General features: G+C 48.3%; 3 protein-coding genes across 3 annotated transcripts in view; all 3 read left to right on the plus strand.

Annotated features, from left to right (window-relative positions):
* Positions 1–1,043, plus strand: part of LOC129331026 (omwaprin-b-like) — a 3,798-nt gene extending 2,755 nt beyond the window's left edge. Inside the window, exon 3 of the mRNA XM_054981348.1 lies at positions 884–1,043. Coding sequence (XP_054837323.1) covers positions 884–894 — 11 coding nt within the window. The 3' untranslated portion in view covers positions 895–1,043. The remainder of the gene's footprint in view (positions 1–883) is intronic.
* A 15,346-nt stretch (positions 1,044–16,389) lies between these two features.
* LOC129330453 (omwaprin-b-like) lies at positions 16,390–20,370 on the plus strand. Its single transcript, XM_054980487.1, has 3 exons — positions 16,390–16,561; positions 18,593–18,766; positions 20,197–20,370. The coding sequence occupies exons 1-3, from the start codon at positions 16,390–16,392 to the stop codon at positions 20,199–20,201; spliced, it is 351 nt and encodes a 116-aa protein (XP_054836462.1). The 3' UTR covers positions 20,202–20,370.
* Positions 20,371–36,945: 16,575 nt separating this feature from the next.
* LOC129331028 (porwaprin-a-like) lies at positions 36,946–39,648 on the plus strand. Its single transcript, XM_054981350.1, has 3 exons — positions 36,946–37,061; positions 38,535–38,675; positions 39,459–39,648. Exons 1-3 carry the CDS (start codon positions 36,980–36,982, stop codon positions 39,461–39,463), a joined length of 228 nt encoding a protein of 75 aa, XP_054837325.1. The 5' UTR covers positions 36,946–36,979; the 3' UTR covers positions 39,464–39,648.
* The last annotated feature ends 31,404 nt before the right edge of the window (positions 39,649–71,052 follow it).

The following is a 71,052-nucleotide window of genomic DNA, read 5'->3' on the forward strand; positions in this document are numbered from 1 at the left end:
AGGAAAGATGTCAGCGGTTGCAATGGTGCCCATGTGCATCATGTTGGGGATCTGTGCAGTAGGTATCCTGGGGACATTTGAAGGCATTGATGGGGTAGGAACAGTGGGTGCAGGACACAGAGGGGAAAGAAGGAGCGATAAGAGCTTCCACCTCCCCGCTACACACCTCCCAGATGGTCTCCTCTCCCACGCCAGAGATCTCCCACGTTTCAGCCACCTGCCTGCTGCAGTTCCCCCACCCCCATGTTTCCACACGACATCACCCTCTGTTTGTACACAGACAATTGACATCCCGTTCTTGCCACACAAAAATCTGCTGCATTTTAAGCCTGTAACAAATTGTGTTCCCTGGGCAGGGTGCTCTTGGCCCCCGCAGTTTCTTCTCTCTGAAGGGAAAACAGCACACTTGCAGGGGGTTGATCAAGCACATGTCAATTCTCTTTTCATTTGTTGATGCCCCCAAGGAGGGACGGTCCCTCACTACAATTTGCATAGCAGAATAGAAACTTTTAGATTCTCTCTGCCTTTTGGATAGAGGGCGGGGGATCTTCCAAAGCTCTGCAAATACCAGGATTTTTGTAAAGGTTGTTAAATGTTTTGTGATATTCCTGTGCAGTGTTGCTTATGCTTGTTTTTATTTAAATTACAATAGAAACACACCATTAGTTTACTAACTTCTGTTGATGTGGCCCAAAATTGCGTTTGCTTTTTTAGATGCTGCATCACATTGCCGGCTCATGTTCAGTGTATTGTCTACTAAGACCCCTTTTAAGAAGGGGCTAGGGGATCATCAAAGGTGCCTGCAAACACAGGGAGATTTTTAAGAAGTTTTTTTTTAAAGCTACAGCAGGATTTCTATTCAAATTCTCCTTTCTTTGCACAGGAAAACCATGAGAGGGAGGCGGAGTCTGATCCGGCCACAGCCTGTCTGGACTGAATTCCTATGGTTTGGACTCAGTGATGACTCCGGGTCCAGGTCCTTCCCAACCCGCTGTTCTAGATCTGCATTCCCACCCCCCCCACCTCTGCAATAAAGTTAGCTACTCACCTGTACGTATCGACTGCTTGAGCCTCATTTCCCTCCATCTTTCTGTAATGCTGTTGGGACGAGGGCAGAAAATTTTGCTTCTCATTGAAGAGCGGGGAAACTCTGCAGACCATCACGGGCAAAGAGCAGGGGCTGTGCCCGGCCAGTAGCCGCTGGAAGGGAGATGCATTGGAAATGTCACTGCAGAGGTAGGAAACTGTGCAGGTGTTGGAGGCGGAGACCAAGAGGGAGCAGGTAAAAAGCAAAGCGGAAGTCTTCTCGAGTCCCACAGAGGCAGAGTCCCTACTTGCTGTCCATGTCGAGTCTTTTCGGGACAGGAACTTTTCCTGGGCTCTCTGATAGGTGGAATGGAGGACGCGTGTGTTTCCTGTCAACTCCCGGGCCCCAATTCCTTTTGTTTTGGTACAGTGTTGTGTTAAGTCAAAAATGCGGGTGCTCAAGAAGCCTCGGGAGCCCTGGTCTCTGTCCTAAGCCAGGGACAATCAGGCCATAGGCCAGGAGAGGCAGTGAGACCTTCTTCTGGTTAGTAAAAGAAGAAGAGATTTATTGTGCTAAAAGACAGAGACAAGGTCAACGCCTGACTTTTACTCTCACACATACACACAAGAACAGAAGGAAACATTCCTTGGGCAAGCCCTGTTGCCATGACGTAGAACAACAGCAACAATAATAATAACATTCAGTTTATATACCACCCTTCAAGACAACTTAACACCCACTCAGAGAGGTTGACAAAGTATGCTATTATTATCCCCACAACAACAATCCCCCTGTGAGGCGGGCAGGGCTCCTAGAAGCTGTGACTATCCCAAGGTCACACCCAGCTGGCTTCAAGCGGAGGAGTGGGGAATCAAGCCCGGCTCTCCAGATGAGAGACCCGTGCTCTTAACCACTACACCAAACCAGCACAAACTGGTCCCTCAAAAGAAGAGGCAGGACAAAGAGGGGCACTTCCTCTCAGACCCCTTTTCCCGCTCTTCTTGCCCTTCTTCCCTCAGATTGTCCGGCATTCCTTGGGGGCCCGGTTTGCCTCTCTCTTCGGAGAGGATTCGCACTCCGGAGAGTGCGTGGTGTCACTTCTGTCACGTATTGATATGGAAATCATGACTCCCTTCTTCCTCCGTTTATATCTGGGTTTCTTCCGGACTAGTGGGTCTGGGAGCTGTAATCTACGCTAAGGTTCCTGGGCCTCACAGGCAGCTGTGACCTCCGGCTGTTGATAAAGACCAGGGGCAGGCTCGCATTCCAGTCTTTTTCTGTTCAGCGGCACGGAGGGCCATCTCAACTCCCCTCTGTCTGGAGATCAGGGGGCGGGGCCACCAGCCATGTGACCATTTTCCCCGAGGGCAACCCACTGAAGAGCCAAGCTACAAGTGACGCCTTACACAGGTTGGACCCTTGTCAGCTTCCCTCAAGTTTTGATGGGAAATGTAGGCGTCCTGGTTTTACAGCTTGGCTCTCCATTACAGCTGCAAGACCAGGACGCCTACATTTCCCATCAAAACTTGAGGGAAGCTGCCAAGTGTCCAACCTGTGTCAGGCGTCACTTGTAGCTTGGCTCTGAGTTCTACCACCTCTTTTCCCAGAAAAAAAGCCCTGCTTTTAACAACTAATGCAACTGTTTTTTCTTTAACTAACTCACAAGTGCAACCATATAGAAACTTTAAACCAACAATGTCTTTGAAAAGGTAAACAATTCAACTTAGTGGGATCAGATAAGCGACAGAGTCCTTTTTCACTAACCTTCCGATTCGAAGGAACCGTCGCCCAGTTTTCTGTCTTCTTCTTGGGGAATTATAGCCCTGCAAGAACAATCCAATCCCAGTAATAACACCATCCAAACACAATGCACAAACACCACTTTAAGTCATATTGTTCACATATGTAAATTTGTAATTCATATGTAAATTTGACTCAGTCAAGCTGGGATTGAATAGAGACTATGAATGGTTATCTCATTGTCCGAAGTAACTGACTTCCTTAACAGAAGCAAACTGATCTCTACTCCTGCAGCGGCCCGATTCAGCACCAACAGGCCAGAACGGGCTGCTGTCGGGCACAGCAGCCCATCAGGGCACCTTTTGCCTCCCGCACCGGAGGTAGTTCCTGCCTGCAGCACCCTGATCCAGTGCCAATGGGGTTGGAACAGGCTGCTTCCAATCACAGGTGCCCACCATGGTGCCTGCCTGCCATGGTGCCCCATGGTGCCCCAGCCTGCCGCGGTGCTGGGGAGGGGGCAATGCCAGGCCTGGCCACCTTGCCCTCCCCCCCAACCAAATTGGAGTGCAGCAGAGGAGGCAATGCCTGGACGGCCTGCCCTGCCCTTTCTAGAGCTCACTGTATTCCCCCCCCCCCACAATGGGCTTTGTTACTAGGGCTACAAAAAGATGTGTCAGTCTTAAAGGTGCTACTGGACTCTTTACTATTTTACTTTACAAGGTTTGTTCTGGGGGAAGGGGGAAACGAGAAGAGGAGAATGATGTAAACCCCTTTGGGTCAAAATATTTAATAAAATTCCAAGAATTGAAACGATGATTAAAACAACATTACTGTGGTTCCATATATATAAGCACCTTCCCTTACCAAATTTGTGCACTTCCAGGGGTTGTGGACCGATCACTTCCCTTCCTTTGGTGCCCTTTAGTAAAGTGTTTGAGTGGGGTTTAGTTTGGTTACAGAGAACAAACTTCCAGCACTCAAAATAACAAGAAATTTATTAAACAGAAAATGTCCACACACCCATCCTCTGCACAGCAAGAGATGGAGCAGGGTTACCAAGCAAAGGTGCATAAACACCACGGCTGAACATATTCTCACCGCTGTTATTCTAGGGTAAGCTCTTTCATCTTAAAGATCCGGTCTATCCAGATGGAAAAGATAGAATAAAAATCTTTAAATAGAAGTGAAAAATTAAGAACACATATAAGCAATTTCTATATAGATATAGGATTTTCTTGATGACTATATGATTTAAGTGACAGCAGTTCATCTTTTATGTTTTCTTTATATGATTTAGGTGACTGTGTTTATGTCATATGTATGACTTAAATTATTGTAGACAGTGGCAGTAATGGAAGAATGTAGATGTATAATTTAGATGATTGAATGATTGCAGATCTTATTTTATGTTTTGAGAGTTTATTAACTGAAATGAACATTGATATGACAAAAAAGATCCAGTATATGTCACCCATTACTACCAGCCTTTGTCTGGGCTACCTGACCTTTGGTGGCTCCGAGTGGCAAAGGTGACTATCGAGCTCCCCTTCACTGGCAGTTTTCAAGAAGAGGCTGGATGAATGGTTGTTGTGGGTTTTCCGGGCTGTATTGCCGTGGTCTTGGCATTGTAGTTCCTGATGTTTCGCCAGCAGCTGTGGCTGGCATCTTCAGAGGTGTAGTACCAAAAGACAGAGATCTCTCAGTGTCACACATCAGGAACTACAATGCCAAGACCACGGCAATACAGCCCGGAAAACCCACAACAACCATCGTTCTCCGGCCGTGAAAGCCTTCGACAATACATCAGGCTGGATGAATATTTGTCAGGGATTCTTTAGGCTGATCCTGCACTGGGCAGGGGGTTGGTCTGCATGGCCCCTTCCAACTCTATGAGTCTATGATTCTATGATAAGGAGATCAGCCGTGAGAGAGTGCCTTCCTCCAAGTTGTCCCGAGAGGAATTACCCCCAACTGGATCTCATTTCACTTCTGCCCAAGGAACTTCACTCCTCGATTTGCCCAACCCTTTGTGAGTCAGTGCTTCCCTTTCTGTCCTGCCCAGGGAGAGATGCAATCTAGCATTTGGCATCCTAGGTGTCACTTTCTTGGCAGGGAGTGAGACGGCCTTTTGAGTGTTCTCTGCTAACTAGAAATATTTGCATAATGAACTTAACTACTGGGTGCTTAGGAGAGCTGCCAATGGCACGGGGAAGTGCTTGAGAACAATTAACTGCTTTTTGTTTCCTATATTTTACTGACCAAAAGAATGTGTGGTTTTTACTCTCTAGTATGATGTCGTCCAAAGAAGCATGCATTACTTCACATTTCCCCTTTCCTAGATTCCAGTAGAAATGCACCCTTAACAAAAGCTTGCATGGAAGTGAATAAAATAAAAATAGTCAATAAGAACATTACACAACCTGCATAATGTCAGGATCTGTCATGCTAAGAGAACTGAACCTAAGTCACACCATGTTAATTTGGGTAGTTGTGTAGTCTTTCTCTCCCTCCAGGTCCAGCTAAGCCGTGACCGCACTTTCCATGGGAGAGGATGCTGCATCTTATCTGTTTTTCTTCAGAGCCGACCTTGACAGACCAGCTTTCCCACAGAAGAGCGCCCAGCAATGTGAACTATGGGGGGAGGCTGGGAACGGAGGGTTTGATCTGTAACAACTTTCATTTTGTAACTCATTCCTAACAAAGCTTGTGCTCAGCCAGGATCTCCCTGGTCCTGGAATGTGGACATCGGGGCCTGTGTGCTGTCTTTCAAATAAACCTTTTGAAATCAAGAGACCTTGGCTCCTTGCAGAAGGGAGGAAGACAGACTCTGGCTAACTGGGATGCCATAGTCTGACACATACTACACAATAGAGATTCCACCAACACGCACATTTCCCTGGTGATCTCCTGACCAGGATGGTTCCCTTCAAGTGTCTGTGTCCCTCCTGCAACCACAATTGTTGTACCCTGCAACATCTTTAATTTTCATGCTGAACTCATGGATTTTCCATGGTCACCTCTGAATGTTGGTGTTTTGAGTTTTTCAAAGTCTGCAGCCATTGCAAAGAAGAATGATCTGTCATGAGAGAGAACTTCTGTCGCCACAGATAAGGTTAGAGTTTGCCCAGGGCGCTTCACGATTGCCAAACACTGTACAGAAGGCAAGTTTCTGTCCTGAAGAATGAGTGTCTTGCTCAGATACGCTATGGAGTTCTTGTTCCCTCTAAATTCTTGCATGAGAACTGCCCCCTACCCTTTGTGCCAATAAAGAAATACTTTCCAGAGTCAGAAGCTTTAGGAACGGGCAAGGAAGTTAAGCACTCTTTTTAACTGATAAAAGGGGGCTTGGCATTCAGGGACCCAAGCTCCGTTGTCTGGCAGAGAGTTCTTGATCAGTGACGAAAGCGAATCAGCTATAGTTCCAGACACTGGAACAACAGCAGTACCCAGCCAATCCCAGAAAAGCTGTGACGTGTCTCTTGACCTTAGGGGTTCCCAATTCTATATTCACTGTGTCCCACATAGCTGTGATGTTCCCACAACCCATTCTCCATCATAGAATCATAGAATCATAGAGTTGTAAGGGGCCATACAGACCATCTAATCCAACCCCCCTGCCCAGTGCAGGATCAGCCTAAAGCATCTCTGACAAATATTAATCCAGCCTCTTCTTGAAAACTGTCAGTGAGGGGGAATTCTATTCTTTGGCTTTTTGTCGCTGCTGCAATTGGCCAAGCAGTGGTGGCCTGGCCAGGTATGAGAGCCACCTTTGGCAGGAGCGTATTATTAATTTAATTTTAATTTTTAATTTAATTTATTATATTTATATTCCGCCCTCCCTGCTTTTGCAGGCTCAGGGCGGATAACAAATACAAACATGTTTAAAAACATTTAAAAACATTAAATATAACAATTCATGCTGCCCAGTGGTTCATACATGCCTCTGTGTTTGCATAGGGGTGATGGTTTAACCCCCCCTTCACGGGGGGGGGGGCGGGCACTGCCCGGCGTTAGCCATATGCCTGGCGGAATAGCTCTGTCTTACAGGCCCGGCGAAATGCAAGCAAATCTTGCCGGGCCCTTGTCTCGCAAGACAGAGCATTCCATCAGGTCGGGGCCAGGACTGAAAAGGCCCTGGCCCTGGTCGACGCCAGGCGGGCCTCCCTAGGGCCAGGGACACTTAAAAGATGTTTTCCGCCAGAGCGGAGAGTCCTCCGGGGCTCATATGGTGAGAGACGGTCCCTCAGATACGTCGGTCCCAGTCCGCGTAGGGCTTTGTAGGTTAACACCAAAACCTTGAACCTGATTCGGTACTCCACTGGCAGCCAATGCAGCTGGCGTAGCACCGGTGTAATATGCTCCCACACCGGTGCTCCAGCAATGACCCGCGCTGCTGCATTCTGTACCAGCTGTAACCGCCGGATCAGGCCCATGGGAAGCCCAGCGTAGAGCGCGTTACAGTAATCCAACCTAGAGGTGACCATTGCTTGGACCACTGTAGTCATGTCATGGGGAGACAAATAAGGGGCAAGCTGCCTGGCCTGCCGAAGATAATAAAAGGAAGACCTGGCAACTGCAGTGATCTGGTCCTCCATCTTCAAGGAGGAATCCAGAATCACCCCCAGGCTCCTAACCTATTCATAAAGCTGACTAGGCCGAAGCCTAGGGGTCCCGCAGGGACAAGGGGCCTGTCAATTTTTTTTTGCTGAGGCACCCCCCACATAAATTATAATTAATTGATTCTCTTGTATGACCTCTATTAATAAGAGAATTAACTGCTTCTTTATTGAAGTGAAACAAATAGTCTATATTAAAACAATTAACCGTAAATTATATATTTTTAATAAATAATAAACGTTTTATTCACTTAAAAATATTACAGTATTGAACAATTATACCCCCAAAACGTGCTTTCCTGAGGAATTCTACTTGAACAATAAAAATGTTTTTTAAATTGTGAATAGAATTCTTCCGGAGACTCTCAAAATGGAAACAGGGCAATGTACTGCCGTCTAGTTGGGGAAGGCAATGGCAAACCAGCCCAGAAAAATCTGCCAAGAAAATGTCATGATGCGACACCCTACTAATGACTCAGCGCTTTCCCTTTACTAGTGCGGTCTAGTACCTGCCGTACCAGAGTCAGGCTGTCAGCTGTACTGGGGTGAAACAATAGTGCAACTCTTTCAGGAACAAGAATAAATACATCATACAAGAAGTGCATTCATGAATATTGCAACATGTCCGGGTGTAATAAATAGTGGAATAGACCGGGTGGAATAGACGGCTGCCCAATCCGGTTGATGTAATGTGAGAATCTCCAAGCATATGGAACCAGAGGCAGTGCTCCAGTAGAAGAGGACACGAAATCTGTGGTTTCTAAGCCCGCCCCAGATCGGGCCTGAGGAGGATTTCTACATCTATCCCACCTCTGTGTTTGCTCTGTGCATGGAAAGGTCACCAGAAAGAAGGAAAGAGACTAATGCAAGGATTTAAATTTATACAAACTTTATTACACCCGGACATGTTGTAATATTCTTGAACGCACTTTTTGTATGATGTATTTATTCTTGTTCCTGAAAGAGTTGCACAAATATGTATGAATGTATGAATTATATAGCACTGGCGCTTTAAAAATTTAACACTTTGTGAAGCATTGTTTCATTGTATTCCCCGTGGGCTTGTCCTTCCTAGCACACTAGGTTATAACGGGGTTTGCCACCCCTCCCTTTTTCAGTACTGGGGTGAAAGGCTGAAGTGCCAGAGGGGGCCCGAAATACCTGAACGTCTAGGGGCTGCCCATGCATTGATATGGCCCTGATCTTGGGGCAGTAACCGTTGCTGACTGATCATGGAAAGTGGGGCCATATCTAGGGTTGCTGGCGCCCGGGGCAACCCTAGTGCGACCCTTTGTGCACGTGCACCACATGCTCACGCGCTCCCGGTGCTGCGTGATGATGTCATTTCGATGACCTCATCACACAGGGCGGAGAGACAGCACGCGGGTCTGGGAAGCCGCCCGCGCCATTTGCCTCCCCGCAGGTGAATGGCGTGGGCGGCCTCGCAGCCCCCAGCGCTACCTTTCGCCTGCTCCGCAGGACAAGGGGTGGCCGGCTTGCCGCGCACCCCCTGTCCTGCAGGACAGGCAAAAGGCAGTGCAGGGGGCTGCGAGGCCGCCCGTGCCATTCACCTGACTTGCAGGACAGGGGGCAGGTGGCAAGCTGGCCGCCCCCTGTCCTGCGGGGCGGGCCCCTGTCCTGCGGGGCGGGCGAAAGGCAGGGCAGAAAGTGCAGTGAAGCGGTTGCGGGAGAGAGAGGCCACATGTGAAGTTGGGGTAACCAAAAGTTTGGGGTACCAAAATTAGAATCTAAGGGATGAATATTTGTACCAATTTGCTGAATATGAGGAGGGGAAGGGGCATTGGCACCTGGATGGGAGATTGATAAAAATCCTGTCTTCCTGATTATGGGCTGAGATGGACAAAAGACTCTAGAATAATGATAAAAAAATTGTTTTTGAGATGGTGACTTGTCCAAACACTCCCTTCTTTTAAAAATGGGGCAGGGGGGGGATTAAAAAATAACTCATAGCGAGTGAAAAAACCAAAACAAACCATAGTGGAAATTATTCAATACAGGGGGAAGAAAAAAGCCACTTCAGAAGGGAGTGGTTGTCCTCTTGGGGGCAGCCTTAAGGGCCTTTACTATACAACATAAAACAAAGACACAAAAACACACAAATGGAAGTGTGCAGTGAAAAAATGTCCATTTCAGTTTCGGAGTTAGGGGTTCCAAAAGAACTACGTACCATTATTGAGTTTTTCAGGCGGTTTGGATTTAATCTGTTCGGTTTTCCCCCATTATCACGACTTTCAGCCCCACTCTCTGCAATGAGGGCTTCCAGGCTCTTTGAGGCAGCTGTTCTTACAGTTTAACATTGCTACACAAACACCCAACAACGGACCTCCAAGCAAGGCCCGTGTCAGTGACTGGGTGCACACTATGGCAGGAGACTGGCCAGCAGTGGCAAAGTGATGATGGGTTTGTGATGCTAGTCCACCCAGTGCAGCAGACCAGCAGCATTAATCCAGCTTTCTGTTCCCTTTTCCCCTATCCCAAGCGATGATAATGCCTGCCAATAAATTATTCTAACCATTGGGTGGTGGTGTGTTGCTTGCTGCCACGTTTTCTTGTGCTTCTTTGCAATTTTGTCCTTGTCCCACGATGAGGGGTGGCTAGTGGTGAATCCATCCTTTTCAATGTTCTGCTAGATAATGGGGTGCCTCGCCTTAATCACCACCAATCTCCAGGTGCAGACAGGCAGGTGGCATCCACCTCCACCCACCCACCCACCCCCAGCCCTGCCCCAGCAAAACTCTTTTTCCCACTCTGCTGTGTGGGCAAGCAGGAACAAGTAGGCCGCTGGTTTGCAGCCACAGGCTATGAAGAATTGGGAGTTTTTAAAGTCGTGTTTTAGTGTTTGGATGCCAGACGGGGAGGGGTGTTACCGAATCCTGAAGAAAAAACTACATTGCATAGGTGAGAACTCATTGAGGCATACCTTAGCCCAGGGCTTTTTTTCTGGGAAAAGAGGTGGTGGCACTCCGTGGGTTGCCCTCGGAGAAAATGGGCACATGGCCGGTGGCCCCGCCCCCTGATCTCCAGACAGAGGGGAGTGGAGATCGCCCTCCGCACGGTGCAGAGGGTGATCTAAACTCCCCTCTGTCTGAAGATCAGGGGGCGGGGCCACCGGTCATGTGCCCATTTTCAAGAGGTGCTGGAACTCCATTCCACCACGTTCCAGCTGATTAAAAAGCCCTGCCTTAGCCATTTACACAGAAAGAGACAGCATTAAGCCTGGAAAGACAATTTCATTTATTTATCTATTTCTTTGGCTTCTATCCCACCTTCCCACAAGCAGGCTCAGGGCAGGTTACAGCAGTAAAACGTATAATTTACATTAAAATTCACAATAAAAAACAGAATTTCCATAAGACACCACCCCCAGACAGCGACCTTACAACCCACCCCTGCCAGTAACACATGGAGGGGTGGGAGAAGGAGGGGAACAGGCCATTCAGTTTAAGTTGTAACTCATATGGGGGGGGGCAGATGGTCTAATCTCCCCCCCCCAGCAAGATGCCAGCTGGAAGGCTCTCTGGACGACTGCTGGACCGGCCTCAACCATATGCCTGATTTCACAATGAGTGAAGTCTTCCAGAGCTTTGATGAAGTTTGATTGGTCAACAGACCACTTCTTCCCGCCCTCCCAGAGGCACTTTTGCCACAGTGAGTGACTGTCCATTGTGCCTTGAAGGGGAGGTGGGAGACATGTCTGACTGGAGGGAGGTGTCCCGTGGAGTGCCACAGGGCTCAGTTCAGGGCACAGTGTTTTTCAATGTTTTTATAAATGATCTTGATGAGGGTGTGAAAGGATTACTCATCAAATTTGCAGATGAAACCAAACTGGGAGGAATAGCAAACACTCTTGAAGACAGAGATAGAATTCAACAAGATCTGAACACACCAGAAATGTGGACAGATTTGAATAAGACATGATAAGACATGAATAAGTACCAGGTTCTCCAACTGAATAAAAATGCAAAGCATGTGTACTGGATGACAAATACACTCTGAGTAGCTGGGTAGTGTGAACAAGATCTTGGGAGACAGGTAGATGGGAAGCTAAATATATGCACTCAATGTGATGCGTCAGCAAAAAAGACAAATGTAATCTTGGAGTGTATCAATCAGTGCTTATTATGGTCATTGAGCAGCATAACTTAGAATTAAACAATTCAGTTACCTTCAGTTGTTAAAAACAACCACCAACAGGTTGGACTAGAGAACATGCATTATGTATGAATGAATTAAAACACATAGGCATATCAACATATTCAGTAAAAAATTTAAAATTGTGCCCAGTAATTAGTATCTCCCTTCAACGGTGGCTCGAAGTAAGTTGGCCACGAGTCCTTTTTGTGTCTCAGGTGTTGCAAATGGCTGCACAAAATTTTGCAGCGGCTGTTGTGAGTTGTTCTTTCTCACCCATAAGCAACATTTCCTCCTGAGCTTTGCTTGAGCGTCCTGGCCAGCTTTCGAGCTAAGGGGGCTAGATACTTTAGATGGACTTTTTGGTGGAGAGGGCAGTGGAATAAAATGTGCTCTGTTGTTTCCAACGCTCCTCTTCCACAAAGGCATCGTCCCTCTTCCCACATAATCTTCTTGTAACACCCCTCTACTTCCGCTGAGGGAAGAGCTTGCCATCTGACAAGAGCCAAAGCTCTCCACTGTTCGGGGATCTCCAGTTGCGATAGATATTCAGCTGGGACAACAGCATATTTTGTTCGTATTGGAGCCAGAAAAGTTGCTGAACACCCTACATCTCCCTGTCGCTCAGTGTCGAATATCCTTTGTTTCACCTGCATCGTTGCTTGGTCACTCCCCACGTTCATAATCATTTGTGGAGACAGGCCCGGGATGGTCTTCCTAGCAAGAGTTCTGAGAAAGACATCTTTCCCCTTGGAAGGCCACGAGGCAGGAAAAGAACTCTTCCAAAGGAAACAGAGTGAGGAGGCGTCAGGACTCGGTGTTCCCACCTTAAACAAAGAGAAGACGCTTACTAGCAAGAGATGCATCTGACGAAGAGACCTGTGGTTCTCGAAAGCTTATGCTACAATAAAGTTGGTTAGTCTTAAAGGTGCTGCTGGACGCTTTTTGATTTTACTATTAAGAGAGTTGCACATGCACACACAGAGAGACATGCATGGAGGGTGGCTCCCCAGTGTGCAAGGTATGTTGAATCTCCTATTCCATCACCAACAAGAGAAGCCGATTCGTTGGCCTCGAGCGTCTCTCTCTTTCCAGCTTTCTTCAGTCAATTTCCCCAGGAGTGTCCTGCCTGACATTTGAGGGAGGGGGGGGATTCGTTTCTTTCAAAGCATGCCTGCTGCTGTGGAAAACAAGGGGATGGGGCGGGGCGGGGGCGAATCAGTGAAAGAAAGAACATATGCATGGAGGGTGGCCACAATGGTTGCAGGCTTACTATATTAAAAAATAATGGCCACAGAAGTTACTAATTGTCTCCTTTTTAATATTCTTCTTCTTATGTTCCTTTTGCATGATTGGATGAATTCTTTATATATATAACAGGTCAATCTATTAAATTTAGAATGTACAATTAATATTACAATAGACTAACAGCTAAGCTAAATTAATATACCAAATATTGTGAGGTTGAATATAATGTTGAATATAAAATTTTTAAAAGTTCCACCTTGTACAGAATTCCCCCCCCCAAAAAAACCCCTAAAATATGCTACTAGATACTCCATCTAGAAGTTCTACAGCCCATTCTTCCTTTCCTTTTTTAAAAATAACAGATTAATTGAAGGAGAGGTGTAAAAGTATTATATTCTGTTTTGTTATATACTGAGCTTACATTTCCTATGCACCTCAAATCTATATGCTCTATATATTCTTTCCATTGTAGCTTAATGTATTTCGTATAAAGTTCTACACACTTTCTATTGTTATTGCTACTTCTATTTTTCTTTCTCAAATATAAATTTAACCCCCCTCCCCAAATACTGGACATTTACTGATCTTGTCTTTTCTCAGTTTTTTTACTGGATAGAAAGAGAAAATTCTGTTCTGTCCAGTTTGAAAGTGGACCCGGCAACCCTCTTTGTGCTTAACTCCACCTCCTGTGACTGCCATATTGTGGTAGTGCCCCTCTGTCTTCTCTCGAAATTCCAAAAACCACTGTAGACTGAGAACAGTGGTGGACCCCTACCATAAATCTAGGAGAAACAACAGGACAGTGTGGTGTAGTGCTTAGAATGCCAGACTAGGGTCTGAGAGACCTGGGTTTGAATCCCTCTTCTGCATGGAAACTCACTGGGTGACCCTGGCAGTCACACTCTTGCAACCTAACCTACCCCACAGGATTGCTGTGAGGATAAAATAGAGGCAAGGAGAATGATGTAAACCACTCAGGGGAGAAAAGGGGTATAAATGAAGTAAATAGATAAAGAACATCTCAGCAAAGCTGGTTTGGGAAAGATCATTGAAGAGATGGGGAAAATCTAGGAGATGCACAAAAACTCCGTAATACTGTGGGGAGTGGGGGGAAAATCCCAAGAAGTTCATTTCGCGCAAGACCAAGGAACAGCGGAGCCTCACCCTCAGGTTTACTGATCTGCTGCTTCCTGGAAAACCCAGCACACTCGGTGGAGATACTAACTTTGCTCTTGGAAGGATGGTTGCATCACAGTTTCGGCTGAATGCAAGTTGCTGCACAGCTGGAAGATCACCAGCAGCCACACCCTTGTATGTACAGCAAGAAGGTGTGGCACAGACAACCAAAGACAGGCAGGCTCCTCTTAACAAGGTGAATATAAATTACCTGGAACTGGTAGGCACCACAATGTCTCTTTAGTAAGTGGATCTCTATCACCTTGTATTCAAACTAAACATTTGCATCTGCAGCTCGGCAGGCTTAAGATCACTCACAGGATCATTTTTCCCTTACTAGACTTTAGCAACCCTTGGCAGGCATAAAGATGGGTTGCCTGAATACAGCTTGTTCCCTCACGGTCAAATTGAAACCTGCAGCTGGAGGAGTGTTTTCTCCTGGGAGGATACATTCAGCTCAGAAGCAGGGGACATTCCTCTAAGACCAGAAATTGGTCGTGTGTCCTGGGCCTGAAAGGTTGCTAGTTAAGAACAGCAGATCATTAAAAATCCCACCACCAGCCAGAGCCCCCCCTCTCCTGGCTTTTCGTAAACGATGCAAAACTGAACGATTCAAAAAGGCTTTTTACTCAAATGGGAGGGCTGTATCGTAGAGATGGGGTCTCAGATGCTTCGCTAATGAGCTAGGGACTGTAGACTTCATCACCATATCACCTTACATATTATCTGTTGCTTTTTAAATATGTACTCCTATGTACCACCAGTGCTCCATGTTGTCTAATGTCAGTCCTAGAATTGATTATGTTTCTGCTTCAGTATTTTTTCAACTCTGTATTGGATTCTCGCTAACACTATGTCTTTTAAACTTGTATCTATTTACCCTATGCTGCTGGGAGTCTATTTACCCAGTAAATAGAGTCTATCTATTTACCCTAGTTGCTGCTGGGAGTCATTGAATGTGTCCTGAGGTAAAAATACACCTCCTGGTCTTCCCCTCTAGGATTGCCAAAGTCCTTGTGGGGCCAGGCTTTCCTGTGTAACTGGGAGGCTGATGGGTCAGCTGAGGTAAAAATCAGGTAAAGGAAACTGCAGACAGTTGAAGAAAGACAGTACAAGACTCCTGAATAGGGATTTTATATAAAAGTCAGTATGGCAACTGACTTTTAAAATGTTCATGGGAAGATGGTGCACAACCTTTCTAGGAGCCATTTCAAAGGATACCTCTCACATAAACCTGCTAAAGTGCCCACCACACCGGCCCTCCCTCAGTCCAACTTCATCTTACACTTCTTGCATCCATCACCTCTTACTGCCCCCAAGAAGCCTCTTGGAGCTCACCCAGCAGCCTGGCGATCTTAGCACCTGAGGGGAAAACCACCAATGTGGTCTACAAAGAGGTTCTTCAGTAAGGAAAAAGCCCTGGTTGTACATATTTTTCACTTTATTTATTACAATATTTTTTTCTTTTAAAAACTCTTCAATAAATGTTACATTTCGAAATTCACTTCATTGATTTTCGGCATCCACATGCTTCGCTTTACTCAAACGCCTTTGTGAAGCTCGGGTACTATGCTGTTACACTACAAAACCAACTCAAAAAACAAAACCACAAACCAAAAAAAATGTTTCATACCCATCAGTATTATAACTGGATTTAAAGTAGTGAAATACTGTAGCCAAGCACGGGTATCCAGCTAGTGCTTTTATATGAAAATCTTTCACCCATAAGGCTGCAATGTTTAGCACAACTGATCTGGTCGACATCCAGTGGACCAGATCTGTCAGATTACAGCTTGACATTTGGGACATGTAGACCACCAGCGTAAGGGTGGGGTCTTTTTCAGTTTGGGGTGCCAGTCTCAGGGATTGGCAGGGATTGGCAAGGAACTAAAAAGGGGGTTTTGACGCCGTGGGAGAAGGCAGCCGTCCTGGCTCTGCCCTCACTTTCACCAAGTCAAGATGCGCTGGATGTGTTGCATGTTTTGCGGGGTGGGGGGCATACCATTAAGAGGGATGTAACATGAGACATCTGACCAGCATCTAAGAACTGTCTGTCAAGAAAATCTGTGGCGGTGGCTCTTTGATGGTTCTGAATGATAACTCCCTCCAACGTCTTGTTTCAGCTATGGCGCATTTCCCCAGTTTATGGGCGTGAAGGTCAGTAGACAGCATATCACGCACCCTCCCACTGAGAATGTACCACTGACCCAGTACAACTTGGGCCAGAACTGAATTAATATTCAAAGCAGAATTTCCTGGTTCCTCTCAAATGCTTTTGTCCTGTTGATTGAAACTGGGGAGCAGGTTGTGAAACAGTCCTCCAAACTCACTTGGTAGGAACTCCTCAGTCTCTAATGATTTCCTTGTGGCAAGTTACACAACAGAACTATTTCCCAGTGGTGCGGTGTCCAGTTTTTCCCCTTGCCCATCATGGTTGAGACCGAAACTTTATCAGCTTCCTCTGGCATGGGATATAAATCAGCCCGAGTGCTCCATCCGAACATTCACCAGCATTTTGCCATGAAGTCCAGCGGCCTCGCCCTCCTCCTCCTTGCGGGGTTCCTCACTCTCTGGACGGTGATGCCCTCTGCCTCTGCTCAAGGTAAGCACCCCATTCTGACCCTGCCTCGGAGCACCTTTCTTCTAGCCCCAAGTGGGGAAGCCTTTCGGGGTCAGGGATGGTCTCCTCGAGAGACTGCTTGTATGTCATGAGATGAGACCCTCCGCCCCCTCCTAAAAATTCCTGGGAATGTTTGACAGGGATCCACTCTGGCACCCACATTGCAGGTTTCCGGCTGGCACTGGAAGCTTGTTCTGACCATGAGTGGCTGGAGCTCTCGGGCAGTGTAGAGACATATCTTTTTTTTTTTTTTGAAAAATTTTTATTGGGTTAGAATCCATTATTTCCACATTTACATTCAATTTTCCCCAATTTTTTCATCTCTAACCCCCTCCCTTCCCCCCCCCTTTTTGTTGACTTCCAACAGCTTTCCAACCCTTTGTCCCCTTTCCCTTACTTTTATTAGCTTCCTCTATCTAAAACAAATATATATTCTCCATTATTCTAAGCAGTACATCCTTAACTATTTTTAACATTATATGCCCAAACTGTAAGCCTTTGTTTCCATCTTAGATAAACAAATTATCCCAATTTTTCAATTTCAGGTATTTCTATATATCATAAACCATATAGATCATACATTCGTTTATATCAAACAATTTGACTTATTCTCTCTATATATTACTCATTCTATCTTTTTATAATAGTTCTATATATCTCTCCTCACGTAGTCAATCAATTTGACCCATCTATATCTTCAGACATTCAGTTTGGTACAAAACTTGTCAGAAAAAAAAAGAAAATATTGTTAGTTAATCGCTCCTTATATTTAGTCCTTATAATTAATTATTTTCTCTATGTTCTGTTTGTTAACCTATATATATCTATATATATGTCAATCTATTAATCTGACTGCTTATTAATTCACATTTATCTCTTCTCCCCCCGGTAAAGTCTCCCCCCTCTACTTCAATACTTCAGTAGTTCTCAAACTGCCACAGTTTTCCTCCCACCTCCCATTTCTTCTCCAGGTATTGTTTCAGCTTCTCCCAGTCTGTGTTGAACTGCCCTGAGTCCAGATCTCTCAATTTTCTTGTCATCTTGTCCATTTCAGCCATATACAGCAATTTGTAAGTCCAATCTTCAATAGTTGGCACTTCTTGTACTTTCCATTTTTGCGCATACAAAAGTCTAGCTGCTGCTGTCATATAAAATATCAACGTCCTGTGTTGGGCTGGAATTCCCTCCATTCCCAAGTTCAGTAGCAGGAGTTCTGGGTTCTTATTAATTTGAAATTGTAAAATTTCACTCATTTCTCTTATTATTTCCCCCCAGTACTGCCTGGCTACCTCACACGACCACCACATATGATAGAGGGAGCCCTCATGCTTCTTACATTTCCAGCATTTATTAGAAGTATTCGAATTCCCTAGCGCAATCTTCTTTGGTGTCATGTACCAACGATAGATCATTTTATAAATGTTCTCTTTGATATTAATACATGTCGTTGTCTTCATTGTAGTTTTCCACAAGTATTCCCATGCCTCCATTGTTATTTCTTTATTAAAGTTTATCGGGCAGTGTAGAGACATATCCACAATGTGCCCTTGGCACAGCTCTGATCCCACCGGGCTCTTCTTCCATTCTGGAGTTGACCTCCTAAGTGATCTTCAGGAGAAGATCCACTGCTCTGTTATATAGCCTGTGCTGCTGTTTCCCTCTTGCGTTGATCATGAGGAGAAATGGGATGTCGGCTGGTGAAGAGGGGGGAAGTCTGCACAGGTTGCCGTCACAAGATGGGGTGGGGAGGTGTCAGGGAGGTTGCTCACGAAGGGAGACTTTGAGGCACACGTCATGATGGCAAGGAACTAAAAAGGGGTTTTTGACGCCATGGGAGAAGGCAGCCATCCTGGCTCTGCCCTCACTTTCACCAAGTCAAGATGCGCAGGATGTGTTGTATGTTTTGCGGGGTGGGGGGCTTACCATTAAGAGGGATGTAACATGAGACATCTGACCAGGGTGTCTCTCTTCCCAAAATGTGTCTTTGTGACAAGAGGTTGTTTGGAGTTGCAGGTCGTCCGGGAAAATGGCCTGATCAATATGGAGAGAGGCCTGGAAAATGTCCCACTCCACCGCCAGATACCCACACCATCTGCATCGTGAAGTGCGACACAGACTGGGAGTGCCCTGCCCCCCAAAAGTGCTGCAACTGGGGGTGCATGAGAGACTGTTTCGACCCCGTCAAGAGTGAGTCACCCCATTGCTGCTGAGGGGAGGGGGAGGAAAAGGGAAGGGAAGCAAGTGCCAGTCCAGCATGAGGGGAGGCAGGGACTGTGGCAGAATGGAGCCCCCTCCCAGAGCTCTGCTCTTCTTCTGACCACTCCTGGCTCCTTCCCCCGCACTTCATGGAGGGCTGATATTCTTCCCTGCCCCCATTCCTTCTGGGAAGAAGAGGGGGGGGCAGCTGCAATGGGGAGGAGGAGGAGGAAAAGGAAGAGGAAGAGCCCCCCCCAGTCCCCACAGTGGCCCAGGCTGCAAGCAGACCCCTCCTCATCTTTCCCTCCTGAGGTGGTTGAGGGAGGGGGCTTGCAGATCTCACAGAATTCCTACCGATCTCCAGGCGACAAAGATCAGTTCCCCTGGAGAAAATGGTTGCCATGGAAGGGGGACTCTCTGGCATGATACCCAGCCAAGAGTCCTCCCCTCTTCAGGCTGAACCCCCAAATCTCCAGGACTTCCCCTCCCTAGAGCAGGCAACCCTAAGTTGAAAGGTGCCCTGCCTGCTCCGTCCCTTGTCCCCCAAAGAGGCCTTCTGTGGTCTCTGTTATGGGACGGTGTCGGCCTAGTGAAGTAGTTCTGATACTGAGCAATATCATGGCTCAACGGGAATTCGAACTGGGAGCTCCCTGGTCCCTGTCCAATGTCCTGCTGCTGCACCCTCCGTCTCTCAGTCTTGACGAGTTCTAGGCCTGCAGAGCACTGGAGGTTCTCCCTCCCCTCCACATCCCCCTCCCCAATGGCTTTCCGTCATATTGCATAAGTGGAGGGGTTTTTTTGTATCATAGAATATCATGGAATCATAAGGCTAGAAGGGATCTCCAGGGGCATCCAGTCTATCCTTTTGTACAATGCAGGAAATTCACAGCTACCTCCCCTTCCCCCACACACACTCAGTGACCCTTGCTCCATGCCCAGAAGATGGCAAAACACTGTCAGGATCCCTAGCTGAACTGTCCTGGGGAAAATTGCTTCCAGACCCCAAGGTGGCGTTCAGCATTACACTGAGCATGTAAGAAGGGGCCACGAGAATGAAGCATTTGAGGTTCTCCTATCAAGTTCTCTCTGTTGTTCCCTCCTTCCTGCATTTTATAAAGCACTCGCGAGGTTTTTACCCTCCAGGTACTGTTTGAAATCCTTGCTGGCTTCCCAGCTTATATTTTACTGTTCCTCTTCCAGTTTTCTTTTTAAAAATGGTTGAAACTGGATTCTATTAACTGTTTTCAGTTGATGTTACTAGAGAACAGGTTATGTGAAGTGTTCTGAAGGTCAGCTGAGAAGTTGGTGGGAGGAGAGGTGGGAAATACCTACGCCTGGAGGGTCGTCATCTCCAGCTGAGCTCATCTCACTTCCTTCATGTGGCCCCTCCTGGATCTCTAACTGCCTTTTCCTTCTGGCAGACTAACCCCGTCTGAACTGCAGAATCTTTGACAGCAGCCTGTGCAGAAGAATTCCTCCTCTCAAAAATGAATGCACCAGCTTGGCCCCTGATCTCACTTCCCTATCCTGCAGTTTCTCCACCTGCGGCACCCCTAATTGTATGCTTAAGTCTGAAACGTCATGCTGGAGGGGAATCGTAATTAAAGAGAAATTTGCAAGTTCCAAATGTGTGGTGGTCTTTTCAAAGAGTCTCCGAGGGCACTGGCTGCACAGTCTTGAGCCTCCCCAGGCCCTGGAGTAACCATCGGCCTTTCTCATTCGCAGCCATCAAGGAGAATCCATCAGAAAGGGAGGGGCCAGCCCCACTCTTGTAAGGCCTCTGGGTGGGTTTCCATGAGACGGGATTCTTAGGGTGGGGGCAACATGAACTCTGCCACAGCCACGCGCAGCTTGTGTCTTCTCCTGTATTCTTCTGCGCCCCCCCCCCCCAGGCCCTGCACTGTTAACTGAAACAGAGACGGTTTGGGGAACAGATTGCTCGGACTGTTGTGGAAGGTCATGTAGTTATGTGGTCTTCTGCAAAGGGCCAAATGCCACCTCCCCAGACCATTTTTGTTGGGCATCACCGTGCATGGCGGGGAGAGGCATAATAAGCCTTCTGCACCCGTGATCCATCACCCCTGCCTGTGAACTCTGCCTTGTAGAAATCAGCCCTCGGACTTTCATCTTGGGTGACCAGGTGTATCAGAGCTCTGTGCCTTCAGGAACGGTTAAGCAGACCACCAAACCTTTTTAAAGGATCTTTTTATCAAGTGACAGGTCTCCAATGAAAAGCAGAAAGAAAATGGAAACAAGGATGAAAGAAAACAATCCGAAGGGGTTTACTGTGATAGGCCGAAATACAAGTACACAGTCGTTTGATTTTTCCTTCCTAAATGGAGAACTTTGCATTTAGGAATAAATAATAATTTTATTTCTTTATTTTTTTCTTGGTCACTTAACTTTATTGGTTCATGGCTTGTTCATTGGGTTGGTCCCCCCCCCTTTCTTGTTTTTGTCAGTCTAGAAGGGACACCATCAGCCAAAGAAGTCGAGGCTCAGCCAGGCAGCCTGCAATTTTTTTTAGTAAGCAAAAACTGCCTTGGGCTCATTGTGTGGGAAGGAAGGCAATGCACGGCAGTGGACAACACTGGGGGCATGGCTCGGTGCACCTGTGGTTGCTGGGGACACAGCTCAGCAGCAGAAGCTCCTGTTTGCCAAGTGAAAGTAAAGCCCACCAAATCAGCCCATCACTGGGATCCCCCCCCAGGCCAATTGCCTGTTTCCTGATATCCAGGTCTCCTGGTCCCATGAGTACATGTGAAGTAAGGAACAAGCATGTATTTTGTGGGAAATCCGTGGAACACCTTCTGAGCACTCCCCCAAGAGAAGTGGGAAGCAGCCCCTCCTGAAGCCAACGTGCCATCTCTCCAGCCCCTTCCCCATTCAGAACCCCTGAAGGCATCTCCCCATGGTTCCGATGCACAGAAGAATACGTAAGGCAGGACAAAGTCTTATCAAACGTCCCAGACCGAGTCGTTGATCCCACACAGCCTGAATCATCATTTTAAGTCACCCTGTTGAATTCCTACTTTTCCCCGAGGTCCAGTTCCAATCCCAGGGGCCCCAGTTCCCCAGATGTTGGGATTATCTACCCCTAAATGTAGCCTTAATCCCTCCTGTATTTTTGCAGCAGGAATTCCCGCCTGCTGCCCCGTGACATCGCACAGAACCACTATGGAGGCTTTGAGTCTCGTTCTCCAAAACGCTTTTCTTCCTTCAGCTTCTGACCCCCAGTCACTGCCTGGTCCCACCCCCCCCCCCCGCTTCCAGGCTTGACTCCCTCTCCCACCAGAATCAGACTTCTGGAGCACAGGTATATTAAGTAACAGGCAATAGGTTTTTGTTTATGTATGTGTGCATTGCGCTGGGAGATTTATCCTGCCTCTTGCTGGTCCTGTCTTCATCATTTTCCAGTAAAGATAAAACTGTACTATTTTCTGCCTGCCTTATTGCTAATTCCTCTTCTGCCCATTTATAAAGTGCTGTCCGAATCAGGACACCAGGATACCCCAGAAAGTGAAATATAGTTTGCCCAGAAGGGCATGTGCAAGACCTGACGTGCAAGGGGGAATGCACCAAAGCTCAAGGGCCCAACAAGTAAAGCTGGGGTTGCAAGGTTGGGAAATTCTTGGAGATTTTGCGGGTGAAGACTAGAAAGGGTGGGATATGGGGAGGGGAGGGGCCTCAGTGGGGTAGAATGCCAAAAAGCCCGCTCTTCAAAGCAGCGATTTTCTCCAGGGGAACGGAGTCACTGGGAGATCACTAGTAATTCCAGGAGATCTCCAGCTATCACCTGGAGGCTGGCAACCCTAACAGGGTTATCAGTCCCTCGCTGGGGGTGGGGGATCCCATGCTCCCACCCTCTGCCTCCTGCCCCCGTTTACCTGGCCAGCGGGGGACAGGGAGGAAGGCAGGGGAATGTACCACCTGGTACCACCTGGTGTGCACTCTCGGGCAGCACAACACACAGCCCAGGTGAGCACTCCCATGCTCTGCAGTGAGCCAATTTGGGCCCCCAATCAGGCCTATTTGAGGCCTAAATTGGCCCAATTAAAAGTGCAGGAGCTCTCCAGGGTCCTTCCAGCAGTGCTCCCTCACTCTGCAGCAAATTAGACCACTGAATAAGGCCCGTTTGGGGCTGAAATTGGCCCACTGCAAAGCACGGGAGCACTCCATGCTTTTGCGCTTCACAGCAGGCCAATTTAGGCTCCAAACGGGCTTGATTCAGCCCCAAATAAGACAAAATCAGCCTGCTGTAGTGCCCGGGAGCCCTGCACATGAGTGCTGGGTCTCCCACCTCTCACCGGGAGGGTAAGGGGACATGGCCACCCTATTGGGACAAGGAATTATTAATGAGATATATGATGGCTATTAATAAATTTTATCTCCTTTATCCCAGAAGTTCATAGCAGCATTCATAGTTTTCTCCCTTATCTGTACAGAAGCCGGATCAGAGAAGTGAGGCTGAGAGGGCGAGCGATTAGCCCGAGCTACGCGGCAGAGCAGGGGTGGGTCTCCCAGATCCTCAATTTGCACACTCACTGCTATGACACACTGACCCAGCTTACCGTCATTGCATGCAGAAGGCACAGGATCCATCCTTGCTGCCTCCATGAGCAGTGATTGGGAAAGATCGTTCTTGGTTTACAGTGGGTGGAGCCTTACTGGGGACGGGACAGGCTCAGCGGTTTTACTGCCCATATCGCAGCCTGGATTCCCCCCTGGCACCCTTGCCAAGTGACCCTCACAGAACCCCCCCGTCCTTTGGGCTGATGTGCATCTGAGGTCCACTCTGATCATGCAATCCTGCAAGTCATAGGCCACCCCAGACAACACAGAAAAGAGTTGGAAATATCTCCCCCCCCCCCACTCTCCTTGCTGTTCTTCTCTTTCTGCATTTTAGCCCTCTATGCTGGCCAGTGTAATAAATATTGTACGAGTATTCACACCAGGTACAAAATGTTAGAGCGAGTGTAAAATAACGCTGCGGAATAAACACTGAGCTGATTAGAGAAGCAAAAGCTTTATTTGAGGAAGTTACATACTTGAGGGAAAGAGGCAGAGAGAGATTCCTTGCTATCTGACTACATCTTGCAGAGAAAGAGATGTGTGGCAGGAGAGAGAAGAAGCAGGATCTTGCCCTGTTAGGCCCAATAAGAGACAAGACAAGGAAATGACCCCCGGGAAACAAGAGAGGTGCTGCTCTCACTGCCCTAACTAAGTGATCCTTGCTGCCCCCTGCATGGTAGGCTCTTCTTCCTTCTTGCTGCTGCAGTACACCAGACATTGCTATTTCCAACACCCCTTCTCAATGTCTAGTGTACAAAGTCCACAAAGTTCAGTCTTTCACGTAGACTTTGAAATTTCTCTTTGGCAAGTGGCTTGGTGAGGATGTCTGCTGTCATTTCTTCTGTAGGGCAGTAATGTAGCTCAACAAGTCCATCTTCTTGCATATTTCTCACAATGTGATTTTTTATGTCAATGTGCTTGGTTCTTGATCCAATTCTTTCTGTATTTGCAAGCTTTATGCAAGATTGATTATCTTCAAAGAGTTGTATAGGTTTGGGTTCATTTATCCCAAAGTCTTCTAACAGTTGTAGAATCCACTTGAGTTCGTAGCATGCTTCCGCTACTGATATGTATTCAGCTTCTGTAGTTGATGCCGCTACTAGGTCTTGCTTTCTGCTTGTCCAACTGATTGCTCCTCCACCATAAAAGAATACTCGTCCACTGGTAGACTTTCTGTCTGTGATGTCTTCTGCCCAGTCAGCATCCATGAATCCCACTAGTCTGGGATTGTCGCTTGCTGGTAGCTTGAGCTTCAGTTGTGCAGTACCTCTCAGGTATCTTGCCAGTCTTTTGACTGCTTGCCACTCTCACTGTCCTAACTAAGTGATCCTTGCTGCCCCCTGCATGGTAGGCTCTTCTTCCTTCTTGCTGCTGCAGTGCACCAGACATTGCTGTTTCTAACACAAAATAGGTGAGTGCTCTGTAGTATTTCAACACTGGAGCACACTCGAGTAATATTCTGACCCTGTTCTTGTATTTTGGCCTTTCTTAGTGAACTTTCTCTGATTGTTCTGCTACGTCCCTGTCTTCATCTTATTCCACTTTGCATTTTACTTTTAACAAAGTTAAAAACCTCGAGGGAACCAAGTAACAGATGCGTTTCCTTATGGTTCCTGTGCATACTGATGAGCATGGCAACACATACTTGGAATACGACTTTGGCTCGGGACAGAATGCTCGTTCCACACCACTTCTGTGGAGTGAGGCCACCCAAGTACGTAGATATTAATAACAAATGACTCATATTGAGGGCTATAAAGGCTTGTGGTAAGCTGCAGTGCTGCTGCCCAAGCTCTGCTCACAACCTGAGTTCGATCCTGGCGGATGCCGGGTTTAGATAAGTGGCTGACCGCTTTGTGTAACATCTTTGTGAAGATCACAGGAAACGTCTGTAACTAAAAGAAACAACAAGAATTACAGAAGAATTAGTTTTCTGATATACTCACCATCTTTTCCACCCTCGGAGTACTTACCTTGCCCAAAGAAGGAACGGAGTGGGGTGTGGAGCCCCCTGCGACTACTGAACTATTTAAAGAAGCTTTGGAGAACTCACTTAATATGTGTTAAAGATACATGAGATGTATTAGTGTTTTGTATAATGACTGTATTTATTAGTAGGATTGCAGTGTTTGCACAAAAAATACATATTTGCATCTTTTCATAAGAAGCTCGTTTTGAGAAGTGGACATGGAATTCTTGTGGGATATCTGGGTGATTTTCACTCTGTGTGTTCTAGAGGGTTCAGATAACCTGCTCAAGGTTGACTCAGTCTTCCATCCTTTTGAGGTTGGTAAAATGAGTACCCAGTTTCCTTAGGGTAAAGTGTAGATGACTGGGGAAAACAATGACAAACCACCCCATAACAAAAAGTCTGCCAAGAAAACGTTGTGATGTGATGTCCCCCCGTGGGCCAGTAATGACTCGGTGCTTGCACAGGGGAACTACCTTTACCTTACTTTTAAAATATTTTAACTACCTGGCCTGAACCAGCAACATTTGTATTTATATTTATGAGCCAATTTGTGTGTGTATTAACAAATCAGACCACTGAAGAAGACCCAGTAGGCTGAAACACATTTGGTCTCTTTACCTGTGCTATTAATTCTGTGACTTGGATTTCTTAGCCACCCTGAGCCTGCTAGCAGGGGCGGCAGAATAAAAATCTAAAGTAAATACATAAATACATAAATAAATAAATTATACATGCAAACAATTTCGTGACTCTGTGTAACTGCCGTTACGAGGTCTTGAGGTTTGTAAATTTGTCTTATCACTTTTACACTGTGTAATAAAAATTCTATTTCTTCTTTATTTTACTTTACTTTCTCTTGGTCACTTAACCGTATTGATCCCTTCAAGATCTCCAAGAGATACAGACTTTTCCTAAGAGTTGCTATCACAGATCCTTTTTGAACCGGAGCACCCAAGGTGCACCAGATCCCGCACCTCCACTGCCACGCTCCAGTAAGGGTGCTGGATCCCCCTCTCTTTCCTGGCCAGCGGTGACAAAATTGATTACCTTCTTTACCTAGGCAGACATCCCAACGTACCCTTCACAGCCTGGTTGCTGAACCCTCTGCAGTAAAAATTTCAGAACAGGTTCTAGAGATCTTGCTTAATTCATGAAAGTGTTCCACTCTCACGTCTTGCTCTGGCAAATGGGGTAGGTTTTCTAACCAGGTTCCTCCCAAAGGGGTTTCTTCTTTTTCCGGCCCATTTTTGAGTGCTAGGCTGTTACGTTGGATTCACTCCGGACTTTCAACTTCTGTTAGGTTCCACCTTGCTACCTTATCTGCTTGCCACCAACATACATGTAACTTCAAAGGAGGAGGCAAGAGAGCAGCCGCTGCCTCTTCATATTAAAATACAGTCCTGAAACCGTAGGTGAAAGGCTACAGGGCAATGGAAAATTCCTGCCCTACCCCAATCCCTCAGGTGTTGTTGGTCCTCACACTCCGCCTAGGGTCAAAAGCCGAGTGTGTGTTCGACAGGAGGAAGGAAGCTGAAAAGATCACCAGGTCTGCACCTGCTCTTCCTACCTGCACTTGCCTTTCTAAATTAGAGCAAAGGTCCACCTGTCCTTGTCTTTAGCCACGGACCCAGCAAAGGCTCATAAGCACGGCATGATGGTGTCAGTCCTCACCTTCTCAGATTAATGCTGCTTTTTGTTCCATTTTACTATCATGGCTGCCGACAGACCCATCTTTTCTGAGCATGGGGTGAAAAGGGAGGAAGTCATAGAAGGAGAGAATCTTTCTGAGGTGTACAATAATCTAGCCCAATTACCAATAATGCTTTTATATGAAAATCTTTCACCCACAAGACTGCAATGTTTATCACAACTGATAATTGAGCAGCATCTCGTCGACACCCGACATACCAGATCCATCGGATTACAGCTTGGCATTGGGACATGCAGGCCACCAGGGTAAGGGTGGGGGCTTTCCAGTTTTGGGTGCCAGTCTCAGGGATTACCAGTGAGGTGACAGCATCTAAGAACTGCCTGTCAAGAAAGTCTGTGGCGGTGGCTCTGTGATGGTTCTGAATGATAACTCCCTCCAACACCTTGTTTCAACCACGGCACATTTTCCCAATTTATGGTCATGAAGGACAATAGATAACAGGTAGTTTACTCAGCATACCATGTGCCCTTCCACTGAAAATGTATCACTCACTCAATACAACCTGCGGTGTAACTGAGATAATATTCAAAGGAGAATTTCCACAGATTTCCTGATTCTTCCTAGATGCTTTTATTCTCTTGACTGAAACTGAGGAGCAAGTTCTGAAACAGCTCCTCCAAACTTACCTAGTGGCAACTCCTTGGGCTCTCATTATCTCCTTGTGGCTTTTTACACAACAGAACTATTTCCCAGTGGTGCGGTGTCCAGTTTTTCCCCTTGCCTATCATGGTTGAGACCGAAACTTTATCAGCTTCCTCTGACAAGGGATATAAATCAGTCTGAGTGCTCCATCCGAACACTCACCAGCATTTTGCCATGAAGTCCAGCGGCCTCGCCCTCCTCCTCCTTGTGGGGTTCCTCACTCTCTGGGCTCTGATGCCCCCTGCCTCTGCTCAAGGTAAGCACCCCATTCTGACCCTGCCTCGGAGCATCTTTCTTCTAGCCCCAAATGGGGAAGCCTTTCAGGGTCAGGCATGGTCTTCTCAAGAGACTGCTTGTATGTCATGAGATGAGAACCTCCACCCCCTCCTAAAAATTCCTGGGAATGTTTGACAGGGATCCACTCTGGCACCCACATTGCAGGAGGCACACTCCTGCTGCCTTTTTGGCTCTTCTAAAACCAGGACATGCTGACCAGGGCACTGTGCAATGGCACTGCCAGAAAAAAGGGAGATTCCGGCTGCTGCAATCGCTTTGCTTTCTGAGATCTGCCTGTTAGCACAGAGGAGGGGTCCTGATGCTGCCCCTTTTGTTGTTGGCAGTAACGCCGCCACTGCTGCTGCCATCTGCCCTTCTCCCCTTCCCCTTCCCTGCCTTTGATTACAGCTGCCTGGCAGCTTCTCAGCACTGCCTCTGACAAGGCTCATGAAGAGTAATATTTAGTCATTATACGAATAGATGCACTTGCTTTTGCTTCTTGCTCCCAGATCAGGTGGTATAAGAGGACACTTGCGTAGTCTCTTTTTCTCATGCACACGCAGGAATATTGATTTGAAGAGCATACCGAAAGCTCCTGCAAATATTCACTCCTAGCACAAAGAACACAGAAAATGGTTACACGTTACGTCTTTTACGAGTTCTCTGCAGAGCCAAGCTATGCTCTGTGAAGTCACACATCAGCTCCAGAATTGGCTTCTGTTAAAAAAAGAGATTGCAAATGGGCTTGGAAAGCTGCCTCTGGGAGAGGGAGAGGTCCTGCAAAAACGGTGTGGAGGGGGAGGGGTTCCCCCTTTCTGCTGCTGCACATGCACCCAATAACCCCACGTGGAGCAGCAGAAATGGGGAGATGTCTCTTCTCAACACAGTTTTTGCTCAACGTGGTGGTGACGCGTCAGGGAGTTTGCTCATGAAGGGAGACTTTGAGGCACACGTCATGATGGCAAGGAACTAAAACGAGGGTTTTGACTCTGTGAGAGAAGGCAGCTGTCCTGGCTCTGCCCCAGCTTTCACCAAGTCCAGATGTGCTGGATCGGCTGTGTGTTTTGGTGGGGGGGGGCCCTTACCATTAAGAGGCGTCTAACATGCTGCATCTGATCTCAGTGTCTCTCTTTCCAAAGTGTATTTTTGTGACAAGAGGTTGTTTGAAATTGCAGATCCTCCTGAAAAATGGCCTGATCAATATGGACAGAGGCCTGGCAAATGGCCTGATCAATATGGACAGAGGCCTGGCAAATGGCCTGATCAATATGGACAGAGGCCTGGCAAATGGCCTGATCAATATGGACAGAGGCCTGGCAAATGGCCTGATCAATATGGACAGAGGCCTGGCAAATGGCCTGATCAATATGGACAGAGGCCTGGCAAATGGCCTGATCAATATGGACAGAGGCCTGGCAAATGGCCTGATCAATATGGACAGAGGCCTGGCAAATGGCCTGATCAATATGGACAGAGGCCTGGCAAATGGCCTGATCAATATGGACAGAGGCCTGGCAAATGGCCTGATCAATATGGACAGAGGCCTGGCAAATGTCCCTTCTCACCAACAAATCTCAAAACTCGTCAAGGCGAATTTTGCACCGAAGACTCGCAGTGCCCTTTCCCCCAAAAGTGCTGCCAGTGGGGGGACATGAAAGACTGTTTTAACCCTGTCAAATAGTGAGTCATTCCCGTTGTTGCTAGAGGCTGTGGGGGAGGGGGAGGAAAAGGGGAAAGAAGCAATCCCCAGTCCAGCAGGAGGGGAGGCAGGAACCATCACAGACCTGCTGCGCCCCCCCCCCCAGACTTCTGCTCTTCTTCTGACCACTTCTGTTTCCCTTCCCCCACACTTCACAGAGGACTGCTCAGCCCCTATATCTCCTGGGAGGGGGAGGAGAAGGCAGCCTCAATGGGCAGGAGGAAGAAGGGGGGCCACCCCCAGTCCCTGCAGCTGACAAGGCTGCAAGCAGACCCCTCCTCATCTTTCTTACTAAGGTGGTTGAGGCAGGGGGGCTCCAGATCTGCCTGAGTTCCTACTGATCTCCGGTGACAAAGATCACTTCCCCTGGAGAAAATGGCGGACTTGCAAGGTGGACTCTGAGGCTTGATACCCAACCAAGGATCCTCCCCTCTTCAGGTGGAACCCCCAAATCTCCAGGACTTCCCCTTCCTAGAGCAGGCAACCCTAAGTTGAAAGGTGCCCTGCCTGCCCCCTGCCTGCCCCCTGTCTTGTCCCCCAAAGAGGCCTTCTGTGGCCTCTGTTATGGGAGGATGTCCACCTAGTGAAGTAGTTCTGATACTAAGGAACATTGACCAAGATTCATGCCTCAACGGGAATTCAAACTGGAAGCTCCCTGGTCCCTGTCCAACGTCCTGCTGCTGCACCCTCCATCTCTCAGTCTTGACATGTTCTAGGCCTGCAGCGCAATGGGGTTTTTCCCCCTTCACATCCCCCCTCCCCCAATGGCATTCAGGCATATCCCATCAGTGGATGGGGGGGCTTTGAGGTGCTCCCGTTAAGTGCTCACTGTTGTTCCCTTCTTCCTGCATTTTAGAAGGCACTCTTGAGAGGTTTTTACCCTCCAGGTGATTTTTGAAATCCTTTCTGGCTTCCCATCATGTATCTTCTGTCTTCCTTCCTGTTTTCTTTTTAAAACTTTTTTCAGTATTTTAACAAGAATAGATATGTGAAATTCTGGAGGTCAGTTGAGAAGTTGGTGGGAGGAGAGGTGGGAAATATCTAAGCTGGAGGGTCCTTATCTCCAGCTGAGCTGATTTCACTGCCTTCATGTGGCCCCTTCTGGATCTCTAACTGCCTTTTCCTTCCCCTAGACTAACCTCGTGTGAACTCCAGAATCCTTGACAGCAGCCCAAGCAGAAGAGCTGCTCCCCTTGAGAGCCGGTGCACCAGATCGGGCCCTGATCCTGCTTTCTGATCTTGAAGTTTCTCCACCTGAGGAACCCCAAGAGAACCTCATTCTTGGCTCAGCTTTGAAGGGTCATGCTGGAGGTGGATGATGAATAAAGTAAACTTTGCAAGTTCCAGTTGTGTGGTGGTCATTTCAAAGAATCCATGATGGCACCGGCTGCACAGTCTTGAGCCTCCCTGGGCCCTGGAGTAGCCATTGGCCGTTCTCATATGCAGTTATAAAGGAGAATCCATCAGAAAGGGAGGGGCCAGCCCCCTTCTTGTAAGGCCTCAGGGTCAGTTTCCATGAGATGGGATTCTTGGAGGGGGGGGCAGCATGAACTCTGCCACAGCCAGGTGCAGCTTGTGTGTTCACCTCGATTCCTCTGCTTTCTGTTCCTGCTCTGGATCACACTTCAGCCTTCCAGAGTGTAATCTACCCATGCACTGTTAACTCAAACAGAGACGGTTTGGGGAACAGCTTGCTCAGTCTGTGGTGGAAGGTCATGTGGTTATGTGGTCTTCTGCAAAGGGCCAAATGCCACCCCCCCAGACCATTTTTGTTGTGTATCACCGTGCATGGCGGGGAGAGGCAGAAGCCTTCTGCTCTTGTGATCCGCCATCCCTGCCTGTGGACCCTGCCTTGTAGAAATCAGCCCTCGGATTTTCATCTTGGGTAACCAGGCAGATCAGAGCTCTGTGCCTTCAAGAACGGTTAAGCAGACCACCAAAGTTTGTTTTAGGGGACTTTCTGATCAAGGGACAGGGATCCAATGCAAAGTGGAATAAAACGGAGGCAGGGACATAGCAGAGCAATCAAAAAGTTCACTAAGACAGATCATAATACAAGAACACGCTCAGAAAAATATTCAAGAGTGCTTCAGTTCTGAAATACTATGGAGCACTCAGATACTCTGTACCTGGTGCCAAGGCTCATATATTTATCACGCACAACAGCACAGAGGGCTAAAAGGTAGAAAGAAGGAGAAGAACAGCAAGGAGAGGGGAGGGGAGATCAATTCCAACCCTTTTACATGTGGGATGTTGTCTGGGGTGGCCTATGACGGTGCAGGATTGGATGACCAGAGTGGACCTCAGATGCACATCAGCCCAAAGGACGGGGGTTCTGTGACGGTCACTTGGCAAGGGTGCCGGGGGGAATCCAGGCTGCAGGATAGGCCTCAAAACCACTGTCCCCAGTAAGGCACCTCCATATTGGCTATTCCAACCAGAAGCCAAGAATGATCTTTCCCCATCACTGCTAACAGAGATGCCCGGGGCATTGCCTGGGCCTTCTGCATGTGATGAATGTAGGCTGGGTCAGTGTGGCATAGCAGTGAGTGGGCAATCTGGGAGACTGGGCTAAAGCAAACAAAATGAATTTCAACAGCGCATAATGATAGGACAGAGGAGACTTGTCTTGGCAGTAGTCTGTGCAAAAAGGATCTCGGGGTCTTAGTAGACCATGCACTGAACATGAGTCAGCAGTGTGATGGGGCAGCTAAAAAGGCAAACATGATTTTGGGCTGTATCAACAGAAGCATGGTATCCAGATCACGCAAAATGATGGTATCGCTCTACTCTGCTCTGGTTCGACCTCACCTAGAGTATTGTGTTCAGTTTTGGGCACCACAATTTCAAAAGGATATAGACAAGCTGGAAGTGTCCAGAGGAGGGCAAGGAAGATGGTGAGGGGTCTGGAGACCAAGTCCTAGGAGGAAAGGTTGAAGGAAATTGGTAAGTTAAGCCTGAAAAGGACACGACTGAGAGGTGATATGATAACCATCTTCAAGTACTTGAAGGGCTGCCGTATAGACGATGGCATGGGGTTGTTTTCCACTGCCCAGAAGGCTGGACCAGAACCAACGGCTTGAAATGAATTCAAAAGAGTTTTTGGCTAAACATCAGGAAGAACTTCCTGACAGTTAGAGCGGTCCCTCAGTGGAAGAGGTTTCCTCGGGAGGTGGTGGGCACTCCTTCTTTGGAGGTTTTTAAGCAGAGGGTAGACGGCCCTCTGACAGCAGTGCTGATTCTGTGAACCTGGGCAGGTCGTGAGAGGGAGGGAGGGAAGGGTTGTATCAGGGCTTAGTTCTTGTGGCCCTTCTTACACGCCCAGGGTAAGGCCGATCACAACCTTACGGTCAGGTAGCAAATTTGTTTTGACAGGTGAATCACCTCCGTTTGGAGCAGGGAGACGAGCGCCTTCTTGTCTCCCGGAAGGCCTGCTACATAATCGGAGAGTTTCTCCCACAAATATAGTTGGTAACCCCCCCCCCCCACACACACACACACCGGATGGTAGTCTGGTGGTTACCAATTCTCAAATTTAGGGCTGATGTGGAATACTGGCATGTCCCACATGCATCTGGCTTTCTGCTCTCCTTATCTAGTGGTGCAGAATGCAATCCAGAAGACACTGGACTTCTTCTGTAACCAGAAAGGAAGTGCAAGATGAATCAGTTCCAGCATCCTTACCAACCTTCTCAGCCACCCAGGAGACAAAGGACTTACAGGCCAAAGCCTTCACAGCCCATGCCCTGGCGTAAAGACAAAGAGAGCCTTGTATTGTTGATGGATATAGATTTGGAGGGTTTTTATATACTTATTTTTATATACTAAACCTATGCTTTTTCAGTATTACATGCTTTGCACTTTTTCTATGCTCAGGAGCCAAAGTAGTACTTGCAATGTAACCTGTAAGAATTTGACACTTGAAACAAGAAGACTTGAAACTCTGTAAGAACTGATATACTGCTTTTAGGGCTGCACTTATATTATATGTTATATTATTCTATAGATTCCAATAGAAATCAGTACCAGAGAGCCTTTTGTAGAAAACTGATTTGATGCAGCAAGCTGGTTTTGGCCACCTGTGGTATTATCTTCCTTAAAGCTGATAAGACACTCGGGAAAAGGAGATTCGGTTTCGTTTTCGCAGCCATGTCGGATGCTCCTCTTGGCAGGTCCGAGAGGAAGCGGCCGAGCCACCTGGCCGGGCGGCTGATCTGCAAAGGTTAGCCCCCAGACTCTCAGGCAGGGAGTCTGAGTCCGGGACGCGGCGGGAAGAGCCCTCTGACAGATTGAGGCAGGGGGTAAATCGCCCGTTTGTCCCTATGGAGGCCGGCAGACGAGCGCGGCACCCAGTGTGCTGCCGGGCTATGGAAAACGGCAAGGAGCAGGATTAGGCGAAAGCCTGCAAGTAAGCGAATCCCTTCTGTTACTACAAGCGCATGCGAGGAGTGGTGGGGTCTGAAGGTTAGAAGACTCGGATTTTTCCCCCCTCATAGAGTCTCGGAAGATTGGCGGTTCCCCCCCCCCTAAAATGGCAGCGAAAAAGCAGAGTCCTTCTCTTGGCAAGTCAGTTACGGCGGCCTTGCAGAGGGGTGAGACGCTTGAGGAACTGGTTAAAAGAGCGGTTATGGAAGCCATAAAACCCTTTGTTGACAAGCTGAATGAAACAGATCAAAGGGTGGGCTTAATTGAAAGCGATGTGAAAGCCATTAAAGAAGCAGCGGGGGGGGGCAGAGAAGTCTGCCCGGGAAAGTGCGTCACTTACGAGAGCAACGAACAGGGAATTAAAGTTGGTGGAAAACCAGCTGATCGGACTGCAAGTGGAGCGAACACAAACCATTTTGCGTCTCCAGAATGTTAAAGAGGAGGAAAAAGAGGATGTATGGGATCTCGCCTCAGAACTTTTAGCGACACCCGCGAGGGCAACTAAAGAAGAAGTGAAAAGCGCCATTTTGGGAGTCCGTCGGGCATCTTCAAAATATGCAACAAAGCGGCAGCTGCCTCGCGAGATCGTTATCGAGTTTTCATCTAGGAGGGTCCGGGACAGTATCCTATATAATTCATACAATGCAGAATTGGACTTTCTGGGAAATAAAGTCAAGATATTGAAGGACGTTCCATTTTTAGTGCGGAAGAAAAGATTTAAGTACAAGATGTTGGCAGCTCTTTTGAGGGAGCGGGATATAAAGTACAAATGGCTACTCCCGGAAGGAATCGGGTTTAGTTATAAAGATAAAGCTTACAAGATTAATTCGGAAGATCAGCTAAGGGATTTTGTGGATAAAAATCCAGAATTTGGACCAGACACCAAGCAAAAAGAAGAGGATCCGAAGCCTGAAGGGAGGGGGGAGGCAATAAGCGCTCCGGCGGTAGCTGCGCAGAGGGAATTGTGCCCGAGGCCCAGGGGAGGGAAAAAGATTTAATTTGAACTGTAATTTGTAATTTGTATGATCAACCACTCCGTCACTATTTTATTAAGCTATTTTTTACTATGGCAGTATGAAGGGAAAGCATTGAAATGTAGTGTTTAGTGTTTGTAGGTCACCTTCCCCTTTTTTCCACCCCTCCTTCTCTTTCTCTTTTTTTTCCCTTTCTTTCCCATCCTTTGTGCTATTGTAGTCTTTTGTAGTTACTGTCTTGTAGGTTATGTATGTATGTAGTAGTTTTGTATGTTAGTATATAAAAAAATAAATAAAAATAAAAAAAATAGAAACTCGGGAAAAGGACACGAATAGGAAAACATCCCTTCCTATCCACCAGATTGAGACTCATTGGCGCCCTTGAAAGTATTATGCCCAGAAGAAAGTAGGTAAAAGGTTAGACAGTGTCCTTCCAAAATGAGGGCAGAGGAAAAAAACTGTGAAGACCGGAATTCCCCCAAATAGAGAGGCCAGCCCAGAATTGCATCTTCAAATCAGAACTGACCCTAGATATGTTACGAGCCAATAAGATATCAAATATTAGAATACTGTAATATTGTTATGATTATCTGAAAGTATTAATTGCCTGTATTTCTATTGTAATTTTGACGAGCTCAGGACACAAGGAGACCACCTACTCTTGTGAAAATAAGCTCCTCCATTGTTTAAATTAAACAATCATATATTGCTTCATTCTACAGGACTCCGTGGTGTGTGTCTCTTATTGTGATTGGTGAGAGGGACACCTAAGGCACAAGTTTGTGCATAACATTGTCGAAGGCTTTCACGACCGGAGAACGATGGTTGTTGTGGGTTTTCCGGGCTGTATTGCCGTGGTCTTCCAAGACCACGGCAATACAGCCCAGAAAACCCACAACAACCAAAGAGAGCCTTCCTAAACAATTCTGATGTGTTGTGGCCACACCCAATCCAAACCCTTGTTTCACAGGGAGACTCTCTGCTTGCTACTCTCAATGGGAGTCAGTAAGAGCTGACTCTTGGCTACGAGGTGGAGTTTGTGGCGACACATGATTGCGTTAGGCCGTCCTTGGCTACAGACAATAGATTACCAGAACTTGAAGGAGAAGTTCAATCCCTTTTGGAAAAAGGGGCTATCCAAGAGGTTTATGATGCTGACAATATTCCAGGGTTTTTCTCAAGGGTTTCCCCCCCCAAAAGATGGTCTTTTGCAACCTATTTTATACCTCAGGGGATTAAATTGTTATCTCAAAGTTCAAAATGCGTACCCTTTCTACTGTCCTTCCTTGTTCACGAGGCTGCCAAATATGTCACAACTGATAATTGAGCAGCATCTCGTCGACACCCAATGGAGCAGATCCATCGGATTCCTGCTTGACATTGGGACATGCAGGCCAACAGGGCAAAGTTGGAGTCTTTCCATTTAGGGTGCCAATCTCAGGAATTACCAATGAGGTGACAGCATCTAAAAACTGCCTGTCAAGAAAGTCTGTGGCGGTGGCTCTTTGATGGTTCCTAACAATAACTCCCGCCAACAACTTGTTTCAGCCATGGCAGATTTCCCTGATTTATGCCCTTGCAGGACAGCAGACATCATATCATGCGCCCTTCCACTGAGAATGCAGCACTGACTCAATACAATCTGGGCCGGGACTGAATTGATGTGCAAAGGAGGATTTCCCCAGATTTCCTGGTTCCCCTCAAATGCTTTTGTCCTCTTGTGAAACTGCCCTCCAAGTTCACCTTGTGGCAACTTCTTGGGCTCTAATGATTTCCTTGTGGCAAGTTACACAACAGAACTATTTCCCAGTGGTGCGGTGTCCTGTTTTTCCCCTTGCCCAGCATGCATAAGGCTGGAACTTTATGAGCTTCCTCTGGCATGGGATATAAATCGGCCCGAGTGCTCCATCCGAACACTCACCAGTGTTTTGCCATGAAGTCCAGCGGCCTCGCCCTCCTCCTCCTTGTGGGGTTCCTCACTCTCTGGGCTCTGATGCCCCCTGCCTCTGCTCAAGGTAAGCACCCCATTCTGACCCTGCCTCGGAGCATCTTTCTTCTAGCCCCAAGTGGGGAAGCCTTTCGGGGTCAGGGATGGTCTCCTCAAGAGACTGCTTGTATGTCATGAGATGAGACCCTCCGCCCCCTCCTAAAAATTCCTGGGAATGTTTGACAGGGATCCACTCTGGCACCCACATTGCAGGTTTCCGGCTGGCACTGGAAGCTTGTTCTGACCATGAGTGGCTGGAGCTCTCAGGCAGTGTAGAGACATACCCACAATGTGCCCTTGGCACAGCTCTGATCCCGCCGGGCTCTTCTTGCATTCTGGAGTTGACCTCCCTGCCCTTTTCAGATCCAACACAAAGAGGAGTTCAAGTTCCTCAGCTGTAGGGCAAGCTTCCCCCCCCCCGCTCCTCATTAAAGACAGGGCCAGCCTCTTCAGTGAACTCTCCCCTTCCCATATTTTCAGAGGAGCGCTGCCAGGGAACACTTCGCCCTCTGAACACAGATACACATGAAGGTGCATTATAGAGAGATGGGCCCTTGGTCCATCCGGGCCTGCTCTTACTCCTCCACCTGGCAGCCGCTCTCTGGGGTCTCAGGCAAGAAGGGACCAACACTCACTTAGAACGTGACTGGAGATGCCTCTGAGTTGAAGATGCTCTCGGTGCCAGGAGAGATCTCATCAGGGCTGTTATCGTGTCGAAGCTCGCTCTCCTCCTTCTCCTCCATTTCAAAGCCTGCCACAGTCCAGATGAGAGGACCAGGGCTGGAGGACGAGGATGCGCACACTGCTGCAGCCTTTTGGCTCCTCTAAAACCAGGACATCCTGGCCAGGGCATCATGCAGGGGCACTGCCGGAAAAGAGGGAGTTTCTGGCAGCTGGAGATGAGTGCTGATCCCTCCACTCTTTGAGATCTGCCTGTTAGCACAGAGGAGGGGTCCTGATGCTGCCCCTTTTGCTGTTGGCAGTAATGGAGCCATCGCTCCTGCCAATTTCCCTTCTCCTCTTTCCCATTCCTGCCTTTGATTGCAGCCGCCTGGCAGCTTCTCAGCACTGCCTCTGACACGACCCATAGACTGCCCTTACCCCAGGCCAGGCACAGCCCTACTTGTACCCATGTCCAAGTGATGATGTGCCCTCTTCGGGAGAAGATCCGCTGCTCTGTCGATGCCTGCCTCTGCCCTTTTCCCTCTTGCAGGCATCCTGTGGAGAAATGGGAGGCTGGCTATTGAAGAGGGGGAAAGTCTATCAGGGAGGTTGCATGTGAAGGGAGCCTTTCAGGCACATGTCACAACTGCGAAGGACTAAAACGAGGGTTTGGGCATTGGCGAGAGAGGGCTGCAGTCCTGACTAAGTCCAGATGTGCTAGACCTGTCCAAGGTGGGTGGTGGTTTACCATCAAGAGTGTTCCAACCTGATACATCAGATCAGGTTGTCTCTCTTCCCGAAAAGTGTCTTTGTGACAAGAGGTTGTTTTGCGTTACAGAGAAGCCTGGAAAATGTCCCAAAGCACCACCAGGTACTGTTGCCCCATGCATCGCAAAGTGCGAAAATGACTCGGGCTGCCCTGGCCCCCAAAAGTGCTGCGACTGGGCGTGCACGAGAGCCTGTTTCGACCCCGTCAAGAGTGAGTCACCCCATTGTTGCTGGAGGCTGTGGGGGGAGGGGGAGGAAAGGGAAGGGAAGCAAGTGCCAGTCCAGCATGGGGGGAGGCAGGAGCCATCACAGACTGGATACTGCCCCCCCCAAGACCTCTGCTCTTCTTCTGACAACTTCTGGCTCTCTCCTCCCACACTTAAAGGAGGGCTGTTACTCTTCTCCTCCCCATTCCTTCTGGGAGGGAGAAGAGGGAGCAGCTGCAATGGGGAGGAGGAGAAGGAAGAGGAGCTCCCTCGTCCCAGTCCCACGTCCTGCTGCTGCACCCTCCATATCTCAGCCTTGACATGTTATATGCTTGCACCGAAATGGAGCTTTCCCCCTCCCACTCAGATCCTCCCTCATCCCACGTCCTCTGTCCCACTCAGACATGTCCCATCAAGGGGAGGGCAGTTTGGAGGTGTTCTCTCAAGGACTCTCTGTTATTCCCTCCTTCCAGCATGTCAGAAAGCACTAGAGAGGTTTTTGTCCTCCAAGCGTTTTTTGAAATCTTTGCTGGCTTCCCATCACGCCTCATTCTGTTCCTTGCCCTGTTTTCATTTTAAAATTTGGTTTCAACTGGATTCTATTAACTGTTTTCAGTTGATGTTACTAGAGAACAGGTATGTGAAGTGTTCTGAAGGGCAGCTGAGAAGTTGGTGGGAGGAGAGGTGGGAAATACCTACGCCTGGAGGGTCCTTATCTCCAGCTGAGCTCATCTCACTGCCTGCCTGTGGCCCCTCCTGGATCTCTAACTGCCTTTTCCTTCTGGCAGACTAACCTCGTCTGAACTGCAGAATCTTTGACAGCAGCCCGTGCAGAAGAATTCCTCCTCTCAAAAATGAATGCACCAGCTTGGCCCCTGATCTCACTTCCCTATCCTGCAGTTTCTCCACCTGCGGCACCCCTAATCGTATTCTTAAGTCTGAAACGTCATGCTGGAGGGGAATCATAATTAAAGAGAAATTTGCAAGTTACAAATGTGTGGTGATCTTTTCAAACAGTCTCCGCGGGCACTGGCTGCACAGTCTTGAGCCTCCCCAGGCCCTGGAGTAGCCATCGGCCTTTCTCATTCGCAGCCATCAAGGAGAATCCATCAGAAAGGGAGGGGCCAGCCCCACTCTTGTAAGGCCTCTGGGTGGGTTTCCATGAGATGGGATTCTTAGGGTGGGGGCAACATGAACTCTGCCACAGCCACGTGCAGCTTGTGTCTTCTCCTGTATTCTTCTGCCCCCCCCCCCAGGCCCTGCACTGTTAACTGAAACAGAGACGGTTTGGGGAACAGATTGCTCGGACTGTTGTGGAAGGTCATGTGGTTATGTGGTCTTCTGCAAAGGGCCAAATGCCACCTCCCCAGACCATTTTTGTTGGGCAGCAGCATGCATGGCGGGGAGAGGCATAATAAGCCTTCTGCACCCGTGATCCATCACCCCTGCCTGTGAGCTCTGCCTTGTAGAAATCAGCCCTCGGACTTTCATCTTGGGTGACCAGGCAGATCAGAGCTCTGTGCCTTCAGGAACGGTTAAGCAGACCACCAAATTTGTTTTAGGGGACTTTCTGATCAAGGGACAGGGATCCAATGCAAAGTGGAATAAAACGGAGGCAGGGACATAGCAGAATAATTAGAGAAAGTTCAGTAAGAGAGGCCAAAAGTTCACAGTCAGAATAATACCTAAGTGTGCTTCAGTACTGAAATACAACAAAGTGCTCAAATACTTGGGGGCATCTGTAGTATTAAACTGCATTTATATTCTGAATAGTGCAATCGTATGTCCTAAGTTACAAATTAAGCATTTTTGGTTGTCAAAGCTGTCACGTTTTGCAGCGCTGGATCTAGGGTCGCCTGCGCCCGGTGCAACCCTAGGCTGACCACTTCGCGCCCCCTCCCTGGTGGCACCAGGGGCAGACTACCCCCCCGGCCCCCCTTCGATCTGGCCCTGATGTTTTGTCTTGGTAATATAACTTGGTAAACTGCTTTGGGGCTCCGTGGGAAAATGGTGGGATAGAAACACACCCCAGTTCAGTGCAGGAGTTGGAGCAAACAGTGCTGGTCAAAACAAACGATGCTCCCACCGTGTCTGGCAGCACCAGACCTACAGGGCAACAGAAGATGTTTGTCTGAGGTTACACACACACGCACACAGACACACACACACACAACACAACTCAACACAACACATTCATTTGTTGACCTTGTTTGCTTTTTTCTTCCTCCTGAACTATGAAATCCATCCACAAGCCATCCTCCGTAGGGCAAGCATGCAACCCCTCGGTATCAAATCCCCCCCCCCCGTGCATGTCCACAGATTAGGGTTGCCAGCCTCCAGGTAGTGGCTGGAGATCTCCCGGAATTACAACTGGTCTCCAGGCCATAGGGATCAGTTCACCTGGAGAAAATGGCTACTTTGGAAGGTGGACTCTATAGAATTATGCCATGCCAAGGTCCTTTCCCTCCCCAAACCCCACTTACTCCAGGTTTCTCCAGGTTTCACTCCCCAGATCTCCAGGAATTTCCCAACTTAGAGCTGGCAACCCTACGCAGTGTTACTCCTCTGAGCACATGAGCAGGTGGGAGAGCAGCAGGGCCATTGGCACCTTACCTGGCACAGCATCTGATTTCTCCCACTCCACAGCACGTGAGCGGATTGGGAACAAGACCGACCCCTCCCCTGCATTGGGGAGATTTGGGGGGTGGAGCCTGGAGAGGGTGGGGTTTGGGAAGGAGAGGGACTTCCACTGGATATAAGGCTATAGAGCCAAGACAGCCCTTTTCCCCAGGGGAACTGATCTCCATCTCCTGGAGGTCAGTTGTAATTCTGAGAGATCTCCAGCCACCACCTGGAGGCTGGCAACCCTACATGGGAACCAGGGTCTGGCTCCCCAATAGGAATTCCATTGCCCCGGTGGGGGCGAGGAACTTGCCAGTCCCAGCCTCCACCCTCTGCCACCTCTCACCTGGTCCACAGGGGAGAGCATAATAATAATAAGAGTAATAATAACATTTGATTTATGTACTGCCCTTCAAGTTAACACCCACTCAGAGCAGTTTACAAAGTATGTTGTCATCCCCACAACAACAATCACCCTGTGAGGTGGGTGGGGCTGAGAGAGCTCTGAGAGAGCTGTGACTGACTCAAGGTCACTCGTCTGGCTTCAAGTGGAGGAGTGGGGAATCAAACCTGATTCTCCAGATGAGAGTCCTGTGCTCTTAACCACTACACCAAACTGTCTCTGCAGTAAAAAATTCAGAACTGCTTCTAGAGATCTTGCTTAATTCATGTAAGGGTCCCACTCTCAAGTCTTGCTCTGGCAAATGGGCTAAATTTTCTAACCAGTTTCCCCAAAAGGGGTTTCTTCTTTTTCCTGCCCGTTGACTATTATTTTAGAGTACTAGGCTGTTACGTTGGAGTCACTCCGGACTTTCGACTTCTGTCAGGGTCCGCCTTGCTGTCTTGTCTGTTTACCACCAACCAGTAGATGTCGGGACAGTTTTCTCACTCTAGGCCTCTGCACAGTTTCTTAAAGGTCTGTGCAACATGTTCTCTCCCACTCCACCCATAGCCCCTCAGTGGAGCCTCTCCCTCGTCTAGCTGAGGGCCAAGCTACACATGACGAATGACACTTGAATGGCAAGTGGATTGAGTGGAGGGCAAGTGAACAGGGAGAAATACACTTGCCGTTCAAGTGTCATTCGTCACTTGTAGCTTGGCCCTAAGTTAATGTGCCCCCCCCCTTTGAGCCACTGGTGACTTGCTCTCTGGCTCTATTATCCTTTCAGACCTGTTTTTCATGGCTATCACCTCCTCTAAGAGGGTTGGGGAACTGGGTGCCCTGTGCACAGACCACCCCTTTCCCTGGTTTTTTGAAAAAAAGAGTACTTCTGCAAACTAGTTTTTCAATTTTTGCCTGTGTTGTTTCCAGGTTCCACCCCTTCCAACTGCTCTCGCTAGAGAGACAACACCAACTTGAAGTTAAGAGCGCTCTGTTCTTTTCTTTGAAAAGTTTGTGTTGTCAGAGAATCTCTGAGGTCGCTTATTTGTTAGGGATGGCTAGCCTCTTCACAAACAAACGTTGTCCAGGTGGATATTTATTTATTTATTTATTTGCATGTACTTTCCCAGTACAGGCACATTGGACTAGAGCCCAAGCGGCCTCAGCAGTGTTCCTAAGAGGAGTCCCTCTCTCAGACATCTCCGAAACTGCCATGTGGTCCTTGGTTGACATGTTCACCTGTCAGGACCCTGTGGACACAAATGCAAGAAGGGAACGATCAGTGGGCCACTCTGTACTTCACTCTCGGTTGCCTGGGAGCTCAGACCCGCCCCCTTGGTGAGAAGTTTATTTATCACCCAAAGTGGAACTGCAAGTCCCTGGGTAAGGGTTATACAAACCTGAGCAGGCCATCAAAACTAGATGGATGCGAAGCTAGAGTTGGAAATGTGCGGTGCTGTGAAGGGCCTCTGGAAAACAGGGTTGTGCTGTTGTTCATTATCTTCTGTGCAGGCACACATCTCTCCACCCCCCCGCCCCCCATGAACTCAGCTTCCTGCTCCAGCTGACCTTCTGAAGGCTCAGGGGAACTGAGGGAGGGGGCGCTCCTCCTTTGGGTTGTGTGCAGGTTTCAGCAGAAAAAGCCATTCCTGAAAGAGGACCTCTTCCATCTTTAGAAGCGACCGAGTTTTTTCTCTGCAGCTGGCCTGTGTACGTGCAGTCCCAATGTGTGCCTGCACAGAACACAACTCAATGACAACCATTACAGAGAAGCACAAGCCTGTTTTCCAGAGGCCCTTCAGAGCACCACACATTTCCAACTCTAGCTTCCCATCCATCTAGTTTTGATGGCCTGCTCAGGGTTTGTATCACCCTTACCAAAGGGATTCTTTCTATCATCTTGCAGACAGAGAGAAGAAAAAGTCCCTTTGGACTATTAAATTTCTTCCTTGAAGAGAAGGCACAAGTTTCGCCTTAGTCATTACCTGGCCTCAGAGGATCTCCCGTCCCTCATTTGACTTGGTGGGGGGCATAACGAGGGGGAGGGTGACCTTGGGGGGGGACTGATCTGGGGGAGGGTGACAGAGATGGCTGATATTGGACTCACTCCCTCTTTGCTAGAGTCTCTTAGTGCTGTTGATGGTCACCAGTGCCCCAAAGGGAATGCTCCCTCTGCTCACCTCACGAAGAAAGTATACATTGCAGTCCACAGTTGGTATTACAGCATTTATGTCCTCTTTGGCAGTTGACATCAGTGGAACAGCTAATGCCACATGCTGAAAGAAGTATACCACGGCATGGTCCAGGTGGATCTGAGTCTACCCGGGGGTGGGGGGTGGGGGAGAGAATGAACTATCAAGCCCTTCACTGGGGCTGCAAAGATGGAACATTCTGCTTTCATCCACACGGACAAGAGCAAATTCCCACCATTGCTTATTTACTTGGCTACTTCATTTGCCTACTTCAATGTTTGTTTGTATTCTACCTTTCTCACTGAGATCCAAGGCAGATCACACCGTGCAAGTGAAAACACAGCCTAATCAACAGCGAGGACATTGACTGAGCAGAGGACAATACTGAACAAGAGTTGGGACATTCTAGGAGCTAGATACAACAGGGAATGGTAGCAGAGAACTTTGTCCTTGGCACTGTATGGAAATGTACTTGATACTGATTGTACTAATCTCATACTGTGTAATCCACCTTGAGTCTCAGTGAGAAAGGCGGACTATAAATGAAATAAATAAATGCAAATACATAAATAATAAATAAATAAAAGCCTCCTCAAGAGAAAGGGTCTGCTTGGGAGAAAGCACAAGGAAATAGGACCCGGAAGTGGCCAGAGGAAGAGGGGTAAATGGCCCCAGCTGTAGGGATACATACGCTGGCTGGAATCTGGGAAGGCGTGGCTGGGCAACGTGCCCGCAAAGCACACGCGCAGCCTCTTGAATACTCAGGGTCAAGCCGAATGTGCACGTTTTTAAAGAGCTGGTTCCGGGTTCCCCAGACCCCGCTCAGGTTCCCCCATTGTCACAGAGCAGCTGTGGCAAATGGCTATTTAAAAAATAAAGGAGAACTGAAATGACTTTGGAATATCACTGCAGAGGGAGGAAGAACTCTTGCCCCCCCCCAGCTGTTTCCCCATGTTAAAATAGCATGGAGAAAAGGCATTTCTCTGTTTTTACTTCTCCACATGCACTGAACGCTCCACGTGGAGCAGGGAAAACAGAGACTCCCCCCTTGCTGTTTTGGAAAAGGGCTTGAGTGGGGAGGCAGGAGCCTCTCCTTCCCCTGTGGTACCAGCCCAAGGCTCTTTGGGCTCTCCTTTATTTTTTAACAGCCATTTCCACAGCTGCTGCGTGGCTGCAGGGAACCAAGGCCCAACTCTTGAAAAAAAAAACCTGCACATTTCGCTTGACCCTCAGAAGGCGACATTCCTGACGAGCAAGATTCACGTCCATCTTAAAGACCAACGAGATTGCCAGGGTATGAGCTTTCGAGGGCCAGCGCTCCCTTTGTCAGGTATCTTTGTCAGGTTTCCGATGAAGAGGGACTCTGGAAATACCCTGGAAATCTTTGTTTGTCTCTCAGGTGCTGCTGGGCTTGAATTTTGCTGCTCTGTGGCTACCTCTCTGAACCGATATTACAGGAAGAAGGGAAAGCAGGGCCAAGCCTGAATTTAGCTGCCTTGACACTGAGTCTCTTCTTCCTCTGATACTTTGTGAGGAAAACTTTTACTCTTAAGAGGCAGCAGGAGCGTGTTTGGCAGGCCGACTCACTTTGGCCATGTCTCAGGTGCCCACCACGCCGCCCACGTCCTTCCATTTCTTCCATCACCTTTCACCACTTTGTAACTCGCTGTGGCTATCTTTGCTAACCCCCCCCCCCTTACAGGGGAGAGGAGGAGAGTTCATGCTGGGAGATGCTAGACCCCCAGAAGTGACAAGGGATGCTCTGATATTTTTCAAAGATATTTTCGAGAAACACCAAACTATCTCCAGTGATTTGTTGAGGTCAGTCACAGAGGGAGAGCAGAGGAGTTAGCCGCATTAGTCTGTGATAGCAAAATCAAAAAGAGTCCAGTAGCACCTTTAAGACTAACCAATTTTATTGTAGCATAAGCTTTCGAGAATCACAGTTCTCTTCGTCAGATGCATGGGACAGAAACTGGTCAAATACAGAAGAGGAGGAGAGAGAAGAGGAGGAGAGAGTCACAGAGGGAAGTCAGCAAGTCTCCAGTGATGTGACGGCGATGACAACCCCCCCCCCTCAAATTAAGTCTCCCACCAGTTTCCAGGAGTGACCCGGCAACAGAAATCCTGACCCAAAGGGCAGAGAAATGAATCCCACTTGACCCTGGCAGGCTGCCCTTCTCCCCTGCTTAATCCTGCAGATAACGTGCCATGGCCAGGACCGGAGCTTAAGCAGCGGACATTGTAGAAGTGAAAAGTAACCGACGTCCCTCTGTGACATTTGTGTTTGCTTGTCTTGATCTTGGGGCTGAGTTGGTAAATGATCAAAGCATTGTCTTTACTAATAGGACCTCCCCCCACCACCCCACCCCGTACAAACAGCCTCTTGGCTGCAAAGTTTGATGAAGGATAACCCCTGCAAGAAGTAAGGAGAAATTCAGTCTGAGAGAGCAAGAGGATGGGGGCTCTCCCAACTATTGGGATACATGGAAAAGTCTGGTTCAAGGAGGGGAACCACCACTCACCTGAAGAACCGCTTGGACATGCAAATGGCAGCCAGACCAGGAAAGCAAGGCTACCTGGAAGGAGGAGGAGGAGGAGGCTCTGATGCGTGGTGCAGTTTGGACACTCTGCTCCCCGTGACACAGCCGGAGGGAGACTTATATCTGCACCTCGGAAGCTTGGAAGGTTCCTTTCCCCAACAAAAGCCAAAACAATGGAGGGGGAGGGAGGGGGGAGGGAGTGTCAGAAGGTCCTCCGCTGGCTCTGAGGCAAGCCATCAAGGCAGCTGCTGTTTGTCCAGCGCAGTCTGACAAGGAGGGCATCCGATGCCCCAAACTGCTGGCCAGGATGGAGAAGCTGCAGGCTCACGTGCCTGGCAAAGAGCTCTTTGGCACATGGGCGGCTACAGCCACTGGCCACCAAACACATGACTGGTCCCAGCCCCAGCACCTCTGAGGAATGAGGCCGTGCCTTTGGGCTCCAAGGCTACCTGTCTCCTTCCTGCTACTACTTTATGTGAGGGAAGTGTGTGTGTGATGTGCCGTCAAGTCGCCTCCAACCCATGGCCACCCTATGAATGAAAGACCTCCAAAACATCCCATCTTTAACAGACTTGCTCAGATCCTGCAAAATGGAGGATGTGGCTTCTTTTACCGAGTCCAGCCCTCTCGTTTTAGGTCTTCCTCTTTTCCTACTGCCTTCCACTTTCCCTAGCATTATTGACTTTTCCAGAACAGGCAGAAGTTACTGCAGGGAGGTGGGGGATGCAGAGTGACATCTTAGGATCTCCTCTTCCTCCAGAAGGATGGACCACCCGCCATTTTGCTGTTTGCGGAAGCAGGGACGGACTTGAGAATTCTGGCACGGGGAGGGGGTGAATGGGGGTCCCCTGGAGTCTGAATGGAAATTGGTGGAGATTAATGCAAGAACCCCTATTTTGCTGCAGAATGCTGAGCCTTTCTAAAGGAAGGGTTTACCACTTACCATGGGAACAAAACGGCAAAGCACAAGGGAACACGAGAGCAAGAGGCAACAGCAGGGTGCAAAGGTGCTTTTACTGGCATGACAGAAAAAGAAAAAAGTGAACATAAAGTGAGATTGTGTTCAATGCCACTGCTGCCCCTCTACTCCTTTGCCAGCCAGTTTCCTGCCATAGTGTGCACCTGCCAACACTCATCTTCTTCATGGTCTGCTGTTGTGTGTGTGTAGTGTAACTGAGGGAAAACTCAGTGGATCGATGGTTTAGAAGGAGGACTATTCTGTGTCATTTTTGTGCCTTTAAGTGCACAAACAGCTGCCCCAAAGAGCCCAGAAGCCTGTATTGCCAAGAACAGGGCCAAAACTCATGACATTTTTTTTTTAAATGGAGCTGGCAAAGCCCCATCTGTAAAAAAACCAAAAATGGTACATAGTTCCTTCAGAAACCCCAGGTACAAAACCAAAAGGTTTTCTAGTGCACACCCCAAATGTGTGCCACCCAGGGACTAGTGTGAATTTTCTGAATTGAACATTAATTTGCCAACAGTATTTCTTTTAAATCCCCCAAGACTACTGGTGGTCTCACCTCTACGCTACAGTGACTGCCAGCTTTCCTGCAGTCCCTCCCCAGGGAGCCCCTCCCAGGGAAAAGTCTGGTCAAGTTGCACAAGCTGTGCAGGACCAAAGCGCTCAGGTGAGTTGAATGGTGGCCGCTGCCAGGCCTGATCAAGATGCACACGTTGAGCAGAGTTTGCAACTGGGCCCAGGTGTGTTGTGTGGCATCAGGTTGTAGCCGCTGCTACATGTGGGTGAGTTGCACGAATTATGTGGTGGCTGGCTTCCCAGTGGTGGCTCCTAAGCCTAGACCCAATAAGTCCTCCCTCCAGAGCTGCTCCAGGGCGGAAGGAACAGCATGGACTGGTGGGGGGGCAAAATAACCCTGGAAATGAATCTCCCCCTTCTTTTTACTGACAGAAACCATGGTTTGAAAGTTGGTAATATAACCCTCATAATGGCCACTACATCTCAGAAGGCATCCATTTCTTAAATGTATAGGCACTGCTTCTATTAATTTGGGAAGGGTTAACCTCTTGATTTTTTAAAATTTTAGATATTTCCCCAAACCTGGGGCTTTTCTCAGGTTTTCAGAAAGATGTCTTGTCTGTCCACGGCCACAGTCTTTGTAGATACTTAAGTATCTACAAATGGGGCCGTGTTGAGAATTATATATATTGATAAATACACTCTGTGCACATGTGAAGTTAGGGTTGTTGTTGTTTTTTGCTCCGATGGGCTTTGAATATCATTTGCTGTTTTGTTGGCTGTTCACTCAGTTTACAAAGATTTTTTCAGAGTTCTCTCCAGTCTCTTTTACATTTCTCACACACTCTGCCTAATTTGGTGGCTTCTGTAAATGTTGCAAATTGTGCTGCTCATTGCTGACACCACTGCACCTGCTTTCACCTTGGGCAGAGACAAAGTAGTGGCACCTGGGCTGGATGTGTAAGTGGGGGCCACGGAGCTAGAGGGCTCTGAAAAGGAGGCAGGAGGGCGAGGGGGGCAGGGGGGCAGGGGCTGAGTCCAAAAGGCAGCTGCCTTTCCCATGTCCCAGACTCCTTCAGTCCTTGTTCTGAATCAGCCCCTTCTCTCCACGTGCCACCCAGTCCACTGCCCTTTAGTTACCTAATCAGTCATGTATTAGTGAGCACCTATAGTTTCAGCACAATTAAACGGGAATGCTGTGTGTTTCTGAAGATTGTCAACCTGACATGAACAGGCAGGCTGGAATGCTCCGTTCTTTTTGCGGGGGGAGAGCAGGAGTGCAGTGGATACACAAGGCCTAGCACATGATGTCCAAGCGCTGCCTCTAGATGAAAGGGGTGGAGGTGCTTGGAGCATTTTATCGTGCACCATAAGAATTCGGTCTGGCCTTCCTGGTGGCATTGAAGACGCAGGTGAACGATTGTAAAATTATGCCCCAGGAGGCCATGCCAGGACCCACCCACCCCCACTCGCATTTTCTAGCTGAGGGATACATTTCCACCTGCATTTAATGGTCTTGCTTGTAATATTTATGGAGCCACGGATAATCAGCATAATGGAGAATGTCTGCAGTAGCCCCCAACTTACGGAATGACCTGGCTGAAGAGGTCAGAAGAGACCCCATTCTCTTGGCTTCCCGTAAACTGTGCCAAACTGAATTATTCCGGAGGGCTTTATTGTGCAGGCAATAGGGCTGTGCTGTCAGGAAATGCTGCAGGGAGATGCGTTGGCGAAGGGACAGGTATGCTACCATGTACCGTCCGTAATATACTATGCAGGGTACTGTCTGCGTTGTTTAATATGTCGTATCAATCTGCTTATCCTTTGTTTCAGATTTTTTTAAGCTCTGTATCAGATTTCCGCTTGTTTTCAGATTTCTGCCACCCTTACTCCATTGCACCACTTACTAACCATCCCAGTTGTTGATCCTCTTGGCTTGCACTGTGTGATCCACCTTCTCAGTAAGAAAGCCTGACTATAAATAAATACGTGAAATGAAGGAGTTATATAGGTGCTCAAAATGCATAATGTTTAAGTGTATTCAGATTACTGCTATTGATAGTTATATACTCTCTGTTTTTTCACTCTTTGTGTATATGTTACGTTCCCCTAACTCCGTAGTTTTCTAAAATAAAAAAGGATATTTTGCCTTTGAGGCTGTAGTGGGCGTGGCTTTCTTTTAAAGATGAATGTGCAATGTCGTCCAGGTTTGGTTCCTGTTGAAGGAGAGAGGTCACTGACATCAAAGAGCATTTTTGTAAGATTTGCTTTATTCATGTACATGTGACTAGAATACAGGTAGAAGGAGAAGCTCTTCTATCAAGCCACAGGTGCACTGCCCACCCACCCCTCATGCTTCAGCGGCCTGAGCAAACTGCAGCAGCCGCTCCCTGTCTTTCTCCCACGTTCAAGTCTGCTGTTCTTTCACGCACGCACACACCTGGAAACTTAATGGAGCTCTTGAAGGACAATTAGCACCCGCTGAAGAAACAGCAGCCAACCTTTCCGAGCCGTTGGCGGAACAAAGGACTCATCAGAATTTGGACGCAAGTTTGTGACACAGGCCATGAGCATCAATGAGAACAATAGGCCAAGCGTCACTCTTATAAATAAATAAAAACCTGACTGAAATTTTCTATTGCATTTTGATCCTGTGATTGGGAAGCTGGCATCTAGTTTTTCATCCCAACTTCCAAATAAAACTAGAACAATCATGCAATCCACTTAGCCCCCGAATATGGTTGCCAGTCCCCTACCCAGGGCGGGAGATCCTTGGTGCCCACCTGCAGCCCCCCTGGTCTCACTCCTCCTGGCATGTTGCTGCGCTCCCACAAGGTTCCAAAAAAGGACACTGTTTTCCAGTGTGAGGGGGAGCAATGGGTCATGCCAAAGCCGGAAATTAAAATGTGCCTCCATATCGGCATTTGGAAGTGACTTTTAAGTAACTGCGCTTTGACTCAACCCGTAGCTCTCCTGTCACACTGGAAAATGAGGTTGTTTTCCCACACTGGGGGGAGCCTCGGAGCGTGCACATGAGAAGCACCCGGCTGCCCCGACTTCCACAGCTCCCTTCCCTCCCGCTTAGGCCCCCGAGGGACTTGGCATCCCTAACACCCATCCCTAACTCTGTACTGGCCAGTATTCAGATTCCATAACAGATGACTTCCTGGATTTTTATCTTCCAAGTTCCTTGTTAAAAACATACAAAGGTCATATCAATGCTTTCCAGGGGAGACTCAAATGCAAACTAAGGTATCTCCCTCTAATCAGCAGAAGCATCTAGGGCCTTGCCTCTAATTCCAAGAACCCACATGTGTTCAGGGTAGGGTTTCCAGGACCCCTGACCCCCGAGCGGGAGGTCGGAGAACGGACTCCTATTTTATTGCTTCCATTCTGTGTGATGACATCACTTCTGGGAAGTGACACCATCGTGCGAGTCATGTGCTGCTCTGGGAGCTCTCCCACACTCCCCATGGGGTCAAATCAGGTGTGATTCGACCTGATTTGGCCTAATTCGGGCCCGAATCAGCCCGAATCAGGATGCTGTGGAGCATGGGAATGCTGCCAAGCCCCGTGGCAGCCTTATTTGGCTCGATTCAGGCGCAACTTGCCTGAATGTGGATCGATTAAGGCTGAATCCAGCCTGAATGTGGCTGCTGTGGCATGCAGGAGCACACCATGCCACCCAGGAGCACATTCCCCCATGCCAGCCAGGCAAGCAGGGGTGGGGGTGGAGGGTGGGAGCAGGGGATCCCCTGCCCCCAGTGGTGAACTGGCATCCCTAGTTCGGGACTCCCACATGGGGTGGTGGTGGTGGTGGTGGAAGGGTCCACTTTACAGATCCAGGAGTTCCAGAGGTGCCCTGCCCAGGCCTCAGCCCCTATTACCAGGAGGGGAAAAGTGAGGATAAACTGTAGCTCACACCTGAAGACACTTATAGAAACTTGTTTCCTTTTACCCATGTCCCTGTTGTTCAGATCTGTGGGCAACCCTGATTCCTGCACAGTCATAAACATCCATGCTCCATCCATGTCTGGTGGTGGCTGGCTATAAATACTATTCACTCAGCCATAAATGTAAGGAGGTAAAAGAAAGGGAACATAAAGCTCAAGGAAATCCATCTATGCTTCAGTTTTTCAAATCAGACACAGGCAAGAATACAGTAGCTAGGGCAGCAGGGGGACAAAATAAAGATGAAAATGATTTCAACATAGAGCTGGAGTCTGTGGCAGCTATTTTTCAGAGAAGTGTGCAAAGGCCTCTGTGGGGCATGGAAGTAACTGGGGCTCGTGGTGTGAGCCAAGCACCCGCAACAAAGCCACAGCAACCGGAACAGGTGAAGGAAGGAACGGGGAGGAGGCAGCTGAGCTGTCGTGCCACAGAGCTCAGTTCCCCTGGAGGAAATGGCTATTTTGGAGAGTGGACTTTGATGTCATCATACGTCACTGAGGCCCCTCCCCAAACCCCGCCCTCTCCAGGCTCCACCCCCCCCCCAAAATCTCCAGGAATTTCCCAACCTGGAGCTGGCTACATTGATCTCAGGTCCCAATGTGAAAATCTTCTTTCCCTGGCAAATAATAAAAAAGACCGATAGTAATGCATATATTCTACACACCATGCGTGATTGGCATTAGATCCCACATCGCCTTGCCTTGGCCTCTTATGGCTGCCATTTTCCCTCCTATCACCGGTGAGTTTTTTCAGGCTTTTGAAAAATGATTGTCTTTGGTGTTACGCTAGCTCCCCCCTCCCCCCATCCATTGTCTCGGCTGGGCTGGGCTTTCATTGTGGAAAGGAGCCGTCCATGCTGGCACGGTCTGGGTATAAGAAGCTCCCTCTGGCTGCGTGACAGGCAGCATTGTGCCCCAACAGCGCCATGCATCCGGACCTCCTCTTCCTCCTCCTCCCAGGGAGTCTGATTTTCTTGGCCTGGCTGCCTCTTCCATGCCCCAGCGTTTACACAGGTGAGCAGCCCCTTCCCTCCCCCCTCTTGAACCAGACTGCGTGTGATTCCCCGATGGCTGGGAGTGCCCCCATCTCTTTCTCCCTCAGACTCAACTTCTCCTTACTTCTTGTAGGGGTTCTCCTTCTTCTAACTTTGCGGCTCTCTCCAGGGGCTGTTCTGGGGTGGCATCCAATGAGCAAGGAAGATGCTTGTGGGCAATTGCTTTAGCAACTCACTTTTAGTCGTACCCTCTTGAAGGCAGGTGGGCAATCTGCTATGGGGGGGGGGAATGCTCCCTGCCCCCAACAAAAGGCAACACTCTATGGTTTTACCACTTCGAGTGGTATAGCCTCACCTGCCATCAGCTCTCCTCCTCTCCCCTATGAGAAGGGAAAGCAAAGCTGGTGACAGAGAGTTAGAAAGCAGTGGACAGAGCGATGGTGGCAGGAGAAAGGGAGGAAGGTGGGTGGCGTCATGGGTGCCTGAGAGACAGCCCTCCAGCTGCTCTCCTGTTTGAGTTTACTGCCTCTTAAAAATAAAAATAAAATCCTCATGAAGTACCAGGAGAAGGAGAGACTCAGCGTCAGGGCTCATTCAGAGTTGGTCCTGTTTTCGTTCCCCCGCTTCTGGTTCCAGCTGGTTTGTTGGCAAAAAAGCACGGATCTCCTTGAGCTACCCCAACTATTCCTGTGAGACCTTTTTCCCCAAATGCCAGGCCTTTCCCCCCATTCTCTCCCCCCCTTCCAATTCTATCACTGCTGCCCAAGGCACCAGAAAATTAGCAACCATAAGCAGGCACCTGGCAAATGTAGAAAGGAATATAATTTCAGATGGGTAGCCACAGAACTGCGAAATTCGAGTCCAGCAAGATCTTGAAGATGAACAAGATTTCCAGGGTATTTCGAGTCAAAGTTCCCTTCATCACATACTTGGAAGACATTTTGACTCTGGAAAGTTCATATCCTGGCCTCTTGTTGATTTTTAAGGTGCTCAAATCTTGCTATCCAGGAATTGCCCTGCCTGAGTATCCAAGAGGCCCTGCATGCATGCATGCCCACCGGCCACTCCTTCCCAGATTCCAGCCAGCGTATCCCTTCAGCTTTGGCCTTTTACCCCTCTTCCCCTGGCCACTACCAGTTCCTGCTTCCTTGCTCTTTCTCTGGAGCAGGCCCTTTCTCTTGAGGAGGCTTTTACCCCAGACGAGGTCTCCATTCATTGATGCTGGCTGCCCTTCCTCCAGATGTCTTCTCCCCCCAGACCAGAGAGGGGTCCTGGAACTTTATTTTTTTGTGTGCACGGCTCCTAGATCCAGCGTAATGATGTCACTTCCGGCCGTGATGTCACCGCTGGTGCACAGGAGGCTGGGCAGGTGGGTGAATGGGCCAGCTGCTTCCCTGGCACACAAATGGACAGGTGGGCGGGCAGGCCGGACACTTCCCCAGTGCCGAGGAGGCCGGGTGGGTAAGCAGGCAGGAGGACAGCCGGCACACAGGTGTCTGGTCTTTCAACTCTCTTTCCTCCGGACAGTCCAAGATAAAACCAGACTATCCAGGGAAAAAACAGATACCTGGCAACCCTAACTCCTCCCTGGCTCTTGCTGCTCTTTCCTTGGCTCCACCACTGAGCTGCTGCCTTCTTTAGGATGGTGCCCCTGCCCCACCCCTTCTCCCCTGAGGTAAGGAGCCCAGGGCTGGGGCACAACCCAACCAGCATCTTTAAAAATAACAGAAAAGCAGATGAATTTTACAGTTTTCTGCTGCAACTAGAGCCACAGAAAGAGGGTGAGCAGCCAATTGTAGTTCTTAGGAAATGCCCTTTGCAAAGAGACCTTCTCTAGAGTCTCTGCCCCAGTGTGTCTGCAGAGCTCCAGCTGAGGGTTGATGGAAAACCCCTTTTGAAGAAGGGAAGACGGGGCTGGCAGTTGGGCGCCACCTGCTGGGCTTTTGTGGGGAGGCCAAAAAACTCTCACTTTCTCCACCCAGCCACCTCGGCCTGAAAGTGAGGCTCCGCTTCTCGCAGGGGACTTGTTGTTCCATAAGGCTAAATTCACAACTTTTTTTTAAAAAAAAATGGTGCATGCAGTAAGATTGTTCAGCTATACACCCCAAAATGTAAATAAGTGGTCAAGTGATTTGACTGCGAATCAGCACTCTGCTGGTTCGAATCCCACTCCTGCCGTGAGCTCAGGAGGTGGCCTTGGGTCAGCCACACCTCTCAGCCCCAGCTCTCCAGCTGTATTGTGGGGTTAATAATAACACTAACTTGTTCACCGCTCTGGGTGGGGCACTAATCTGTCTAGAAGAGTGGTATATAAGCGCAGTTGTTATTGCTGCTGCTGTTGTTGTTGTTCGGATTATCCGAAACACAATCGACAATAAGCAGAAGTCACATGTTATTATTGATTGGCCTTGCAAGTTTCCGCCAGAGACCTAAGTATCAACCAGATATCGGCGTAAAATGTACGCTGTTCCAAGTAGCGCCATCTTTTGCAGTTCTGTAGGTGTTATGTCAGAAAGCTGCAGTTTTTCCATAGGATTTGCAAAGTTTTTCAAGATGGTTCCAAGTGCCCCGATGACAATGGGGACTACTGTTGCATTCTTCTTCCATAGTCAGGTGGTTTCTGTTGCCAGATCTCTATATTTAATCATTTTTTCTTGTTCTTTTTCTTCAACTCTGGCATCCCCAGGAATTGCAATCTCGATTATCCAGACTTTTCGATTTTCCACAACTGTTATGCCTGGTGTATTATGTTCAAGGTGCCGATCAATTCGAATTCTGAAATCCCACAAGACCTTGACTTGTTCATTTTCTAACACCTTTTCCACCTGATGTTCCCATAAATTCTTTGATACTGGCAAGTTACATTTTTTACACAATGACCAATGAATCGGCTTTGCCACCCTGTCATCATGTCTAGCTTTGTAGTCCGTCTGTGCAGTTTTGCTGCATTCAGAGATAAGGTGGGACACAGTTTCATCTTTCTCCTGGCAAAGTCGACATTTTGGATTTTCAGTGATTTTCTGAATTTTGGCTTTCATAACATTCGTTTGCAATGCTTGTTCTTGTGCTGCGAAGATCAGACCTTCAGTTTCTTTCTTGATTGTACCCATCTTCAACCATGCCCAGGTTAGGCTGTAGTCACTTTTTCCTTCAATATTTTTTAGATGTTTCCCATGTAAGGGTTTGTTCTTCCAGCCATTTAATCTATAGTTTCTTCTTGTATCATTATCATTATCATTATCATTATCATTATCATTATCATTATCATTATCATTATCATTATCATTATCATTATCATTATCATTATCATTATCATTATCATTATCATTGCAGATTTACAGTAGAAAAGAACAAGAGTCCAGTAGCACCTATAAGACTAATGAAATTTGTCGTAGAGTACGAGTTTTCGAGAGTCTGACTCACGAAAGTTCATACCCTACCACAAATTTTGTTGGTCCTCTAGGTGCTACTGGACTCTTGCTCTTTTCTACTGCTACAGACAGACCAACACAGCAACCGTAAGGACGCTTTTCTGGAAGTAAAGCCCGCTGGACAGATCTGAGTGGGGTTCTGAGTAGACCTGCTTAAGATTGCTGTCACAGGGTCCTCGGTGGAGGGGAAACAGGAAACCCAGAGGTGTACTTCAGGGTAATATTCAAAATAAGCAGACTGAGACATGCAGAATGGAATGAAAAATAGCACGGCAGGTAAAAGCCGCTATGGAGCGGCGGTTAGCGTGTTGGGCCAGGAACGGGAAGCCCAGGTTCAAATCCCGACTCTGCCACAAAAGCTTGCTGTGTGACTTCGGGCCAATCACACACTCTCTGCCTAACCTACCTCACAGGGCTAGATCCGGGTTGAATGGCACCTTAGAGGCCAACTAGATTTGCAGGGCATGAGCTTTCGAGACTCAAAGCTCCCTTCATCAGACGCATGGAGTGGAAGAAAGTAGGAGTCTTTCGTAATTTATTTATTATATTACATTTCTAAACCGCCCTCCCCGTCAGATGGGGAGGTAATCCAGGCAGAGGGTAGGAGGCTTTTTGCAAATTAAGAGTGTCAGGAAGCAACACACGTTATGATTAGCTTGACACAAACTCTGGGCCCAGGGCCCTAAATAAACCAAGATCCCAACTCTGCTCCCACATTCACTCCAACAACACAACCACTGCACCTAACAACACCATCTCGAGCTCATTCACTTGTTCATTTTCCAATGTCATATATGCCATCAAGTCTCAACGATGCTCTTCCACTCTTTATATTGGACAAACAGATCAGTCCCTTTCCAAAAGAATAAACGGACATAAATCTGACATTAGAAATCACAACACTCAAAAATCAGCCGGAGAACATTTTAATCTGCCCGGACGGCCCATCCCTGAGTGAAGAGTAGCCGTTCTCAAGCAGAGGAACTTCAAAGGAAAATTACAACATGGGATGGCTGAAATTGAGTTTATTTGCAAATTTGGATCAATGAGCCCCTCAGAGCTGAGTTGGGACAAGACTTTTCCTGTGCTACAAATGCCAGTTTTCTGCTCTTTGCATCTAAGCTCTATCAAGCGAATTGGTGGTAGAGAGTGCCCTCAAGTCATAGCTGACTTATGGCGACCCCTGGTGGGGGTTTCATGGCAAGAGACTAACGGGGGGGGGGTTTTTTGCCATGGCCTGCCTCTGCAACCCTGGCCTTCCTTGGAGGTCTCCCATCCAATTACTAACCAAGGCTGACCTTGCCTAGCTTCTGAGATGTGACGAGATCAGGCTCACCTGGGCTATGCAGGTTGGAGCTTATCAAGCTAATTACAAGGTATATTATAGCCAGTTTCCTGATACTTTAATGTGCAATTCCTCTCCCAGCCTCTGCCTGAATTGGAGAGACTCCTATGTTCTTCCACTCCGTGTATCTGATGAAGGGAACTTTGACTCTCTTGAGAGCGCATGCCCTGGGAATCGAGTGGGTCTCCAAGGGGCTATGAGACTAGACACCTGCTCTGCTGCTACAGACCAACCCTGCAACCCACCCGAAACGACCTTAGAGTATTAATGTGAGAGCAACGTAAGCCTCATTGGGCCAAACTTGGCGAGAAAGGCGGGGCACAAATGAAGCAGGTCAGCTAATAAACAGGATACATTCTGCAATCCGTCTCTGGTTTTTGATCAGGAGAGGAAATGACAGGAATGCCCCCTTTCTTGTGTGGAGACAATCCGGAATATTTTATCTTTGCAGCTCCAATGAAGGGCTGGATAATGTTCCCTCCGCCCCTTCTTCCCTTGACCCCCACCCCCCCCTCTCTCTCTCTCTGTCCAGTGAAGCCCGGCACTTGCCCTGTTCTGCAGGGTGTTGACATACCATGTGGCCAGCTCTGCTCTCTCGATGGCAGCTGCGCAGGAAGCTACAAATGCTGTATGACCAGCTGTGGACAGCAGTGTGCCCTTCCTGATGAAGGTGAGCAGAGGGGGGCACTACCTTTGGGGCACAGATGACCCTTTATAGAACTAGGAGAGCCAGTTTGGTGTAGTGGTTAAGAGCGTGGTGGGACTCTAATCTGGAGAGCTGGGGTTGATTCCCTACACCTCCGCTTGAAGCCAGCTGGGTGGCCTTGGGTCAGCTACAGCTCTCTCAGAGCTCTCTCAGCCTCACCCACCTCACAGGTTGTTTTGTTGTGGGGATAATAATGGTATACTTTGTAAACCGCTCTGAGTGGGCATTAAGTTGTCCTGAAGAGTGGTATATAAATCGAATGTTGCTGTTGTTGTTAGGAGGCTGGAGGAAAGAGTGATTGAGACTAAGACGAGCCATCCTTCTTCCCCAGATCAAATGTGTTTTGAACAGTCCTCCGGGGGTCACCATCCACCCAGTTATGCCCCCCCCTGAGTCAGGGGGGAAAGGGAAACCCTCCAAGATCAGATAATGATTAGGGCAAAACTTGTCACCCCGCCTCTTTGTCCCTTCTCCTCAAAGGAGAATTTTAATAGTCCAAACTTGCCCTTTCTTCTCTCTGGCTGCAAGATGGTAGAGAGAATCCCATGGGTAAAGGCCAGGGCTTTTTTTCTGGGAAAAAGAGGTGGTGGAACTCAATGGGCTGCCAGCACAGGGGGCTACTCCTGGCAGGAGGTGGTGCCCCTGGTACCACATGTGCACGCACAAAGTGCACACACGCTCCCAGGCCCACACAAAGCATGTTTGTCTCTCAGCTCCATGGAGGGGTAAAAATGTCAGAGACAGAGGACCAAAATCAGAGAATCCATACCGACCACCAAAAAGTGAACCTGAAAGTCCTCTGTGGAACTCAAAGTCTTCCAGCCGTGGGGCCAGTTACGGACTTGTTGCTCTTTTCCTTCCCTTTCCCTTCTCAGTCAGAAGCGGTTACTGCCCCAAGGTGGCTCTCAAAGCTGGCCGGGCCACCCCCTGTGTCACCAACTGCAGCATTGACCACGATTGTCCCGGGAACCTGCCAATAAAGAAGTGCTGCAATTTTGGATGCGGCCGGAGGTGTGTGGAAGCCAACGAAGGTGCGTTGTGGCCTCTCAGCCTTGGTGTAGGTGGGGAAGTGTGCCTGTGGGGCTTAGGGACAGAGAAGTGCCCTAGAGGGGAAAGTCCGGTGATTTAGGTAGGGGTGTGAGGATGTTCCCCCCTCCATCCCTGTATTGTTTGAGAATTTTACTCTGAATTTACTCTTTAATTCCAGTTTAACTACAAGAATTTCCAAGCCAATCCCAGAGTAGAAACATGTGCAGTTTGCCACAATCCTTCAGTTCGGTTTCTATAAAGAGGATTGGAAGCACATCATCCAACGTGTGCGGAATCAGTTGCTGTTTATTCTTGGGGGGGGGGCATGTTATCCACATGCATCTGTGCATCAGTATTGCGATGAGTGAAGAGACTGAAAACTGTTCTGGAACATTTTCCATGAGCTATGCTCCATGCAAGATGTGTACATAAGATATGAAACCACATGAGGATTTCCAAGACCTGGGTTCCACTTGAGGGGGAAAGACCCAGAGAAAGCAATAGGTAAAGTAGGCGCACAAAGGTCTCAGTCTTCTCTTTTGTTCCCCATATTCAGTTTACCACCAGCTTGTGCCTCTTCTTCCTTTATGACTGTAGCTCTCCTCCCTACCAGCTGGCAGCTCATGCCCCCAGCAGGGAGGGCTGCCAGTGGAAGGGGCGGTGCATGCCAGGAGGGGGGTCTCTGGCCAAGAGGCAGTTGCCAGGCAAAGGATGGCTGGGACAAGGTGGTTGGCATGGGGATGGTTCCCACAGATGGCAGAGAAATAAAAACTTATGGGGGTGGAGAAGTTCCAAGGCTGGTTTTAGCCAAGGGCAACAGGGAAACTGCCCTGGGCCCGTGATGGAGGAGCACCTCACTGCCCACATCCTTGCCCTCCCCAACAGGAGGGGAGCAGAGAAAGCACAGGCTGCTGCTGCCACCTTTTGTGCCTGAGGGAAACAATTCCGGGAGTAATACAATCAAAAGGCAATTGTATACTTATTTCACAAATTTATCAATGTGCAAAGTGCAAAAGTGCATAAGTCAATGTTATAAATACAATAAATAATGCAATAAATATACTCCGTTCTCTAATGTTGGACATTTCACTGTGGAATTTGCCAAGTAACAAATGACTGCACACATGGATTGATGGATTTTGTAATTATTTATTGTATATTTATTGCATTATTTATTGTATTTATAACATTGACTTATGCACTTTTGCACTTTGCACATTGATAAATTTGTGAAATAAGTATACAATTGCCTTTTGATTGTATTACTCCCCGAATTGTTTCCCTCTTGTTCTGTTATCCGGGTGGTCTCCCGTTGTTGCTTTGCACCTTTTGTGCCTGGCCCACTCAGGGCTTGAGCCACCCACTCAGGGCCACAGCTGGCTTCCAGCGGCAGCTGCTGCTTACATTGCACAAGGGGACGTATGCCCCTTGCTTGGCCCTGGGTAGGCTGAGGCAGGTCCCAGGGGGTGGGTGGTGATTCCGAGGCCCGTCATGGACTTTCCCCCAGTGGCCCAGAATCAATCATACGGCTCCTGAGAAGTCTAGGCAAGCGCAGAGCTGAGAGAAGCTGTCCCTCTGCAGAAGCCGGGAGAGAGCAGCAACATCGCAACCGCTTGATCTGGACGGGCTGTCTCACTGGGCTGTGTATTCACAGTCTGGGCCGGCACCACCAAAACTATCCAGCCTTTATCATGGTGGCCACGAGGCCCCTCCCAGACAAAGCACCAGCACCTCCGCAGCCCTCCCTCGCCTTGCGCTCTCCCTTCCCGCCCACACTTTTCGACCCTCCAACTCCATCTCCATCAGCTGTCTGAAGGGCTCCTGTCCCACCAACGCCATCCTCTCTGGGGGCCTCCCAAAACAGTGGTGGGATGCCGCCACATCCCTCCTCCAGACCCTCCTTGGCACAGTGGCCTCCTTCGTTCCTCTCCCCTGCTGAAACAAAGCTGCAGGAGCCCGGAGGCGTCCATCTTCCTCCGCTCCCATTGCAACATCACCTTGGAGACCAACAGCAAACTCTTCTGGCCTTCCTCTGTTCTGGGAAGCACCAAGCGCACAGGTGGCCCTCTGTGACTGGAATGACGAACAGCAGGTTGGATGTTCAAACTCGGCATTATTTGGTTTTCTTCAGGATGGCGTTGTAGTTAGGCTGTGTTGGTTCTATCGTATTTCCTACTCCGCTTGCGTGTTGGCTGCATAGTCTTTCTTCTACTGGTAATCCACCCAACCCCGCTGCATTGCTCTGTTTTACCAGGAATCGTTGCTGTTAGATTCACCTAATTTTAATTGTACTTCTTAATGGTCTTGCTGTCTGCCTGAATGGATCTCTTCATATTTGTAAGCTGCTGAGCTCTAGAGAGAAATATGGACTATAAATGAAGCCAACAACCACAACAACATCTAATATTTCTTGTTCAGAAGCCTCTATATGCCTACCCAGGGGTCATCTTCCCAGTCCCAAATGTCAAAAGGTCTTGTGACTGGCTGTGGTAATACACCAGTGAGGGGAAAGAACTCTGCATGTGCTCAGAGGCACTCTTCTGTTTACTGCTTCGTCCATCCTAAAGTTGAAGCCTGTCCTTGTAATGACATCCCTGGGAGGGTGTGGGCCACGTGAAGTTTTCGGTCTGAGTGTTTCTTGACCTTCTTGCCACCAGATTCCTTGCTTTCAAAGTGATACGGGAATTTTTAAAAATAGTACTTTGCTGCACATTATAAGTTTCCCTTCTACCGCTTACTAGGGGTGTGCAAGCCAAAAAATTTCGGCTATAGCCGAAAGTAGAAAGCCGAAAGAAGATTCTCTATCGTTAAAGCCGAAAGCCGAAACAAGAATCTCTTTCGGCTTTCGACTTTCGGGATTCTTTCGGCATTCTTTCGGCATTCTTTCGGCTTTTTTCTAAGGGAAAATGCCTCCGTCTTCCAGGACGCCTGGAGGAGGCATTTTCCCACCGAATAAGCCCAAAATTGGTGGGGACCTTCCTCTAACCCTTCTCTAACAACCACCCAAGTTTCAGACAGATTGGACTTTGGGGGGCCATGTTATGGCCCCCCAAAGCAGGTCCCCCCATCCTCCCATAAGAAAGCGAAGGAGCAGCATATTGTTAGCATGCTGCTGCTCATCTTTCTTCATTATTTCCTATGGGGGAAAAATGAAGAGGCAGGCTTCCTTTGCCAGGGGTGGCATTTTGCATGCAAAATGCCCCCTCACCCTCAGGGGCCCTTCTCCCACCCCTCCTCCCACCCCCCACCAAGGCTCAGCCTGCTCCCACTTGGGGGGGCCATTTCATGGCCTCCCCAAGTAGGTCCTCTCAGCCCCTAAATTCCACCCCTTACAGCTCCACACAAACCCAATTCCCCCCAGCTGCCACACACAGACCCAAATCCCCACATTAGCCCCTCACAGACCCAAATCCACCCCCACCTGCCCCACACCCATAACCCCAGGAACAGGCTGGCAAAGGCCAGCCCTCTCCCTTTGTTCCCTATGCTGGGAACTTCTAAACTCTCTTTCCCTGGGCAATTCTGCACAGCCCAGGGGTGCCACAATGGTGGGCACACTTCTGAGTGCCAGCTGGTCCCTGTGAAAGAGCACCTGAACCACAGACACCCTCCCTCAAATTCCCCCACCACCTACAGAGATGGCTGGCCAGCCAGCCCCATTGTTCCCTATGATGGGAACCAACTGCACAACAAAGAATAAAACAAGAACAACACAAAATAAAGTTTTTTAAAAATTATTTTCTCCCTTCCAAAGTACAAGTAGGCAAAGCATTATGACACATTACACCAGCAGTCCCCCACACAGAAAAATTAAAACAAAACTCACTTAACATCAGAGAATCACAAAGCATGATTCCTGTCAAAAACACTTTATTTCTTGAACAGCTTTAGGTTACACAGCAGGGGGGAACACCAAAGGGCATGGCAGCACTATCTTACACAAAAATAACACAACTCGCTTCACATTAAAGAATCACCCCAAAAAATTGCTGTCAAAAGCACTTTATTTCTGTAACTGCTTTAGGAAGGCACCACAGAGCAGGAAAGCAGTGTACTACACAAAAATAACACAACTCACTTCACATCAGAGAATCACACAAACACAATTGCTGTCAAAAACGGTGAAGTGGGTTGTATTATTTTTTGCAGTACATTGCTATCATGCCCTGTTGTGCCCTCCTACTGTGTAACCTAAAGCTGTTCAAGAAATAAAGTGTTTTTGCCAGGAATTGTGTTTTTGTGATTCTCTGATGTTAAGTGAGTTGTGTTATTTTTGTGTAAGATAGTGCTGCCATGACCTTTGGTGTTCCCCCCTGCTGTGTAACCTAAAGCTGTTCAAGAAATAAAGTGTTTTTAACAGGAATTGTGCTTTGTGGTTCTCTGATGTGAAGTGAGTTGTGTTATTTTTGTGTAAGATAGTGCTGCCATGCCCTTTGGTGTTCCCCCCTGCTGTGTAACCTAAAGCTGTTCAAGAAATAAAGTGTTTTTGACAGGAATCATGCTTTGTGATTCTCTGATGTTAAGTGAGTTTTGTTTTAATTTTTCTGTGTGGGGGACTGCTGGTGTAATGTGTCATAATGCTTTGCCTACTTGTACTTTGGAAGGGAGAAAATAATTTTTTTAAAACTTTATTTTGTGTTGTTCTTGTTTTATTCTTTGTTGTGCAGTTGGTTCCCATGATAGGGAACAATGGGGCTGGCTGGCCAGCCATCTCTGTAGGTGGTGGGGGAATTTGAGGGAGGGTGTCTGTGGTTCAGGTGCTCTTTCACAGGGACCAGCTGGCACTCAGAAGTGTGCCCACCATTGTGGCACCCCTGGGCTGTGCAGAATTGCCTAGGGAAAGAGAGTTTAGAAGTTCCCAGCATAGGGAACAAAGGGAGAGGGCTGGCCTTTGCCAGCCTGTTCCTGGGGTTATGGGTGTGGGGCAGGTGGGGGTGGATTTGGGTCTGTGAGGGGCTAATGTGGGGATTTGGGTCTGTGTGTGGCAGCTGGGGGGGAATTGGGTTTGTGTGGGGCTGTAAGGGGTGGACTTTAGGGGCTGAGAGGACCTACTTGGGGAGGCCATGAAATGGCCCCCCCAAGTGGGAGCAGTCTGAGCCTTGGTGGGGGGCGGGAGGAAGGGTGGGAGAAGGGCCCCAGAGGGCTGGGGGGCATTTTGCATGCAAAATGCCACCCCTGGCAACACAAGCCTCCCCCAGCTGTCAGTGGTAGAGATGAGAGCAGAGCACCTACTTGGGGAGGCCATGAAATGCCCCCCCAAGTGGGAGCAGTCTGAGCCTTGGTGTGGGGTGGGAGGAAGGGTGGGAGAAGGGCCCCAGAGGGCTGGGGGGCATTTTGCATGCAAAATGCCACCCCTGGCAACATAAGCCTCCCCCAGCTGTCAGTGGTAGAGATTAGAGCACCTACTTGGGGAGGCCATGAAATGGCCCCCCCAAGTGGGAGCAGGCTGAGCCTTGGTGGGGGGTGGGAGGAGGGGTGGGAGAAGGGCCCCTGAGGGCTGGGGGGCATTTTGCATGCAAAATGCCACCCCTGGCAAAGGAAGCCTGCCTCTTCATTTTTTCCCCATAGGAAATAATGAAGAAAGATCAGCAGCAGCATGCTAACAATATGCTGCTCCTTCGCTTTCTTATGGGAGGATGGGGGGACCTGCTTTGGGGGGCCATAACATGGCCCCCCAAAGTCCAATCTGTCTGAAACTTGGGTGGTTGTTAGAGAAGGGTTAGAGGAAGGTCCCCACCAATTTTGGGCTTATTCGGTGGGAAAATGCCTCCTCCAGGCATCCTGGAAGACGGAGGCATTTTCCCATAGAAAAAAGCCGAAAGAATGCCGAAAGAATGCCGAAAGAATCCCGAAAGTCGAAAGCCGAAAGAGATTCTTGTTTCGGCTTTCGGCTTTAACGATAGAGAATCTTCTTTCGGCTTTCTACTTTCGGCTATAGCCGAAAATTTTTGGCTTGCACACCCCTACCCAAATGTATTCAAGACACCAAACACAGTGGTATAGAGATATGAGTTTTATTGTGTTTAAGATAAAACTCAGACACATATTGCCTCTCTCTGGCTGATGTGTGTAAAGGCCAGTTACATTAGAGACTCTTATATCCCTTTAGTACTGATTGTAATTACTGATTGTTTGCAGAATAAAAGATCAAGAGAGTTAATACAAACATCCTTTCAGAATTACATTTCCCAGGATACACGGCACCCAACAAGCCTGATTGACAGGACAGTCCGATCTCACTGTAATACAAACACCTCGATGCTGAAGTCATACTTTTGTTTTGGGTTCAAAATGCTTCTGGGAAGTAGCGTATTCAATAACAAAAACAAAGGCTATAGGAAGCACTGTAGAAAACCGTTGCCAAGAGGGTCTCCCCCCAAATTTTAAACTGTATACAAAATCCAATAGTGTCTGCTTACTGCTCAATCACTCTTTTAACATCATATATGAATCACAGCCACTAGCAAAAACTAAGCAGACACTATTGGATTTTGTATACAGTTTAAAATTTGGGGGGAGACCCTCTTGGCAAAAGTAGCATATTCAAGGCTAAAATCTTGGTTATGGAATAAAACAATGAAAAATGTTTACAGTTGAAGGGAACGTTCCCGCCTCACGGCAAGACTGAGCTGCTGCTGACCTGTAGTTCAGTCTCTACAGGGAAGGAGAAAGAGTCTGCCTACCAAGGCAAATTTGCTTCTTATGTGTGCGTGTCTTTTGCTTGAATGTGCCCACATATAGATTCTAGGAGAGGCCCCCTAAAAATCCCTTAACACAAAGAAATGACCACTAGCTCTTGTGTGTGCAGAGCAGAGGCAGAGGCAGAGGCAGAGGGCAAAAGGACGTGGCCTGGGATGGGAGAAAGAAGTGGAACTCCTCGCAGGAGGCCTGTGCCTGTGAGATTCTGCCCAGGCTCTCTGGGCTGGTGGCAGAGCCAGGCTCGTGACATCCAGTTTCTTTTCCCAACCTCATTTCAGAGCACCCCGGTGTGTGCCCCCTTAGACCAGTGGTACAGACCTTTGCCCCCTGTGAAGACACCTGCAACAATGACCATGACTGCCTCCTCACCCAGAAGTGCTGCTTCACCGGCTGCAGCCGAGGCTGCCTGGACTCAGGTACTGGCAAAACATCTGGCCCTGGTTCTCCTTCCTCCCTGTTCCTCTCAAGGAACCCAAGCAGCAGGCCAGAGGCTGTTCGGATGGGCTGATTCGCCTCCCTTGTCCCTCCCACAGACCGCAGCCAGCAGTGCCAGTTACCGCCTGTAACTGGACCTTGTCGAGCAGCCTTGGTACGCTACTACTACAACCCTGCTCAAAGGAGATGCTTGCGCTTCAGCTATGGAGGCTGTGATGGCAACAGCAACAACTTCAGGACCATAGCAGAATGCCAGAAAGCCTGTGGGAAAATCAGTCCAGGTACGGGGCTCCTGGTGTTCCTTGGGGAAAGAGAGCAGAGCAGGTGGCTCAGGCAATGACTGAGTATTGCTTGACCAGACAGCATCTTTTTGGGAGGAGGGCAGGTGCTCTTGGAGGCAATTTCTGCTGACTTGCAAAAAGAAACCTGAGAAAAGTTTTTCCTCCCCTAAGACAGACTGTGGAATCATTCTTATGAAGGAATACATACAGAAAGCATTAAGCCAGTTGGTGAAGTGGTTAAGAGCGTGGTGGGACTCTAATCTGGAGAGCCGGGTTTGATTCCCCACTCCTCTACTTGAAGCCAGCTGGGTGACCTTGGGTCAGTCACAGCTCTCTCAGAGCTCTCTCAGCCCCACCCACACCACAAGGTGATTGTTGTGAAGATAATAATAACATACTTCGTAAACTGCTTTGTGTGGACATTACATTGTCCTGAAGGGTGGTATACAAATCAAATATTATTATTGTTGTTGTTGTTGTTGTTGTTGTTGTTGTTGTTGTTATTAAGGATTTCAGAAACAACTACTCTCCATCAGAGATGAGACACATATTGCTGGGGGAAATTTGCTTGTATTTTTATAGTGACTCTAACATTTTCAGGCCCCACGACTGGGCGGTACCTTTCTGCTTCGCTTTCTCCTCTTCAGCCATTTCACCTATTTCCTTCTCTCCTCCTTCCCTTCTGTGGCAACAGAGGTTTGCAAGCAGCCCGCAGATCCAGGTCCATGCCTGGCCCTCTTCGAACGCTACCACTACAACTCAACCTCCAAGAGATGCGAGATATTTATTTATGGGGGCTGCCGGGGTAACGAGAACCGATTTCATACCAAACTGGAATGCATAATGGTCTGTGGGCGGCCAGGTAAGGAACAAGATTCATGTTGTGATGTGTTCCCTTGGGAATCTGATTCAGTTCTTTCTGGATAAAAATTCTGGAGGTTTGCAATTCTTGAAAAGTGCCAGAGGAGGAAGAGAGAGGGCAACATACCGCCCCCCCCCACCTCGCAACCCAGTTAGAGATTCTCCCTCCCAAGGTGCCCCACCTTCGACCAACTCACACCTTCCTCTGTGCTTTCCTCTCCCCAGTCTACAACTGATGGGGATCTCACTCAAAAATACCGAGACTTTCAACAGCCAGGAGATTGTTTCTTAACCATCAGCACTCATGGAAGACTCACTGCCGCCTCGCCCTGCCCATTACCTACCACTCTATCAAAGAAAGGCGTGAGCAGCCCAGCACATCCCACTGTATAGCTATACGGAGCAGGATCACCTTAATCCTGAGCTAGGGCATTGTTCTGCCTGTGTTGACCAACTGAGGGCCAAGCTACACATGACGAATGACACTTGAACAGCAAGTGTATTTCTCCCTGTTCACTTGCCCTCCACTCAATCCACTTGCTGTTCAAGTGTCATTCGTCATGTGTAGCTTGGCCCTGAGTAATGAGCGAATGGAAAACTGTTGACCATCCATTAGATGATGTTGCCTGTGAGGAAGTTATAACTATGAAACAGGTAGTAGAAATTTGCTGGCTGAAACCCGTAGGCTGGTGCTTTGAAGAAACACTAAGCTACAGTTCTTTCGCTGGATAATTGGACTTGGAGGTCAGTGTCTTGGCATTTGTGGGATATACTGGAGTTCTTACCTTCACCTATTGATTGTAATGCTCATGGACTGATTAACTTTACCAGTTGGACTTGTGTGCATATTGATGAACTTTACCAGTTGGATTGGAATGAATTTTGAATGATCTTGTTGTTATATGTACTGATTATTGTTTGCACGATATTAGCACTTTAAAAAATATAAATACATAAACATTCCTTAAGAGATTGTGGAACCTTGTCGTTCCTGTACACCGGAGTTTTTTGTAGCTGTTAATCCTGAGCTAGGAGCAAACTGTAGAGTGACACAGAAATCTGCTTTGCTGGCATTTGCCCCTCTGTGCCTGAGCCAGCCCTATGGAACAGGAACACCTATCCACCTCCTAGGTGGAGACAGGATTCAGCCCTGACCCAGTCCATATGCTGGCTATCCTAGGAGTCTCTACCTTGACTGCAGAAGCTGCCCCTCGTCCCCCAGCCACCCAAGTCACTCCTTCTCTTTTTCCTTCCACAGCAAAGCCCAGAGCTCAGTGAGTCACTCCCTGTTATCATCAGAAGACGGTGGAGCTCTCCAGTGCAACTCCAGAAACCCAGGGGGGGGGGACGCTGGCATGGCGCTACAACCCACCCCCCAATTGTGCCCAGAAGCATGGCGTGAGGCTGGAGGAATCTTCCACAATAAAGACATGAGTGTTCCCACCATTTCTCTGGGTCCAGTTCTTACATAAGAACATAAGAGAAGCCATGTTGGGTCAGGCCAATGGCCCATCCAGTCCCACACTCTTGTGTCACACAGTGGCCAAAAGCCAGGTGTCATCCTCAGGAGGTCTGCCAGTGGGGGACACTAGAAGCCCTCCCACTGATTGCCCCCCCCAAACACCAAGAATACAGAGCATCACTGCCCTAGACAGAGAATTCCATCTATACTTTGGGCTAATAGCCAGTGATGGTCCTCTGCTCCATATGTTTATCCAATCCCCTCTTGAAGCAGTCTCTGCTTGAAGCTGCCATCACCTCCTGAGGCAGTGAATTCCATGTGTTAATCACTCTTTGGGTGAAGAAGTACTTCCTTTTATCCGTTCTAACCTGACTGCTCAGCAATTTCATTGAGTGCCCACGAGTTCTTGTATTGTGAGAAAGGAAGAAAAATACTTTTCTCTGTCTTCTCTGTCCCATGCATAATCTTGTTAACCTCTATCATGTCACCCCTCAGTTGCCCCAAGTGCTCAGTTGCCCCAAGCGCTTTAACCTTTCTTCATAGGGAAAGTGTTCCATCCCTTTAATCATTCTAGTTGCCCTTTTCTGCACTTTTTCAAGTGCTATAATCTCTTTTTTGAGGTGTGGTGACCAGAATCGTACACAGGCTTCCAAATGAGGCCGTACCATTGATTTATACAGGGGCATTATGATACTAGCTGATTTGTTTTCAATTCCCTTCCTAATAATCCCCAGCATAGCGTTGGCCTTTTTTATTGCCGTCGCACACTGTATTGACATTTTCAGTGAGTTATACACCACGACTCCAAGATCTCTCTCTTGGTCAGTCTCCGCCTGTTTGGACCCCATCATTGTGTATTTATATTTGGGATTTTTGGCCCCAATGTGCATAACTTTGCACTTGGCCACACTGAACCTCATTTGCCATATTGGCCCCCACTTACCCAGCCTTGATGGATCCCTTTGGAGTGCCTGGTCCACAAACTTAGCCACTTCACAGCTTACTCCCAACTCCAAATCATTAATGAACAAGTTAAAAAGCACCAGATCCAATACCGAGCCCAGCAGTACCCCACTGCTTACCACCCTCCACTGTGAATATTGCCCATTTATCCTCACGCTCTGTTTCCTATTTATTAGCCAGTTTTTGATCCACGAGAGGACTTGTCCTTTTACCCCATGACTATTGAACTTGTCCTTTTACCCCATGACTTGCTGCTAATTCCCCCAACTCCTTGCAAGTTGGGGGAATTAGCAGCAAGGAGAAGGCAGCGAGAGGGGTAACTGAGGGATTTCCACCAACGTATACGAGGATTGCCCCAGCTAGAGAACTCCTTTCAATAACCAGACAGATATTTCAACCCCAAAGGGGACTTTTATTGAGAGTAACAAGGATCAAAAGCACAGAAGACACACACAGACACAAAACACGTGTTCAGGGCTAACTCGGAAAGAGAGTAAAGGTTGGGTGATATTTACGATCCAGACGTCCAGGAGAGAGAAGGAGCATTGAGAGGCCTTTGCTTCAAGATGGAACGACACAAATAGGTTTGAGGGTGGATGCTGGATCGAAAGCATGCACACAGTTCAGGGCTGAGGAGTGGCCTATTTTATACCATGGATCCTACCCAGGGGCAAGATTGCATCTTCTACTCCAAAAACAAAGGCTTGAGTGGTTGTTCCCAGAGTGGGACAAAGGATCTAGAAGTTGTCTCTGGGGCAAGACAAAGAGCTGGTGAATTGTCTCTAAAGTGAGACAATAAGCTGGTAAACTATCTTCGGGGTGTGACAGAGAACTAGGAGGGTTTGATTAAGTTTTCCCAGGTGGCACTAAAGTTATCAATTATGACTAGGGATGTGCGTTTCGGCATTCAGAATGCCGAAAGAATGCCGAAACAAAAGTGTTTCGGCTTCTTTCAGGGAATGCCGAAACGTTTCGGGGAATGCCGAAACGTTTCGGGTAGCCGAAA

The sequence above is a fragment of the Eublepharis macularius genome, chromosome 5 (genome assembly GCF_028583425.1).
Source record: "Eublepharis macularius isolate TG4126 chromosome 5, MPM_Emac_v1.0, whole genome shotgun sequence".
NCBI lineage: Eukaryota > Metazoa > Chordata > Lepidosauria > Squamata > Eublepharidae > Eublepharis > Eublepharis macularius.

Coding starts and splice junctions, on each gene's coding strand:
- LOC129330453 (XM_054980487.1), top strand. CDS start 16,390: ATGGTTGAGACCGAAACTTTATCAGCTTCCTCTGGCATGGGATATAAA. Junction 16,562..18,592: donor GCCCTCTGCCTCTGCTCAAG/GTAAGCACCCCA, acceptor TTGGAGTTGCAG/GTCGTCCGGGAAAATGGCCT.
- LOC129331028 (XM_054981350.1), top strand. CDS start 36,980: ATGAAGTCCAGCGGCCTCGCCCTCCTCCTCCTTGTGGGGTTCCTCACT. Junction 37,062..38,534: donor GCCCCCTGCCTCTGCTCAAG/GTAAGCACCCCA, acceptor TTTGCGTTACAG/AGAAGCCTGGAAAATGTCCC.